At 36.9% G+C, this 71,837-nt stretch overlaps 5 protein-coding genes and 3 long non-coding RNA genes across 9 annotated transcripts; all 8 read left to right on the top strand.

The window, feature by feature from the left end:
- Window positions 1-7,332: 7,332 nt before the first annotated feature.
- LOC131016979 (uncharacterized) lies at window positions 7,333-8,766 on the top strand. Its single transcript, XM_057945836.1, has 2 exons — window positions 7,333-7,837; window positions 7,925-8,766. Exons 1-2 carry the CDS (start codon window positions 7,556-7,558, stop codon window positions 8,018-8,020), a joined length of 378 nt encoding a protein of 125 aa, XP_057801819.1. The 5' UTR covers window positions 7,333-7,555; the 3' UTR covers window positions 8,021-8,766.
- Window positions 8,767-17,660: 8,894 nt separating this feature from the next.
- Window positions 17,661-18,930, top strand: LOC131017084 (uncharacterized). Of its 2 annotated transcripts, none has more exons than XR_009099401.1 (3): window positions 17,661-17,866; window positions 18,293-18,399; window positions 18,590-18,930. It is a non-coding gene; the product is annotated as an uncharacterized LOC131017084 (long non-coding RNA). The 2 variants fall into 2 exon arrangements; XR_009099402.1 differs by having other exon boundaries at window positions 17,661-17,870.
- A 4,040-nt stretch (window positions 18,931-22,970) lies between these two features.
- On the top strand, window positions 22,971-24,249 carry LOC131016995 (uncharacterized). The gene is made up of 2 exons (XR_009099298.1): window positions 22,971-23,567; window positions 23,901-24,249. It is a non-coding gene; the product is annotated as an uncharacterized LOC131016995 (long non-coding RNA).
- A 1,128-nt stretch (window positions 24,250-25,377) lies between these two features.
- LOC131015784 (uncharacterized) lies at window positions 25,378-35,475 on the top strand. The gene is made up of 7 exons (XM_057944208.1): window positions 25,378-28,559; window positions 29,600-29,700; window positions 31,301-31,551; window positions 31,809-31,876; window positions 32,715-34,201; window positions 34,475-34,581; window positions 35,229-35,475. The coding sequence occupies exons 1-5, from the start codon at window positions 25,760-25,762 to the stop codon at window positions 34,145-34,147; spliced, it is 4,653 nt and encodes a 1,550-aa protein (XP_057800191.1). The 5' UTR covers window positions 25,378-25,759; the 3' UTR covers window positions 34,148-34,201; window positions 34,475-34,581; window positions 35,229-35,475.
- A 3,383-nt stretch (window positions 35,476-38,858) lies between these two features.
- Window positions 38,859-40,697, top strand: LOC131016921 (clavaminate synthase-like protein At3g21360). Its single transcript, XM_057945724.1, has 3 exons — window positions 38,859-39,239; window positions 39,461-39,714; window positions 40,267-40,697. The coding sequence occupies exons 1-3, from the start codon at window positions 38,868-38,870 to the stop codon at window positions 40,610-40,612; spliced, it is 972 nt and encodes a 323-aa protein (XP_057801707.1). The 5' UTR covers window positions 38,859-38,867; the 3' UTR covers window positions 40,613-40,697.
- Window positions 40,698-43,507: 2,810 nt separating this feature from the next.
- LOC131015783 (putative late blight resistance protein homolog R1B-8) lies at window positions 43,508-44,545 on the top strand. Its single transcript, XM_057944207.1, has one exon. The coding sequence runs from the start codon at window positions 43,508-43,510 to the stop codon at window positions 44,543-44,545; it is 1,038 nt and encodes a 345-aa protein (XP_057800190.1).
- A 15,871-nt stretch (window positions 44,546-60,416) lies between these two features.
- On the top strand, window positions 60,417-63,406 carry LOC131017049 (uncharacterized). Its single transcript, XR_009099365.1, has 3 exons — window positions 60,417-60,607; window positions 62,461-62,527; window positions 63,130-63,406. It is a non-coding gene; the product is annotated as an uncharacterized LOC131017049 (long non-coding RNA).
- A 3,198-nt stretch (window positions 63,407-66,604) lies between these two features.
- LOC131015782 (putative late blight resistance protein homolog R1A-10) lies at window positions 66,605-69,259 on the top strand. Its single transcript, XM_057944206.1, has one exon. It carries the CDS (start codon window positions 66,605-66,607, stop codon window positions 69,257-69,259), a length of 2,655 nt encoding a protein of 884 aa, XP_057800189.1.
- The last annotated feature ends 2,578 nt before the right edge of the window (window positions 69,260-71,837 follow it).

Here is a 71,837-nt window from a genome sequence, read left to right as displayed (position 1 = left end):
GTAATTCTTAGTATGCTCTGTGGTTGCAGTAATTACTGAACCTCCACATCAGAAAAGAATTACTTTGAGAAAATTATCTTGTTTATCAATTGGGAGCAGTTACGATGGGCGACGGAAAGATTACGATTGAGAAGTTCGATGGTGCGGATTTCGGTTTCTGGAAGATGCAGATCGAGGATTACCTTTATGGAAAAGATCTACATCAGCCCCTCAAAGAAAAACCAGATAAGATGGATCCGGACGAGTGGGAGCTGCTGGACAGAAAGGCGATGAGTGCAATACGTCTATCGCTGTCCAGGAACGTTGCCTACCACACGACTGGAGCAAAGTCAACAAAGGAGATGTTGGAGATTCTGGCGGAGATGTACCAGAAACCATCAACTGCAAACAAAGTACATTTGATGAGACGATTGTTCAATCTAAAAATGTCCGAGAGCACACCAGTGCAGAATCATTTGAACGAGTTCAACATGATCACCACACAGCTGAGCTCGGTGAAGATCGAGTTTGATGATGAAGTTCGTGCCCTAATAATGCTATCTTCTCTGCCAGAAAGTTGGGCCGGAACAGTGATAGCAGTTAGCGCTTCATCGGCAAAGGCAAAGTTGCGCTTTGACGAAGTAAGAGATCTGATGATCAGCGAGGAGATTCGCAGGAAAGAATCTCCATCTATTTCAGGGTCAGGGTCTGCACTGAACACGGAATATCGAGGAAGATCGAAAGGAAGGCAGAACAGGGGAAGGTCAAAGTCCAGAGGAAAGAGCCAATCCAGGACGGATAAGGGTTCAATCCAGTGCTGGAACTGTGAAGAGTTCGGGCACTTTAAGAATCAGTGTAAAGCGTCACCGAAGAAAAAGGATCACAAAAGGACAGCGAACGCAGCCACAACAGAAGATGTAGGCGAGGCGTTGGTCCTGAGCGTGACCAGTCCGATGGAGTCGTGGGTGCTGGATTCTGGAGCGTCTTTCCATTCATGCAGTAATAAAGATATAATTGAAAATTATGTCTCTGGCGATTTTGGACAGGTGTATCTTGCTGATGATGAGCCCCTGAAAATCGTGGGAAAGGGAGACGTGCGAGTTGTGACATCCAACGGATCCGAGTTGAAGCTGAATCAAGTCAGACATATTCCTGGACTGAAAAGGAACTTACTTTCAATTGGGCAGCTTGATGCAGAAGGCTACACAGTGACATTTGGCTGCAGTAATTGGAAGATAATCAAGGGAGCTATGATTGTAGCTCGTGGAAAGAAGGATGGCACGTTGTATATGACAACTAACTCCAAAGATTGCATTGATCTTGCAGGAGGAGTGAACAATGCAGATTTGTGGCATTGTCGGCTTGGCCACATGAGCGAAAAGGGGATGAAGATAATGTGTTCGAAGGGTAGGCTGCCTGGCCTGGAAACTGTTGAAGTTGGCCTGTGCGAGGATTGCGTGTTCGGAAAGCAGAAAAGGGTAAGCTTCTCGAGAGGCGGCAGAACCTTGAAGACGCAGAAACTGGAGCTGGTCCATAGTGATCTATGGGGACCGGCGCCTGTAAAATCCCTTGGTGGCTCGGAATACTACATAACCTTCATTGATGATTCCACTCGAAAGGTATGGGTTTATTTTCTTAAAAATAAATCCGACGCATTTGATACTTTCAGGAAGTGGAAAGCCCTTGTAGAAACTGAAACAGGGCTGAAAGTAAAGTGTCTACGATCCGACAATGGAGGAGAATATGAACTTAAGGAGTTCAAAGACTACTGTGCTGAGAATGGGATTCGCATGGAGAAAACCGTGAGAGGAACTCCCCAGCAGAATGGTGTAGCAGAACGGATGAACAGAACACTAAATGAGCGAGCAAGATGCATGAGGCTGAAAAGTGGGTTGCCTAAGATGTTTTGGGCAGATGCAGTTAACACAGCTGCATACCTAATCAATAGAGGTCCATCAGTTCCATTGGAGTTTCGGATACCTGAGGAAGAATGGACAGGAAAAGAGGTAAACCTATCTTTTCTACGCATCTTTGGATGTGTTGCTTATGCTCATATTGATCATGTTAATAGAAGCAAGTTAGATGCTAAATCTCTTAAGTGTACGTTCATTGGTTATGGTGGAGACGAGTTCGGTTATAGGCTCTGGGATGAGCAGAACCGAAAGGTTATTCGAAGTAGAGATGTGGTTTTCAATGAACAGGTGTTGTACAAGGAAAGAGTGAAAGCATCTAGCCCTGGCAATTCTGATTCCCAAGTAGTCGAGTTAGACATCTCAAACTCGAGTGGGAGCAAGGAGAGCCAGAATTTTGAAGAGGTTCCAGATGAGGAGCCAAGAACCCCACCACCAAGCAATCCGCTGCCAAGACCGGTTAGAGAGCGACGTGCACCTGATAGGTACTCGCCCTCTAACTTTTATTTACTACTTACTGATGGTGGTGAGCCTGAATGCTATGCAGAGGCAGATACTGGTAGTAATAAGCGGATGTGGAGAGTTGCTATGGATGATGAGATTGCATCTCTTATCCTAAACGGCACTTGGGAACTTGTAGAGCTCCCGAAGGGGAAGAAGGCATTGCATTGCAAGTGGATCTATCGAATCAAGATTGAAGCTGACGGTAGCAAACGCTACAAGGCAAGGCTGGTTGTCAAAGGGTTTGAGCAACGATACGGTATTGATTATACCGATATTTTTACTCCTGTTGTGAAACTGACCACTATTCGTTTAGTGTTGAGCATGGTAGTTGCAGAAAACTTGTTGTTACATCAGATGGATGTAAAGACAGCATTCCTTCATGGTGATTTGGAGGAAAACTTGTACATGACACAGCCCGAGGGATTCGTGGTGAAAGGAAAAGAAAATCTTGTGTGCAAGTTGAAAAAGAGCTTGTATGGCCTGAAGCAAGCTCCGAAGCAGTGGTATAAGAAGTTTGACAGTTTTATGTTGGAGATTGGCTACGCGAGATGCCACGCTGATCATTGTTGCTACTACAAGAGGTTCGACAAAAGTTATCTTATCCTTTTGCTATACGTTGACGATATGTTGATCGCAGGAGCTGATGCAAAGGAAATGGATAAGTTGAAGAAGCAATTGTCTGAACGATTCTCCATGAAAGATCTTGGAGAGGCCAATCAGATTCTTGGCATGAGGATCAAAAGAGACAAGGCGGCAGGAAAGTTGTATCTTTCACAAGCCAACTACATTGAGAAGGTATTGGAAAGATTTAACATGCAGAATTCGAAGCCGGTGAACATCCCGTTGGGTTGTCACTTCAAGCTGTCGAAGAAGGAGTCGCCATGTACAAAGGAGGAACGTGCCGAGATGATAAGAGTTCCTTATGCATCGGCAATAGGCAGCATTATGTACGCCATGGTGTGTACAAGGCCAGATATTGCGCATGCAGTGGGAGTAGTAAGCCGATTCATGGGTGATCCGGGCAAGCAACATTGGGAAGCAGTCAAGTGGATTCTTCGTTACTTAAGAGGTACCACGGACAAGGTTTTATGTTTTGATGGCAAGAGTGCCAAGTTGGTTGGCTATGTTGATGCAGATTTGGCATCAAATGACCTGGAAGGTCGGAAGAGTACAACCGGGTATGTATTTACTTTTGGTGGTACTGCTATTTCTTGGTCTTCTAAGTTGCAGAAGATTGTCACGTTGTCTACTACGGAAGCTGAGTATGTAGCCGTGACGGAAGCAAGCAAGGAGATGGTATGGTTGCAGAATTTCTTGGGAGAACTTGGGAAGAAGCATGAGAATAGTACACTCTTTAGTGACAGTCAAAGTGCTATTTTCTTGGCTAAAAATCCAGCGTTTCACTCAAGGACAAAGCACATTGAGTTGAAGTATCACTACATCCGTCACCTGCTGGAGATGAAGATCTTACAACTTGAGAAGATCCAAGGAAGCAAGAACTCAGCCGATATGTTTACAAAGGCAGTAACCATTGATAAATTGAAGTTGTGCTCAGCTTCAATTGGTTTGCTAGAATAACAAAGACAGAAAGGCTGCTGCGTTGATCGAGGTGTGAAGACAGATTGAAATCAGTCTTCAAGTGGGAGATTGTTAGTCAAAAATAGGTAGGTAGCCATCAACCAACTCCACCATGTGCCACCTACCACCATTTGCCACCAACCACCTCTTAATTTTTGCCTATAAAGAGCCTCTCCGCAGCATTTGATAGACACACCAAACACAACCAAAGCATTCTCTAGCTAGAGAGATAGAGAGATAGAGAGAAAATCTTGTGAGAGAAAACTTCAGTGTGGAAGTTATACACGAGTGATAAAAGTGAGTTGAGAGATAGCCTCTGCGTAGGCAGATACAAAATACAGTGTGGTATTGTTGTACTCCTCCTTTTTTTGAGATTCTCTAATATATTGGGGTGGGTCCGTGGACGTAGGCAATTTGGCCGAACCACGTTAAATATCGGTGTCATTATTTTTCCCGTCTTAGATAATTTATATCTTTGATATTGCTTTCGATTTGATAATGGGCGGAATTATTTGTGTATATTTCCCAACACATTCATACTCCACTTTGATTTATTTTATGCACCCAAGGAACATACCTATCACAGTAGATATGATTCAACCAGTTCGGCCAAACTTTTCTTGAACATCTTTGGGAGTTTCAATCTGCGAGCAAAAGAAAAAGGATTAGAAAAGGATAAACAATGGTGAAATATAATATCAATGTAGATAATGTATATAATATAATTCCTACAAGCACTTAAAAATTTCAGGCCAAAATCCCTAAAGAAGAAAAACAGCTTTCTATCAATTTCAACCATCAACAAAGATATACAACTAGAAATTTGACGATACCTTAGTCTTTTTATACGATGTCTGAACTGCTAGCTCAAATGTGAACTTACCATATATAAGTAGAGCATGAATTAGAAATCCTTGACACCAACAAAAACACTCACAACTAAGCGAAGAATCACTCAGCATGCAAAATACCACCATATATACAAGCATCTACAAACGCAAACAATTCCATTTGGGGCCTGAGGGTTGGGCTTCTATTTGGGCTGTTTCCTTTTAAATTTAGCTGGCCCAATTTCCTTTTATTTTTATTTGATTGGGCTGACGTATACAATAGCATTTGGGCTGGTTTTTATTTTTACTCGGCTGGACCCGATTTTATTTCTATTTAATTCATTGGGCTGGGTGTGTTGGGATTGATCTCCCTTATTTAATTAGTTGGCAGATTTACTTTTAAAAGAAAATGGGCTGCGATTTTAATTGAATTTGGCCCAATTTATTCATTTAAGTTTTGGACTGCTGTTACCCCTTGCTAGTCCATATAAAAAATCTAAGCGTTTTTTGTGTAAATGAATTCTGTAAGATCCATTTCATCACCTATAATTTTAGATTCCCATTTCTTTGAATAAATCAGAAATTGTGAGGTTGAGGAGATGAGTGTTGGGAGCAGCTTAGGAGGAGGCTTGAAGAAAGTGCTGGCTGAAGTGGCCACCAGAGGAGTCACTGAGGCTAGAGCTAAGAGTTTGAGATTTTTGAGCTCGAGCTCGACTCGATTGCATACTCGGTGAGCTCGAGCTCGACTCGGTTCGGCTCGATTATTGAATCTTAGTCGAGCTCGAGCTCGTTTAAGCTCGGTGAGCTTGAGCTTGTTTAAGCTCCTCTCATACATGCTTCAACAAATTGTATATATTATGAGCTATATTAGTAATTATGCTATAGTGTAGGGATAAAATGGTAATTTTTTTGAAAGCTCGATTAGGCTCGCGAGCCTAACGAGTCGAGTATGATGAAACTCGAACTCGGGCTCGATACCTAGTCGAGTAGCTCGAGCTCAAGCTCGACTCGGCTTATACCGAGTCGATTTCGAGTAATTTTTTAGTCGATCCCGAGTAGCTCGCGAGCTAGCTCGGCTCACTTACACCCCTAATCTAAGTTCAGTAAATGTACAAAGTGATAGGATTTTCACCATTCACACAGTTGTTAATTGTTTAATAAGTTCTCAACCACATATTCAAACTCTATGGGCCTGCTATCATTTAGCAACAGTGGCATGCATGATATATGAGAGATACTATATGTTTACTATACCAAACATTAAAAAAGTTTCTATGATAGTGTTCTTGTGGATAGATTACTTGGCAAATAGGATTATAAAATAGTTGTCTTAAAATGTGATAAGGAAACTTAAATAGTCCATCTTGTTTTTGTAGAATGCTCAATCAGTTTGTAGACTCCATCTAAAATAGAATAAGATCTTCATTTGTTTGGATCCAAAATACTGCAATTCTAACTTGGCGACCGAATAGGCTTGAAATGTTGAAGCGTCGCCTAAAGGGGCCACGGAGAAAGGGCAAGGAAAGCGCGTTAAAAAGAGTGGCCGATGAGGATCATCTCCAAAAACCAATTTATATGAAACTAGTTTATAACCCGTCGAAATTCGACGGGAAATCACTTTACATCATAATTATTATTTTACATTATTTATAATCATAGTATATGAAATGTTATTTATATAAATTGTTCTTTAAATAATTTTGTTTGATCAAAATAAATTGGGGATACAGTTCCAACTATAATAATCTCAACAATTTTTGTCAGTTATATGTTAATTTTTTGTTGAGAGTTAAAATAGATTGTCTTTTTGTATAAGTTTTTATTTGATGAAATTTCATGAAAAGTTGATGTGAGGTTGGCGACCTATGCCTTTTTAGAGTGCATCATTTTCATGAGGTGTTTTTCATGTCAAGTAATTTGCAAATGTTTAACCCTACAACATATCTTGATTGTGTCTTTGAGCTGTCAATAATATTCAATAGCTTTGATAGGGATAATAATAACCTTTATTTCTTCGGTTGGATCCAAAAAGCAAAAATAACCTTTATTTCTCTATATATGTTCATGGGATGGGCTTGGGCTTGGGCTTGGGCCTAGTCGAGAATAAGAAAACAAGCTGGATTTCATTGAAAAAAAAGTTGAGAATGAAGCTCTATATCATAATTTTATACTAGTATATATTTCCCAAATTATATGAGATAATCAAATGAAATTGAGTGAGTGTTAGTTTCCTAAGTTTCATGCTATGAGTAAGCAGGACAACAAAAATGGTAATTTAGGTTAAGGTGGTGTAAAATTTCATATTAATAATTTTTATTGAACTTGATTCAGAATGGTTGGAATACGTTTACACCATAGTGTTTTTTTTTTAATCTTATTATTATGCACATTTAAGCATAGCATAATGCATGCTACACTAAATGATCACCTACCTAAAAAAAATTCAATTGTAGCTTGCTACTCTTTAGCTCCATTATTTCATAATTAGCATAGTCATTATTTCATAATTAGCATAATTAGCACAATGTGATAGGAGACTAGTAAACTGTAGGGTCAACCGACAAGTCTTCTCTTATCTTAGCTGTTTGGCATTAATGTGATTCTGAAAGGTGGATGAAAAGCTGCACACATAATGTTTCTGATAATAATTGAGAAGAGGAGATATACCCATTTTACACATTGTTTTTGCTGAACCTAAACTCAGATTCTATCAAATTCTTTCTCAGAAAAATATACACTGTTTTTCCTTGGATCATGGCAGCCTATGCAGCCATAGTTTCTCTTATGAATACCATCAATCAGATCGAGCACCACCCTTCCCCTCCAATTTCTATCGACAAACAACAAGTTGAATCTCTCACTCAAATTGTTACCTTTTTGCAGGAATTTCTTGAAAGTTATAAGTCCCCTGTTGCCGACGGAGATGAAGCTGATCCGCTGGAGATGCGTATCGCAGATGCAGCTCATGCTGTTGAAGATGTTATCGAATCACATATTGTGAACGTGATTAAACTGGGTAGATCTAGTCCCAATGAAGTCAGTTTCATCAACTTCTATCAAGATCTATGACAAGTGATTGAAGAAATGAATCTCTAACTCAAATTATTAATTACCTTCTTGCAGGAATTTCTCCAAGGCTATGTTGTAGATGCAGCTCATGGGGATGAAGAAGTGAATTCTAGAGAGGAAGTCGTAGAAGAAAATTGTGGAAAAGTGTAAGGGACTTCCTTTGTCGATTGCTGTGATTGGGGGTCTTTTGGCAAAGTCCGAACTTACACCGGAATATTGGGAGCACATAGAGGAAAACATAAGCTCAATAGTGAATTCTGAGAATGATGAATATTGCTTGAGAGTATTGAAATTGAGCTATGAACATTTGCCTGCCTATCTGAAGCCTTGTTTTTTGTACATGGGGATGTTTGGGGAAGATGAGGTAATTAGGACCGCACAACTCATGAGGCTATGGGTTTCTGAAGGCTTTCTTAAACCAATAATCAATAAAAGCTTGGAAACAGTTGCCGAAGAGTATTTGAAGGAGCTAGTTGACAGAAACCTCATTCTAGTTCATGCGTTAGGGGCAGTTGGGAATATAAAGTACTGCAAAATGCATGATTTACTGAGAGATCTATCATTTCAAGAAGCTGAAAAGCAGAGGTTTTATTATGTCTTAGGGCAACATTGTCCTCAAGGGATAAATAGCCAACGCCGCATTGTTATTCCCAGATGGACTTCTGAGACGGATGCCATGGGAACTATGTCATGTGCTCGTTATTACATATGTCTTAATTATAAAGTGCCAGAAAAATTGCTAAATTTTAGATTTTTCAGGACAATATTGACTACATATAAGTATTCCGAAGGGTGTTTAGATGAAAATGTGTTTCAAATGGTGAACTTGAGGTACCTTTGGGCTAGATTTCGTGAGGGGTTCCAAATCCCTTCTTCAATTAGTCTGCTCTGGAATCTACGCAGATGGGAAATAGTTGAAGGCCAATTCCCCAGCCTCAAATACTTGATATTGGATCAGTGTAGGGATATGGAATGTTGGACGTTAGAGGGCTCCTGCTTGCCACGCCTTGAGCAACTTGAGCTCTGGTACATGGAGTCGTTGTAGGAGTTCCCTTCAGAAATTGGAGAAATACCAACACTCAAATCAATTGAATTGTGGTTTTGCAGTGAATCAATGGCTATGTCTTTGAAAAAGATAGTAGAGGAACAAGAGGAATTACAAGGAGAGCCATCCATTCATGTTCGAGTTGAGTCATACAAGGTCAGCCAAGAACTGCAGAGCTTGGCAACTCCCAACTTTCGTGTAGTCAAAGGGTAGTTTGATGCGATGAGGAATTCAATTGTGGGAATACTAATTTGAGTGATTAATTTTCAAGGGGACCCACCCTTTCATGTTATAGTTAAATGATCCCAACTTTCGTGTAGTTTGATGTGATGAGGAATTCAATTGCATGTGGGAATATACTAATTTCAGTGATTAATTTTACTTATAACTTTATATTTAGCTTGTTTTTAATTATTTTTAATTTTTAGCAACATAAATCATATGCTTAATTAGTATCTATAATCTATACCTACTATAAAAGTGTCTGGTTTTACCAAATTTAGATTACCTATTATGTTCTTATTTTTTAATCTATTTTAAGGCCAATAATGTAATAGTATCATATTATTCTAATCACAAACATACAATAATCTCATTCCAATCACACTTTTAAATAAGTTTAAACTATTTAAAATTACTCAATGTATAAAAGTTGCACGTCCCTCGATTTCAGCAATCACCTCTATTTAGTGCTCGCTGACTTGATCTTCATCCATAAGCTTTAAGGATATTTCTAACATTGTCTCATTTTAACACCCATTTTCTGATTTTTATGGACAACTTTTTTCTTGTATGAGTGACCTAGTTGAAAAAAAAAAGAAGGTTGTAGAAAACCACCCGGTGGCACCGTGCCACTGATCGTACACAAGAGACAAAACTAGACAAAACTGCCTCTTGTCTTTTTTCGCTAGAATCCAAATATGGCATCAAGTTTTTCATTTATCTAAGTTGAAATAATTCAGTTGAAATGTTATTTATTTTTATTGACGCCGTTGTTCCTCTCTATAAAAGAGAAATGTCTATATATCATTCATACTCCACTTTGATTTATTTTCTGCACGCAATGAATGGATCAAGAAGACTCTAAAAGTTAATAATTTGAAGGAAAAATACATATTTAAAAGAGCTGGTACAAAACTACACCAAGTGAAGCTGTGGAATGGAATCTAAATCTTAAAAATTAAGTGCCCATATCAACGTTATTTCCTATCCTCAACACAATTCATGAGAGAGAAAAAGAGCATAAACCTAAAACCATAATCAACTAAAATATGCAACTGCATCAAGAAAAATGATTTTGGTATGAATAGTTCACTATGCAAAACTAAAAGCATTTTATTGATTATGCTCCTCAATTTCAGCAATTTTGAATCCACATTTCAAAAAGAAAAGCAAAGTGGTTCTCCTTTCAGCATCTTTTTGCCACCAGCACTGCGTCGTTTGTTTTCCCTATTAAGTAACCTCGATTCAGAAAATATCAGCTTGGCCATCCCAAATGCTCAAGAGATTAATCTATCCACATATAATATTGTTTCTTTGTAAACCTGAGATTGAACAATAGTAGTACTCATATGAGACAAGAAAAATCTGCTAGACTTGTGTTATTCAGTTTCAAAAAACTACTCCATGTTATTCAATTGAAAAGGCAAATTTGATGAAAATTGTGCAATTAATTAAAATTTAAGCAACTGCAAAGTCCAATGGGTTAGTTGCGCCTAAATACACAAACTTTCAACCAATTCTAGTTTTGCACATAAACTAAAAAATCTGCCAACAAACACATGAACTTTCAATTGTTATGATTTTTCACACGATTATCAATTACACCCAAATTAATGTTGAGGTGGATGCCGTAAATGCCTACATGGTTTAAACAATTGATGTGCTAGACGAGGTACTTGGATTTCTACGCTACTTCAGCTTGTCACGATGGTATTAATTTGTCACTTTAACTAGCCACGATAGCCAAAAATTGACAGTCGCTCAAAAAATTAGAACAATTAAAAGGTCGTGTATTTGGAGGCGGATTTTTTAGTTCATGTGGAAAACCATAATTCACTAAATGTTCGTGTATATAGGCGCAATTACCCCATGTCCAATGAAGTAGGACATGAAAGTTAACTTATCCTTCTTTCTTTGTGAACTCCCTTAGGCATCATATCTTAAGTGCATTCAAAAATAGGTATGAAGATCACACCTATCACAGTAGATATGATTCAACCACAGTTCGGCCAAACTTTTCTTGAACATCTTTGGGAGTTTCAATCTGCGAGCAAAAGAAAGAGCAATGGAAAAGGATAAACAATGGTGAAATACAATATCAATGTATATAATATAATTCCTCCCATTTACAGCGTTTAAAGCCTTGAAGAGAGCCTTCACAATATTGTGGGGATTCCTTGAACCAACAACCTATTTCTGGAGCCAGTTTCATACCTTTGATTTCACATTCCTGTAACCAGCTAAGTTAAGAATCAACTCCACAGTTCTGCCTGCCTTCATCCCTGATTGTGTAGGAGCTGCCCAAAGATATATCTACGAGTACTTAAAAATTTCAGGCCAAATCCCCAAAAGAAGAAAAACAGCTTTCTGTCAATTTCAACCATCAACAAAGATATACAGCTAGAAATTTGACGATACCTTAGTCCTTTTATAGGATATCTGAACTGCTAGCTCAAATGTGAACTTACCATATATAAGTGGAGCATGAATTTGATTTCCTTGACACCAACAAAAACACTCACAACTAAGCGAAGAATCACTCAGCATGCAAAATACCACAAAACAATCATACATCCAATTTCGGGCTTGAGAGTTGGGCTTCTATTTGGGCCGTTTCCTTTTAAATTTAGCTGGCCCAATTTCCTTTTATTTTTATTTGATTGGGCTGACGTATACAATAGCATTTGGGCCGGGTTTTATTTTTATTCGGCTGGTCCCGATTTTGCTTTCTATTTAATTCATTGGGCTGGGCGTGTTGGGATTGAGCTCCCTAAATTTAAAAATTTTAAAGATGTAAAATATTTTTCGTGCATCGCTGGAAAATCTAGTTTGAATTAATTGGTAGTGGAAATTGATGCTTAAAATTTTACAACTAATTTATACTCCCTTCGTCCTTTAAATATTTTAAAAAGAATAAAAAATCACCTCCGCCGTGATCGAATCAATTTCATTTCTCTTCTTTTTCAAGTGGTTTATGAACTGGCGTTTGGACTTGGCTGGTAAAAATCTCCACTTGTCTCTGAAACGAATGTGATCTCTCTCCCACTTTAAGAAGCCTTCCAACTTTTCAACTTCAATTACCACGTCGCGAATTCGGGCTTTCAAACTGTTGTCTTTAGCTTTCTGGCGAAGAATATCTTCGCCACACTCCTTCAACATCTTTTCCAGCTTCAAAATAGTATCCTCGATCATAGAGTCCCGGTCGAGTTGATCATCGTGGAGTTCAGACTCTTCATCTGAAGACAAGAAAAGCTTTTCCAACACAAGATATTCTAAGATATCTTCTGCTTCATTTGCCACTTCCCTCATTCGCCCTTCCAAACTCTTGAATTTGTCTGGAAATTTATCGAGGAAGTCTTGGAAGGGAGTAACATACTCAAGGAGAGATGTAATTTGTTGTTTTTCTTCAACAGAGATGGAATATAGATTGCTGTTAAGGAATCGATCTATGGTGTTTGTGAGGGAGACAAGAGCAGCATAGGCCATCTCTGACGATGCAGGAAACTATTTGTTTTCTTATTCTTTCTTTTTTTTTTTAGTGGGGAGATTGAAGGAAGAATAAACAACAAGATCATCTACTTTTTCGATAGAGAAGAATAGAATGAAGAAGATAGTCAAAAAAAAAAAAATCAACCCAAGTAGTGCAATCGATTACTTTTTCGTGAAATTGTTCTACTTTTCCCAAAAGCCAAAAAGCATGTGGAATACAGATAATTTTAGTGGGTCACACCGAACTTAGTGATAAAAGAGATAAAAGAATTTAGTGAAATGTTTCCCTAGGCTAAGCCTCCAGACATAGGTGTGTTATCACCGAACTGAGTAATCATATCGTGTTTGTTTTGTGCTTTATGCTTGTTTATTATGAGTTATTATTATACGAGTACCAAGTCACGACTCGAGTTCTTAGTCGTTGGAGAACTCTTACTCGGTTCCAGTTTGAGTTTTCATATTGCTTATCCACTAAAATTAAATATGCATTTGAATCAAGAAAGATGATTATGGATCTCAAGCAACTTTATGGCCTATAAATATGCAAACAAAGACTATCTTGAAGCATTTTATTAATCCAAACTCATTAAGAATATGTTCCTGCTTCCCTCAGTTTCAACAATATAGATTCCATAAGTTAAAAAAGAATGCAAGTGGCTGTTCACTTTTATCTCGATCCAGAAAAAAAATATATCCTCCTTTAAGAGAAAAAAGAAAAAACAAAAGTATAAAAGAAGAAGATGAGTGTGTGGTTTTCATTCTTAACACTTTTCTTTATTCCAGATATGTATTATCTCTTTTTTGCTAGGATCCAACAATCACATAGATAGCCTATTAGTCATTCAGAAATCTATATCTATATACTAATAGAAAAAGAGCTTAAACATTTTATGGGACAACTTGTGGATTGCCTATTTTACCCCTATCATATATTGTTGGGAATTATAGACGCCAATAATTCCGCCCAGGATTGTTGTTGGGAAATAAGACACAACTAATTACGCCCGGGATCAAGTGTGACTCAATATTGTGGATATCGACCGATATGAAACGAGAAGAAAAATGACACCGATATTTTTAACGTGGTTCGGCCAAACTGCCTACGTCCACGGACCCACACCAATATATTAGAGAATCTCAAAAGGAGGAGTACAACAAAAATACCACACTGTATTTTGTATCTGCCTACGCAGAGGCTATCTCTCAACTCACTTTTATCACTCGTGTATAACTTCCACACTGAAGTTTTCTCTCACAAGATTTTTCTCTCTCTCTAGCAAAATTTTCCTTCTGCTTGGTGGTGTTGTTCTGGGGTTTTGGGGTGATCTTCATACTGCTGTGAAGGCCTCAATTTATAGGCAAAGATCAAAGGTTGAGAGCCGCAAAGCTTGAAGTAAATTTGCAGCCAAAGTGGAAGCCACCCTTTTTTGACTTGGTGGTTGCCCCCATTTTTTGACTAATAGCAGCCATAATAGAAAGTTGCCTCTTTTGACTAACAATCTCTCACTTGAAGACTGATTTCAATCTGTCTTCACACCTTGATCAACGCAGCAGTCTTTCTGTCTTAACTGTAAAGACATAACCGGTAGTGCTTCTTCTGCGATCTACCGCATCGGCAAAATCTGCATCTACAAAACCTTGTAGTGCTACATCACCTCGTCGAAAGCACAAGCATCTATCAGTAGATCCACGTAGATATCTCAATATCCACTTTACTGTTTCCCAATGCTGCTTTCCAGGATTTGCCATAATTCTGCTCACAACTCCCACTGCATGAGCGATATCTGGTCTAGTACAGACCATGGCATACATCAGACTTCCAACGGCTGAGGCGTAAGGAATTTTAGCCATGAAGTCTCTTTCCTCCTTTGTCTTTTGAGAGTGCTCTTTGCATAGGCGGAAATGGTTAGCTAACACTGAGCTAACCGACTTAGCACTGCTCATGTTGAATCTTTGCAAGATTCGATCAACGTATTTGGCCTGAGACAACTGCAAAACACCTTTTTGCTTGTCTCTGTAAATTCTCATCCCGAGAATTCGCTTTGCTTCTCCTAAATCCTCCCCTCAAACCAAGGACCACATCATGTCCTCCCTCGAACGACAATCCGTACATCTTGCACCGCCGTTACCACTCAACGGGACTCGCTGCCTGACCACACTATCAGGAAGACTTTCGATACAAGGAACCACTGGATTCAATCGTGAGTTCACTGGGGGTACACCTCCGTATATCTTGCACCGCCGTTACCACGCAACGGGACTCGCTGCCTGACCACACTATCAGGAAGACTTTCGATACAAGGAACCTGAGGTCGAGATGACCTCCTAGGAATAGGAGTTAGAGCTGGAACTGGAGACTGTGGTGGATCAGCCTCAGAGTTGGGCTCCTCCGTCTGCAAACTTTCATCTGTTTGCTTCAATGTACTGCACTCTGCAGTATCATCTGGATCAACATATGTTGGATCCTCCGTTGTTGTGTCGGTGAACTGCACTGCATTCATGTCCTTGTACATCACATTTTCATTGAATATTACGTCCCTGCTTCGGATGACCTTCCTGTTTTTGTCATCTCAAAAACGGTACCCGAACTCATCTCCACCATTATCCAATGAAAATACATTTTAGTGATTTGGAGTCGAGCTTACTCCTGGCAATATCACTAATGTGTACATACGCGACACAGCCAAATACTTTCAAGTGAGAAAGTTTAATTTCTTTGCCACTCAAAACTTCCTCTGGTATTCTGTACTCCAATGGTACAGATGTCCCACGGTTAACGAGATATGCCGCTGTGTTGACAGCTTCTGCCCAAAATTGTGTTGGCAGTCCTGCATGTATCGTCATGCTCCTAGCTCTTTCTGTCAACGTCCGGTTCATGCGTTCTGCGACTCTATTTTGTTGTGGGGTCCCTGGCATTTCCAACTTGATGCCATTCTGGTAACAAAATTTCTTGAACGCCATATCTTCGTATTCTCCGCCATTATCGGATCTCTTTATCCGTAAGCCAGTTTCATTCTCCACCATGGCCTTCCACTTCTTGAACGCCTCAAACACCTCTGACTTTTGTCTCAAGAAGTAAACCACACCTTTCACTAGTGGTCATCGATGAAAGTCACAAAGGTAAGACTTTCCGCCAATGGATGAAACTGCTGCTGGGCCCCAAACATCTGTGTGGACTAACTCAAGCTTTAGAGTTCTACCACTTGTGTTGAAACTCACCCTCTTCTGGTAGTTTCCCTTTCGAATGCATATACTTGAGCCCTTTCTGGCTCATGTGCCCAAGTCTTTGGTGCCACAAATTTGCATTCTTCTTGCTATCAGCAACTGCAATTGTCACACACGCATTCATCGCTGTGTATAGGCTGCCAGTATCCTTGCCACGTGCAAGAATCATTGCGCCCCTAGTGATTTTCCAACAATCACCTGAGAGGTGTGTATCACATCCTTCTCTCGACAATTGCTTGACGGAGATCAAGTTATTCCTCAACTCTGGAATATATCTCACGTCCTTCAATCTCCATACAGATTCATTGAGTTTGATCTGTACTTTTCCTATGCCCACCACGCTGCATGGATGATCATCTCCGAGACATACTTCTCCGAAATTTCCCGACATGTAATTTATGAAGGAATTTCGATTCGAGGTGGCATGGAAAGATGCTCCAGAGTCTATGACCCAATACTCGGCCCTTTTTTTCATGGAACATATCAAGGCATCGCCTTCTTCTTCAGCCACAACATTGGCTTCGGTCTTTTTCTCGTTTCCCTTTGAAGGTACTTTACACTGCGTTCTGTAGTGCCCGACCTGACCACAGTTCCAACATTCAATAGACTTTGATTTGTTGGAATTCTTGTGGATCCTGGAGCTCTGCCTGCCATTCCTTGACTTGCTCCGTCCGCGTCCTTGACTTCTAGATTTTTCTTTAAGGGCTTATACAGGTCCTTCTGGTACAAGTAATCCTCCATTTGCATTTTCCAAAAAACAATCCAAAATTCACACCGTTGAATTTATCAATTTTGGAAATTTTATCGTCTGTCGACATTGCTCCCACTCGATCTGGACTCCTTGGATCGTTTCTGATTTTTCAGCTAACCACCGTGTTTAGAACACCTTTTGTCGACAAATCGGACCAGCGAAAAAACATCAGAAAATATCTGCCACCACCGTGGCTCTGATACCAGTTGTTGAGAATTATAGACGCCAATAATTCCGCCCAGGATTGTTGTTGGGAAATAAGACACAACTAATTACGCCCGGGATCTAGTGTGACGCAATATTTTGGATATCGACCGATATGAAACGAGAATAAAAATGACACCGATATTTTTAACGTGGTTCGGCCAAACTGCCTACGTCCACGGACCCACACCAATATATTAGAGAATCTCAAAAGGAGGAGTACAACAAAAATACCACACTGTATTTTGTATCTACCTACGCAGAGGCTATCTCTCAACTCACTTTTATCACTCGTGTATAACTTCCACACTGAAGTTTTCTCTCACAAGATTTTTCTCTCTCTCTAGCAAAATTTTCCTTCTGCTTGGTGGTGTTGTTCTGGGGTTTTGAGGTGATCTTCATACTGCTGTGAAGGCCTCAATTTATAGGCAAAGATCAAAGGTTGAGAGCCGCAAAGCTTGAAGTAAATTTGCAGCCAAAGTGGAAGCCACCCTTTTTTGACTTGGTGGTTGCCCCCATTTTTTGACTAATTGCAGCAATAGAAAGTTGCCTCTTTTGACTAACATATATTTTATATTATACTAATATTTATAAAATAAATTTAATAGCTTATTGCATTAGTTATCGGATCCATCAAATAGATTAGCATTAGTTTAGAATTCTAATTGCGTTAGAATTCTCTCTCTCTCTAAAGCTTTAATAGCTTATTGCATTAGTTATCGGATACATCAAATAGATTAGCATTAGTTTAGAATTCTAATAATTCTGGCGAAACTACGCATTGATCAATCAGCGCGCACCTGCTCACGTCGACGCCGTTCGCACCTCCAGCCGGTCAACCGTTCGCATCCGCTATCTCGCCCTCTCGCCGCCAACCAAGCTTCAAGGTTGTGATTTTGGTTTATAATCTAATTCTGGCGAAACTACATATTGATCAATCAGCGCGCACCTGCTCACGTCGACGCCGTTGGCACCTCCGGCCGGCTAACGAATCGCTGCCGTTCCCATCTGCTGTCTCGCCGTCAACCGTCTAGGGCTCTATATGTCGCTCTCCAGTCAGGTAGGTAAGCCCTCAAACTACAAACTGTTATTTCTTTATATGAGACATGGGCACGTTGAGTGCATTCCACTCCATGCTTCCAGGTGTATAAGGGGTTTTTATATCAATATATATTTGGGAAACATCATTCACAAATATAACAAATGCTTCAATATTATTTAATTTGCTTAACCCCTTCGATCTCCTAAGAGACCTCCTATCATCATGTTTGGAGTTTTCTAATTTCTTAGCACTGCACTCCTTCTCCGAGGTTGCCTCTCTCTCTACATCTTCCATTATATTCCCGTGAGTATATTCCGAAACCCGATGCATTCTTGGTAGTATTTAGCCTGATTTATGAAGTTTCTTTGAAATTTGAAAAGCATCTCCTAGAATAGTTAAAGAATGAAGCCTTTAACTCTATGAACCAGTCCAAGCTATTAACAGAGCTTCATGTTGCTCAGCAAGAACCACATAATGGGTTTTCTTCAGTTGACAAAAGGGATAAGAACGATTTCACATAAAGTAAAATGGCAGCTGAATGATTTCTAAAGGTGACTGTCCCAGCATCTAATCTTCTTTTGTATCAGTCCCTTTACGCAAAGCGAAGAATCTCAGACGTAAGACCATGACTTATTGTGATTTATGTAGAGGGAAAGAAAGAATTTGATCCATTAAATGTAGTAGTGAATAAATTCCTCAGAATCTAACAAATCATGAGAAAGCATGTTTCTGTGTTTGCAGTGATAAAAAGATGCGAGAGCTTATGCATACAATGCAAAACCATCTGAGATGTCCTTTGTCTAAGCATGCAAAGAAGGCATTACAGCTTCCTGCTTTAGCACCTTCATGTGCTTTAATTCACAAAATTCTGCCTAAATTGATATTCAACTGAAAGTCAATACTGTTTTCATTAAAATAAATGTTAAATAAAAAAAGAAGGTAGATTTACTTTTCGAGCATAAGTGTCATCTGTGAATCTACATTATTAACATAACATCTGTGAATCTCCATTATTAACATATTCTAGAATAAATTAATACATCAAACATATTACTTGATAAAATATAATGATATAGTAATTGTTTTGCTCCCATATCAATATGTTTATATTTACTTGATAAAATATAATGACAAATTTCCGTGATGCTGCTCCTAAATGCTTGTCTGCTCCTAAATGGTTGGTGGACGTCGTATACCACCAAATAATTCCTACAAAAGCTAAGAATTAGAATAATATAGTAGCAAACAGGGTCAAACCACATAGAACAGAGTAATCGCAATCAAATTCCTAAAGACCTAAAATCGGTGTAGCCACCACGCCTTAAATTGGGAGAAAATATTAATCAACTAAGAAAGCAAATAAATCAACAAAAATCGCAAATAGAAATTAATCAAAGAAAAGTAACTCGGTTCGAATAAATCCATATTAATTTAATAACTATATTAATTTAATAACTCCGTTCATTGACGCAAAGATAAATTGATCCCTATTAACCAACCAGCTATAGGATACCGTGAATGCAACGGACATACATCTTACTTACTGTGTCGATAAACAACTGGAGACGCCACACCTGTTTATTTCCCTTATTAAAATATAATCTAATTGGAGACGCCAAACCTAGATTTAATATTCTAATAGCATTAAGATGAAGGAACCCAATTTAGACAAATTGCCCAAGAACGCAAGTAATATTTTATCTACCAATTTATTCATATTACGAACACGGTAGCTTTATCACTAATCAGCCATATTCCAACAATTACGGATTGACAGGAACCGATTGACTTTAATCCAATTAAACTTAAGTTGGTCAGACTTAAATAAAATCAGAATTATCTTTAAACACAAGGAATAAATCGAAATCAACAGAATTATAGGCTCAATTAGGTCTCACAAATTATTAAATCAATACTTCATTATTGTCGCCGAATTAAAGATGTAGCTACTCATGATTAAACTAAAAATAATTAAACAAATAAAAACAGACATTAATTAAATAATTAATCAGTACGAAAATAATTAACTAAATTGAAAATACAAATCACCACTTGTGCTAAATGAATAACTCGAAATCTGCTAACTCCAATCAAAAAGTCAAATCCAAATTACCAACTCCTCATCTCGAAATTTGCATCCAAGGATGAAGCATAAAACAAAAAGTAAAACTAACAACTAAACTTTGTCTAATGTCTAGGAATCAAAAAGTGGCGGCTAAACTAATTCTAAAAATTAAAGAACAAAACTAAACTAATGTCTAATGTCTTTTGATGAGTAAAAGTGGCGGCTCCCCTTAGAGAAACAAAATATAAATATGGGATCCTAATCCCTAAAGTGTCGTCCCTTCTCTCAACATGGGCTTTCGGCCCCTTAAAAAATATAAGCTCCCAAAATAATTAAAATAAGAGTTTTGGGCTTAATTAAATGTAAAATAATTAACTCCAAGTCCAATCTTTAAATTCCTCCACAATCAACTATAATCTTCATCAAATTCTCTACTTTCCCATATTAGCCATCATCCCTTCAACTAGATGCTTTGGTGCATTTTCATTCAAATAGGAAAAACACTCTTCCACTAACTCTAGTGGAGTCTGTAGGAAGCTCATTAGCCCTCATAAGTGCATCATTTTTCAAATGCGGGATCTTGTATGCATTGTGACCCATTTGCTTCATGATTTCCACCATACAAGCTTGTAAACTCAAAAAAACCTTGTTGAGAGTGTGAGGAGAGAGCTTTGCATATGATTCCTCTATTGCCTTTACCAATTGGTCAACATTGTAGCATGCAGATTTTGTTTGGATACTTTGAATAGCTCGAAACCATCCCAAGTCATTCACATTTGCGCTGGGTGAATTTGGGGGTTGATGCACTATTCGTATGTCAAACCCATCCTTAGTGGCAGCAGCCCTAAACTCAAGGTTTGTGTCATGAATATGAGGTTTGCATTATCCTGCTGAATGTATATGATCTTGGTTGTATTTTGAGGCCAGTTGTCTCTCATAGTCGGCAGAATCTATTTTGCATTTCAAAATACAAAATAATAATAATAATAATAATAATAATAATAATAATAATAATAATAATAATAATAATAATAATAATAATAATAATAATAATAATAATTAATTGTATTTAGTTTACATAGAAGCCCTACAATGGATACAAACTATAGGTCCATTCCATACCTTGCTAATCAAATAATCTTTGATGACTTCTTTTGTCACGGACTAAATTGGCTTCTTCTCTAAAGTCCCTGAAGGTTTGTTTTTACTGTTTCTTTGAGCTGGTACCTGCTGTGTGAATGGGAAGATACCAATCTTCCCATCGAAATGCACGTCACCATTTTCTGCAAAATGTAGCCTGCAAATGGCGCACATAAACATAACTTTGGTGATGAAGCTCTTACTCTTGATTGTGTGGTGAGGATCTCCTTCACTAGAACTTGCTTGCAGCCTTTGTTATGTAGAACCATTTCTTGTCAATGTGCACTATGTTGTTCATAGCCTTAAACTTTAAAGCCATCATGATTCGATCAAATTCCAATGCTTACGTCACCATTTTCTGCAAAATGTAGCCTGCAAACGGCGCACATAAACATAACTTTGGTGATGAAGCTCTTACTCTTGATTGTGTGGTGAGGATCTCCTTCACTAGAACTTGCTTGCAGCCTTTGTTATGTAGAACCATTTCTTGTCAATGTGCACTATGTTGTTCATAGCCTTAAACTTTAAAGCCATCATGATTCGATCAAATTCCAATGCTTCTAGTGAAAACTGTAGTCGAAGCAATTTATTAGGAGTTGTCCAATCAGGCTTAATAGCGCTTGTGTGGGCTTTGATCAGCCCTTGATTCACCCATCGCCAAACTGTGCTTTTGCTGCGATTAATTCCCACAGCCAGCCTGTGTATTGTCGAGCGTTTGTGTAGTTCTAAACTTTGAATGAGCTCTATGTCTACATGAACTCTTTTCCTTCTAGGTGCATTAGGTTTTGCACTTGTTAAATCAATTTGCTCACCTTTATCTTGTTGTTTCTTGGCTGCAACCTACAAGAGAGTCACCATAGGTTTTGAAGAATTGAAGATGGTGACAGCCTCCTCCATATATGGCTCATTTCCTTGGCTTGCTGTTTTTTCATATTTTGGAGTAGATATTGCACAATCCGATTCCTCTCTTGGTTGGAAAGATTTTTGCTCACCATTGTTGGTGATTTTTAGATTTTGAAGGGCTTAGAAGTTGTGTAGCAGCCTCCCTTATTTATAAATAAATTTAGAGGGAATTTCATTTTGAAGATTGTAAAAACTGGCGTCCAATTTTGGGTTTTTACTTCAATGAAATATTTGGCAGCTGCCCCCAGATTCCACTTATGCAATTTTTAAATTTTTGTGTTCCCTAGTTAAAGATAGGTTCTGCAGACAGATAAAAAATTTGGTTGTTGCAGATTTAAATTTAAGTGTTCAAAATTGATTAATGGTTCTTTATGTGTATCGAAAATTTAATTTAAGTGCTAAAGATTTAAGAACTCCAAAATTTGAGTGTTCCATATTTACTTGTATGAAAATTTTAGTTTTCACAATTTAAAGTTAATTTGACTTTGAATTTAAATTTTCCAATATAATTTAATTATATTTTAAATCTCAGTTTTAAAATTAATTTAAATTTAGAAATATTAAAAGATGGAAAAGGTTGTTACAAAAGGTAATTGTAATTAACTCACTAATAAAGTCATTAAAAATGTGGATCACACATGATTAAAGCTTAACTATCACTTTCGTAATCTCCATGTCGAAAAGAAAGTGGTCACTTATATTGGGACGTAGGGAGTACTACATATACGAATATGGTGGGACCATTGTATCAAAATGTGTGTGACATTATTAATTTTACTATTTTATTATTAATTATTATAAATTTGAAAACGTTAATTAGTATTATACAATAAATTTTAATTTATATCTATCGTTAAAAATTTAAGTCTAAAAACTTTATACACTTTAATTCTAAATTAATTAACCTTAATAATTTATTATTAATTAAAAAATAAATATAAATTTTATTTGGATTAGTTTAATAGTACTTGTTAATTATCTTAACATTATAACAAACTAAAATTAGAGTTAATATATAAAACTATCCACTTTCATATTGTAAAGATAAAAATTGTCCACTAAGATAAAAATAATAAAAATTGTCCACTTTTTGATTGAAAAGACAAAAATACCCTCCTTCAAATATACTACTCTCTCTCTCTCTCTCCACTCTCTTTCTCTCTCTTCTCCCTCACGGCCCTTCCCCCTTCTCTCTCTCTCTCCCTCCCTCCCTTCGATCTCAGATCGCCGCCTCGGCCTCGTCGCCTCCGCCATCGCCCCCGGCCTCGTCGTCTCTGCCCCGGCCTCTTCGCCTCTGCCATCTTCTGCTTCACCCCTCGCCGCGAAGCGCTTCGTCTCAAATACTCCGCCGCTTCAATCACCGCCGGTCTCGCTTCGTCTCGCCTTCGTTCTGGATCTCAGCGATTTTCCGGCCGATCTCGCGCATGATTTGCTGGCGCCACTTGTTGGCCTCCGCTAGGTCGCGGCACTCCGACTCCAGGTAGGGGCGGTCCTCCTTCGGCTTCTTCTTCTCCACCACCATCGCGACGCACAGCGAAGTCGATCTTCTCAAGTTTCAACTGAGTTATGTCCGACGAAGAGAAGCCAGATCCGCCGGCCATCCAGATTCAGGTAGATCTCTTGTCCGCCTCCAGCCGTGAGCAGATACTACGTTTGTTCCTTTTATTTTTTCTCCATTTTTTCCCCGTGAATATTCCCACCCCTTTTTTGCGATGTGTGTTATCTGTTGGCTGCAACCATTTATTCCGAGGGCATAGATTTTTAGTAATTTGCGTGGTGTTTTCTGCGGTTGTTTTGCTTTTGTTGTTACTTTATTGAGGATTTTTCTCTTGGCATAGTTGTTGTTTGTCATATTGTTGTTGTAGTTGCTGCTGTGATTGTTGTTTTTATACTTGCTTCCATTTGATCTAACTCAAAATTTGGCCGTCAATCCTCTGTGTCCAGGAATCGAGGGAGCGCTCGAATTTGTTCTGCGAAATCGGAGATAGCAAGCTGCTATTTGGAGAATTACAATGCTGAATTTACTGAAGATTCTGCAACAGCTCTAGTTCTTGGGGTTTTGGGGTGATTTACAGGCGGTGCGGTGGTGACGGAGATGGAGGGTGCGGCGAAGAAGAGGCGATTTGGTGGTGACGGAGATTCTGCAACAGCTCTAGTTCGAGCAGCTTCTCCCATATATGATGCATCATTGACTTTAATTATTGTTATTCATCCACCTTCATTTGTGTGGCATTTGTTTTTTGTTGCTGGAGAATATAACCAGATCATTAATGTTAATTTGTTTTTTAAATAATTCTTCCTTATATGTTTTGGGTTGTGAGCCAATTATGGATTTGAAGGGGATTATGACTTAAAAGGTGCATACTGGCATCCATCATATAATTCACATTAATATCTTTAAAATCCACAATTTAATGTTCTTTAATTCACAACTACCTTGATGAATTCACAACTTAATATTCTTAAATTCACAACTAAAACTCGAATTCACATCAAAATAAATTTTAGTTTTAGTTGTGAATTCAAACTTTAAAAATTGAATTCACAACCAAAACAAATTCTAGTTGTGAATTAAATTCTGATTGTGAATTTTATTAGTTGTGAATTCTCAACCTAAAAATTCTTGCTATATATTAAATTTTGGTTGTAAATACACAACCAAAAAATTCTTGTTGTGAATTCACAGTTCAGTTGTGAATTGTGAATTCAAACTTTAAAAACTCAAATTCACAAGTACTTGAATTCACAATCAAAATAAATTCTAGTTGTGAATTAAATTCAGGTTGTGAATTCGACTGATTGTGAATTCACAACCAACATAAATCTGGTTGTGAATTTGTTTGTTGTGAATTCACAACCAAAAAATTCTAGTTGTGAATTAAATTTTGGTTGTGAATTCGACTGATTGTGAATTAAATTTTTGCAGTGAATTCGACTAGTTGTGAATTCACAAAAAAAAAAAAAATTCTGGTTGTGAATTCGACTGGTTGTGAAATCTCAATTCACAACCAAAACATTTTGGTTGTGAATTCACACTGGTTGTGAATTGCGGGATTTTTTAAAGGGGTGATGTAAAGTGGACATTTTTTTAATTTTTAATGTGAAGGGTATTTTGGTAACAGTGGACATTTTTTAAGTTTTTTATTTTAGTGGACATTTTTTATCTTTACAATATGAAAGTGGCCATTTTAAAAATCCACTCCTAAAATTAAATAAAAAATAGACAAAAATGAAAATTATCCAGATAGACTCATTCTTTGGTGAAATAGAGATTTTAAGAAAAGAGAAAAGTAAGAAGTAAAAAAGTAAAAATCTAAAACTCTTGAGGGCACAAAAACATAATTAACAGAAACATAAATTAAGGGTCGATCCTGGTCAAAATCTCTCTTACAAAATTTAATAAAAAAAACAGCAAAAAAAAAACAAAAACTAAAGTGCTTGAGAGCATAAAGTAAGAAAAGACAAAGGCAAAATAATAAAAAATAAAATTGAAAACAAACCAACAATTTTTTTGACAAAATAGACAACTCCAAGAAAATCGGTTAAAAAAAAGCTATATAACCAACGGATTCAGATCCGTCAAGACCCAGGTGTCTGTCCGAAAGTTCCAAGCTGGCCACCCCCAACCAAACGGTGAGAGAGCCAAAATCAAAACCAGAGAGACTCCTTCTTCCGCGGGGCCCTCATCAATTGAAATATTCTTCACTCTTTCTCCACCTAACAGTTGACTTTTAAAATTTGGACGTTTTGTATGCAAATCAGGGGAAGGATTGGTAATTCCAATCCAATCCGATAAACCTGATATGGCTTCTGAAGCTATCGATTCCCTGCTACAAACTTTACGCCAAATCCTTAAACGCGACGATGTTCTCACCACTCTTCGTGTTAAACAACGAATTATATCCATCCACGATAAAGCTGTGTTCTTGCTGTTGAATCTCAAACATTTCCCAAAACAAGAAACTATCAGGGAGGTAGTAAATACAACACAAGAGATTATTGAGTATATTTTCTCCCCAGAAAATGTTTCAGATTGTGGGTCGACAGAGGCGAGTGTGAGACTTTCAATCCAGTTGGGGGAATTGGCAGGGGAACTCCCCTCAACTGCTGCAGATGTGGTGGACTACTGCAACAGTCACGACGATCTCGTCAGAAACTTACGAAGGCGGAGTGACTCATCATCAAGGTCTGCAATAGTGCTGATTGTCAGCCTTTTATGCCTGTTGTTGAAAGTGGAGAGAATTATATGGACTGCTAGAAGTTTATCAATATATTATCGCTTTAGTGACTATTTTCGTTTTTGTAATAGAAGTTTAAAAAACCATGATCGCTTTTTTCGTTTTTTTATTCGTTTGAGTGATTTTGATGAAGATCTGAGAGTAGCAACAGAGCTGATTGTCAGCATTTCAATCCGGTTGCTGGGCTTAGCGGAGAGAATTATGTCAACTACTGGAGACTCAGTTGACAACGTAGGACGACAGAGTGATTCTCCTGCTGTTCGTTCATCTTCAAGATCTGCACTCAATAGTGAAGATTTTGATGATCTTCATGGAGATCCAACATTAGCAACAAAGCTGTTTGTCAGTTCAAATCGTTTGGCGAGATTAGCGGACAGAATTCAGTGGACTGCTCGAGACTTAATAGACAATTCTACCGCTGATGGTTCATCACCAACATCTGCCCTCAAGAGTGCAGATTTTGATGGTTTTGATGAAGATCTGGGTTTTGTGAGAATGCAGATTCTCCACTTTTCAGGCGTGTTGGGGAGATTGGCAGAGGAAATTATGTCAGCTGAAGACTACGCAACTGTTGGTTCATCATCAACATCTGCACTCGAGAGTGTAATGGCTTCAGAACAGTTTCTCCAGATTTCGGACGAGTTGGAGAGATTAGCGGATGAAATTATGTCAACTGCTAAAGGCTCAGTTGACAACGTAGGACGACTGAATGATTCTCCGGCTGTTGCAACAGAGCTGACCGACAGCTTGGGGAGATTAGTGGAGAGAATTAAGTCAACTGCTGAAGATTCAGTTAAGAACATAGGACGACTGAGTGATTCTCCAGCTGTTGGTTCATCATCAAGATCTGCACTCAAGAGTGAAGATTTTGATGGTTTTGATCAAGCTGTAGCAACAGAGTTGACTCTCAGCATTTCAAACCGGTTGGGGAGATTAGCGGAGAGAATTAAGTCAACTGCTGAAGATTCAGTTAAGAACATAGGACGACTGAGTGATTCTCCAGCTGTTGGTTCATCATCAAGATCTGCACTCAAGAGTGAAGATTTTGATGGTTTTGATCAAGCTGTAGCAACAGAGTTGACTCTCAGCATTTCAAACCGGTTGGGGAGATTAGCGGAGAGAATTAAGTGGACTGCTGTTGGTTCATCATCAAGATCTTCACCCACAAGAAAGGATGTCGTGGTTGGTTTTGATGAAGATAGGTTGCAGATAATGTCATGGCTTACAAGCTATTCATCCGAGCTGCAAGTCCTCCCTATTGTGGGGATGGGAGGCATTGGTAAGTCCACACTCGCTAAAATTGTTTATGATGATACATTCATTACTTATCATTTTGATTTTCACGCTTGGGTCACAATATCGAAAGATTACAATGTAGAAATTATTCTTTCAAATCTGCTTGCTTCGATGAAAGGAAAAGGAATCCAAGCAGAGAGTGATTTACAATGCAAGGTTAAGGAGTCTGAAATATACAAATACTTAAAAGGTAGGAGGTATCTCATAGTAGTGGACGACATTTGGAGTATGGAAGCTTGGGATCACATACAGAGGCTATTACCTGATGATAATAATGGAAGCCGAATCATATTAACCACAAGGCTAAAGAATGTGGCTACTTATGCTAGCTCTATGAGCCCCATTCATACGATGCATTTCTTGGATGACCAACAAAGTTGGCGTTTGTTCCAGAAAAAGGTCTTCGGAGATCAAGATTGTCCTGTTGAGCTACAAGATATTGGGGAAAAATATGTAAAACGTTGCGAAGGATTGCCCCTTTCAATTGTTACTGTGGCAGGACTTTTATCCAAGATTGATAGAACTCCAAAGTTGTGGAAGCGAATTGGGGCAAATGATGGACAGTTGGAAACTATATTATTATCTTTGAGTTACAAACACTTGCCTCGACATTTGAGGGAGTGTTTTTTGTATATGGCAGGCTTCCCTGAAGATTATGAGATCCGTGTCTCAGAACTCATCAAACTTTGGGTAGCTGAGGGCTTTTTGGATGGTCGATATGAATCTAAAATGTTGGAAGAGGTGGCGGAAGATGTTTTGGAGGTGCTGGTCGAGCAAAGTCTAGTTTTGGTTACTAGCAAGAAGAGTGATGGCAAAATCAAAAGGTGCAAGCTTCATAGCGTGGTTCGGGATTTTTGTTCAAGACAGGCTGGGGAAGAGAAGTTACTTCTACCTATCATGGATTACTTTCCTAATCCTATCGTGAGAAGGCATTTTCTCCCACAAGTGCTAGAAAATCATCAACGCTTAAGTGTTAATTGGTGTGATCTGGATCTTAAGGACTCTATGCATAGCTCATGCACCCATTCTATTATATGTTGTTGGGAAATCAGTTCCCCATCCAAACTTGGTAGAAGCAAGAAAAAATAGACACAATTTAACAACACAAGAATTTAACGTGGAAACTCCAAATCCGGAGAAAAACCACGACACACTGAAAAATTACTATATGATAAATTTCTACAATCACACAGTATTTCTCACCCTCTCGACTCACAACCACTACACTCTTACAAGCCTTTGAAAACCTCTCACCCCTCTAAAACAAAGAGCAAGGAATTTCAAACTAGAAGTAATCACAAGACTAAAGGTAGTGATTGGTGCAATTGTATCAAAGACCTTGGAACTCCTTAAATAGCCTAAGGGTCTCCACCTACTTTGATAGCAAAACCAATGTGGGACAAAATCCCCACTTTCATTTTTAACACAATTCCAACAATCTCCACCTTGTTAAAAATGAAAGGAAAAAAAAAACACCATTGTCTTCACCGACAATCATGATTCTTATCACAAAGAACCATCATCCTCAAAAGAGAATAAACCTACTCCACCAAATGAGTAGAACACTTAGAATAAACCATTCTAAGAATTTTGCTTCGGCACATGTCGAAAAAACCTTGCTGAAATTTTTGGTGCAACCTTCTAGCTTTTGGCCCTCCTAGAAGTCATCAGCCATCGACATACTTTTCACCACACACCTGCATCCATGCCAAAAAAAAAAAAAAAAAACATGCACATGTGGTCCAACTAACATCGTCACATCCTCTATCATGGCCATTGGACATGCCATAAGGATATTCATGTCCTCAAAGGACATCATCAAACACGATGTTAGCTGCTTGTTCGGAGCTTTCTGCCGAATCCGCTCCACCTTGACGAGCTCCACCTGGACAGTTTCGCTTCGTATGGCCGGGTTTTCCGCACCTCCAACAAACAACGCCCTTGGAGTCTTTCTTCCTCCCTCTGCTAAAGGCCACCATTGCTGAATTTTCCGATGAAGGACGTCCTTCACTCATCAGCCTTCTTTCTTCCAAAAGAAGTTTGCCCGTGACTTCAGCAAAGACCAGAGTTTCCTTCCCATAAACTAATACTGGCTTCATGTGTTCATAGGAACGTGGAAGAGACAAGATGAGTCTCAACGCCTTATCCTCATCTTCAATTTTCGCTCCAATACTCTCCAGTTCAGAGATAATGCCATTGAGAATACTCAAGTGATCTGAAATCTTCATACCTTCATCCATCCGTAAGGTATGAAATTGTTCCTTCAAATACAACCGATTCGAGATGCCTTTTGCTTGGTACAGAGCTTCCAGCTTTTCCCAAAGCTCCTTCGCACTCGAAATCCCATGTACATTTGCAAGTACATTCTTGGCCAAGCAGAGACGAATTGTGCTTGCCGCCTTCAGATCCAGATCCTCCCAATCTTCATCACTCATACCGGACTTGTTGTTTGCGTCATCATCTGCACCAGGCTTTTTGACTGCACCCGGACGTCCTTTCAGGGCCTTGTGTAACCCAGATTGTATCAGCGCATCTTTGACTTGCACTTGCCACAAGCCAAAATTTATTATTCCATCGAATTTCTCCACGTCGAACTTCATTTGGACTTGAAGTTAACTTGACGTACCGCTTCTCCACCAAAATGAACAGCCGTCTCGCAAGAGACACCCCGCCCGGATCTTTCTCAAGAAATCCTTTCTGATGTGGAAGATCAGACAATGCTGCAACCACAGAGCATACTTGGAATATCAAGAGACCTCAACCAGGCTCTGATACCAATTGTTGGGAAATCAGTTCCCCATCCAAACTTGGTAGAAGCAAGAAAAAATAGACACAATTTAACAACACAAGAATTTAACGTGGAAACTCCAAATCCGGAGAAAAACCACGACACACTGAAAAATTACTATATGATAAATTTCTACAATCACACAGTATTTCTCACCCTCTCGACTCACAACCACTACACTCTTACAAGCCTTTGAAAACCTCTCACCCCTCTAAAACAAAGAGCAAGGAATTTCAAACTAGAAGTAATCACAAGACTAAAGGTAGTGATTGGTGCAATTGTATCAAAGACCTTGGAACTCCTTAAATAGCCTAAGGGTCTCCACCTACTTTGATAGCAAAACCAATGTGGGACAAAATCCCCACTTTCATTTTTAACACAATTCCAACATATGTATCCCGCAGAGAGGGTATAGGCCCAAAGGCTCTGTTGAGAACTTTAGGTCACTTAAGGTCCTTCATGTTTTACGTAGAAATGATCATGCATTTTGGGACTTAGGTCAAGTGTTTGATTTGATTCATCTCACTTACCTTGCTTCCAAAATTCCTAGCAATATTATTCCTTCAGCTATATCAAAGCTTCATAATCTTCAGACTTTAATTATTTATAGATCGGAGGTTAGCTTGCCTGACGAAATTTGGAATCTGAAGCAATTAAGGCATCTTATCGCGTTTTCATTTCTTCCTTTACCCTATCCAAAATATTCAGCAAAGTCTTTAAAAAACTTCCAAACACTTTCTCTGGCAACAAACTTTGTATTTAGTTCTAGAATGGTGTCTAGCATTTCAAACATCAGAAAGTTGGAAATATGCTACTCAGAGGAGAAATGTCATGCATCCGACTTTAATTTGGGTAGACTTTGTTGGCTAAGTCGACTGGAGAAATTGAAATTGGAGACGCTTTATTCATTTCAACCGTGTCCCGATTTTAGTTTTCCTGGATCGCTGAAAAAGTTGGAATTGAGTGGATGGCGGCTTCCTTGGATAGATATGATGGTTATTGGCCGGTTGTCTTCTCTTCAGGTGTTGAAGCTAAAGAACCATGCTTGCTATGGGGAACACTGGAAAACTATTGAGGGAGGATTTGTGGATCTGAGACTTTTGCATATTGATGAATCAAATCTGCAGAACTGGACAACTGAATGTAGCCACTTCCCAAGGCTTCAGCGCCTAATGCTTCATCGTTGTCTATATTTGTCTAAGATTCCAGTTGATATTGGAAAGATTCCAACACTTGAACTGATTGAGATCGATGATCATAACCGATCTCTTCTGTACTCGGCGACAGAGATACAAGTGAAACGGGATGCCCTACAAGTTCGTTCAAAGCATTTATGATATGATCTTTCAAACTTGACTCTGTGCTTCATATCAGGTTAGAAATTTATAAAGTTGAATGATTTGACACCATTTTTAGCAGCCATTCTTTATAGAAATAAGATTAGTATTCTAAGCATCTTCCTCTCTTTTGAACATTTCTCTGTTGGTAGAATGTCAGTTGATTCTTGACACTTTTTCTTTTCTTTTTCAGATGCAGAGTATCGTTGGAGCTAGCTAGCTTATCAGATATTCGACTTATGAAAGAAGCAGAGACTCAAGGTGAAAAGGTTGGTGATGAATAAACTCCTACTTTTTTGCAAGCTAGCTAGTTTAAAATAAATATGAATGTTGTATACTGTGTTATCATGTATTTCTCAAAGTTGAATGTATGTGTGGATTGACATTCTTGTTTACATTATTTTACTTACAGTTGTCATTGTGGCAAAGTAGGCTTCTCAACAATCAATTCAGATCTTCTATTGCATTATAATGTGACATCTCTCCTATTACATTTATAGATGATTGACATGTTAGGGTTTATTTAAGGAGAATATAAACCTTAACATTGGCAATCTTGAACCCTTAAGATTGCCACATGTCGTTCATCTATATATGCAATAGATAATGCCACACAAATTTGTAATAGAAGATCTTAAATTCTCAATAATAAGCACAAGTCTATTCACTTTCCCCCTTGACTATTTTAATGAATTGACTATGTGCTTCTTTGGCCCATAGTAATTGCTTACGAGCCCAAATGGGTTTGGGCTTTTTATTTGCTCCAAAAGCTATTCTTTGTAAGTGCGGGGCTGAGCCCACTTAGGTTTGCACCAAATTATACTTTTTAGTTTTTACAAGCTTTGCACTCTTTTTTGCTCTGTATTTTTTTTTCTTTCAACTGTCTTTATCATAGTATGCAACTGTGCGCTTTTTTACTTGAGCTAGATGTAGGCATAGAAAGATTATTGCTTTGACAGATCAACTCATTCATCAATTTGATTTTCTAATATCTGAAGTAATAAATATTTGAGACTCGAGTAAGAGTGATAGGAGAAAGTGTTCAAAAACTTGAAAAACAGGAGGTATTTCATTGTAATGGATGATGTTTGGTGTACAGAGGCTTGGGATGATGTAAGAAATATACTTCCCGATGATGGTAATGGAAGACGAGTCATTTTAATGACAAGAGAAACTGATGTGGATGATGTGGTTGGATTCGTCCTGAGTTGTTTTGCTTTGAATTTCAACCTCATCAAATTATGGGTAGCTGAGGGATTCTTGAGACGTCTGAACAGATCTAAAACCTTAGAAGAAGAGGCGGAAGTGTTTTTGGAGGATCTTGTCAAGAGAAACCTTGTTTTGGTTACCAAGAGAAAGTGTGACTGCAGGATCAAAAGTTGCAGCCTCCATGATCTGATGCGGGATTTATGCATAAGAAAAGCGCATGAAGAGAAGTTTCTTGTGAACTTCAGCAGCGGGCTTTCAGTAAAGGGCAGAAAAAATCAGCGCCGTGTAAGTGTTACTCGTTCGGGTTTACCATACTTTCAGAAAATATATGGCTTAACCATCCATACGATTTTGTGCTTCCATGGCATTTCTGTAGCAAACAAGTTGGAAGGTTTTAGATTGCTAAGGGTATTGGATGCAGGAGATGTTTATGTGAGATCACTACCAGATCAACTGTTTGACCTATTTTATCTAGCATACCTTGGTATCTGCTATCTTGAAAGGATACCTGCAGCCATTTCAAAGCTTCATAATCTTGAAACTTTAAGCCTTCGCGCAAAGAATGATTGGATGAACTTTATTACATTGAATTCATTCTGTTTGCCTCTGGAGATTTGGAGGATGCCAAGATTGAGACATCTTGTTTTCTATGGCAGGTTACCAAATCCAGAAGGAATAGCATCTTCTAGTCTAGAAAACCTCCAAACACTCTCTATAGCGTCACATGCCATGTGTAGTGAAAGGATCTTGAGAATGATCCCAAACCTAAAGAAATTGGAAATTGATTGCTCTGATGGCGAAATTTTCCTCAACAATTTGGTGCATCTGCGTCAACTTGAAGATTTGAAGTTACGTTCATCTTTTAGAATTGTGTTGTACCATAAGCATGACTTCACTTTTCCTAAGTCTCTGAGAAAGTTGACATTAAGCCGTGTGACTCTTCCTTGGGAGGAGATGACTATTGTAGGCTCGTTGCCAAATCTTCGACTGCTTAAACTGACTCATTGGGCTTGCAAAGGCAGCACATGGGAAACAAGTGATGGAGAGTTTCCTAAACTAGAAATTTTGGTTATAGAAAAGTCGTTGCTTGAGGATTGGATAACTGAAAGTAGCCACTTCCCAATGCTCAAAAGCCTCGTGCTCGACGAGTGTTTGAAGCTCGCTGAAATACCAGAAGATATTGGGGAAATTCCAACACTCGAGCTGATTGAGGTGAAGGGGGAAGCGCGAACGTCACTTGTGGAGTCGGCCCAGAGGATTCTACAGAAACAACAAGAGTGGGGAAATGATGCCCTTCAAGTTCGTTGCATGGCTCATCGATGATGTGCTCTTTCCATCCTTCTGTCGACACAAAAGATTAATTTTGTTGCAGATCAGGTACTCGCACATCTCAAAATTTCTAAAGTTTTCAGTTCTTTGTTAAAATGTTTACATTGTGGGGGTGCTTGGTTTGGTGGATGTGATAGATAAAATTGATAGGACTGGCGATTAAATAATACATCTAACTTTGAGATGATAAATAATCATTCAATTTGATGATGGACCGAATCATGCAAACCAAACACTTGATTAAGTTGAATTAATTTATCAATAATGTCTTATCATTCAAACCAAACGTCTCATGTAAAGATTAATGTTTTTGTTCATCAGGAAATATGCAATCAAATGTGATGAACTAGGCCTCAGATTCTCACAATGACAGTTTTGGATTTCAAGTTCGTTTTATGACTCGTTAATCATGATACTCTTCTAATGAGGTAACTCCAAATTCCTTCTAACTAAATTATTTTATATATAAATAACAGGCATGGGTATTATGTACCAAATTAAGAGGGTATTTATAAAAAAAAAGAAAGAGAGAGGGAATCAATAATGATTCCTCATTTTCCTCATTAGTGACTCAAACCCCTGATCTATTGGTTGGAGGGGAAGCGTCAAACTAAGGGGGTATGTTTCTAAGCTTATTTTAGAGAGATGCTTTAAGAGTTTATAAGATGTATTCCCTCTCCGTCCCGCTATTTATGACCTATTTCTTTTGGGCACGGGTATTTAGAAGAATAAGATTGTAGTGTAAAAGTGTGTGGGGCCATGCACATTGTTTTTGTGTAAAATCATTACCAAAATTAGAAACTATCCATGAATAATGGGACAACCCAAAAATGAAAACTTCATTAATAATGGGACGGAGGGAGTAATATTTTAAGAGCTTATAAATTGTTAAAGTGTTTGGATAATTGAGTTAATTAATTGAAGAGATTATAGTGAGTTACATAGTAAAAATCCTAATTACAGGGTATAAATTGAAGAGAAATAAAATTACAAGGGCATATAGCGGACTTTGAGTAGTTGTAGCTTTTGAGTTTCTTATCCGTATTGTTTATCAAGTGTGTGTGTGTGTGTGCAGCCAATGATTCTCATACAAAGAGCTGAGAGGATGGAATATGGAAAGAAGTGTCTTCGACCAGAGCTATTTTTCTTAATGCTTTGATTAGTGAAAATTATATTTTTGCTCTGTTTTTATGTCGTGGATAGAGCCACTTTATGTTATTCTCTAGTTTCATTGCTTCCATGGTGTAAGAAGCTCAAGAAAATAATTTATAGCCCAAATCAAAGTAACAATTTTTTTTAGGAGAATGACAGTAAAGTACAACTCAATTGGTAATAGAGAATCATAATTAATCATCTTTTCTATTCATTGTTCTTCATTTATCTCAAACCCTTCACTCTGATCACCATTCAATCAACTAGGTCACTCATACTATAAGGCTGCGTTATCTTTGGTTGTAAATTTATCATGGGAAAATGAAGGATAAACAAAATTTCACCCTTTAAATCCTTCACTTCTTTTCCCATATTTCCTACTTGACCATTACTCATTCCTCATTTACACTACAAATGAGAGATAGTATTATCACACTATTTTTGGAGGGATAATAGTATCCACCCTTTGTAGTGTAAGGGTGCGTTCTCTTTGGTTGTAAATTTATCATGGGAAAATGAAAGATAAACAAAATTTCACCCTTTAAATTCTTCATTTATTTTTTCACATTTCTTACTTAACACTTACTCATTCCTCATTTACACTACAAAGGAGGGATAATATTATCCCTCCAAAAATGGTGTGATTATATTATCCCTCATTTGTAGTGTAAATGAGGAATGAGTAAGGGTCAAGTAGGAAATGTGGGAATAGAAATGAAGGATTTAAATGGTGAAATTTTTTTTATCCTTTATTTTCCCATGATAAATTTACAACCAAAGAGAACGCACTCTAAATGAGGAATGGGTAAGGGTCAAGTAGGAAATGTGGGAAAAGAAATGAAGAATTTAAAGGGTGAAATTTTATTTATCCTTCATTTTCCCATGATAAATTCACAACCAAAGAGAACGCAGAGTAAAAAGTTATTCATGCAAATCCCAAAATAATGATATCCTAACTATCACGCACAGCCAAATCTATCTTTTAAACTATTTTTTGTTCCAACTTTGAAGATTGAGACAGGCAAACCAAATTAAGATAACTAAACAAGCATAAGATGATAAATCTCAATACTCGTTATTTATTCTGCCAACATATGAAGCCAAACACTAACTTGAACCAAACCTAGCAAATAGGTGGCGACAACTGTTTTAAGTAATAAAGTCAGTAAATATGAAGCAGAAATCTTTCAGGCTTTAGGTTTATAGGATATACGAAGCTCTAACGTGCGTAGGAAGTACTGGTGTGCATTCGGTTATATGGTATGGTTTTTGTTAAAACCAAAAACCAAACCAAATCATATTTTGTTCGGTTTAAAAAAAAAATCGAATCGAACCGAATTAACTGAAATTTTTATAATTAAAACCGAACCAAACCGAAAAAACCGATTTTAAAAAAAAAAAACAGAAAATTCCAAAAAAATCCGAAAAAGCTATAAAATTTAAAAAAATATTAGAAGTTAGATTTTATAAAATTATAATTAAAATATTATATATATATATATATACATATATATATATATATATTATAAATATAATTCGATTTTTTGGTTTTGTTCGGTTTTAAAAAATCCGAACCGAACCGAACCGAAAAATCGAAATTTTATGGAAAAAAAAAACCGAACCGAAAAACCGAAAAAACCGAACTATATTTTAAAATTTCGGTTTGGATCAGTTCGGTTATTTGGTTTCGGATTTTTTGCTCACCTTGAGTAGGAAGTCGATTAATTCATCTACCTTCCCAAACATTCTTCTTCCTTTAACTTTGTGGGAATTCCTCGAACAGTCTCAGTGCACTCACAGCCTTGGGCCCTCTCTCTGGCATAATCCATGGGCATAATTAGCCAAAATGGGCTTTGTTTAACATCAACCATGCTAGAGCTAAAGTTGGGCCCAGTTGAGCTGGCCCAATAGGCCTTACGTTGAGATGGCCCATTTATATTGACCCAATAGATCAGAATCGTATTTGTTGATTTATTATATTTAAATATTAATTAGAAATTTGCTCCATTTAATTCTATAATTATAGTAAAACCTCTTTAATATAAATATGATATTTATTATATTTAAATATTAATTAGCAATTTGATCTTTTTGATTCTATAACTATGTAAAAACCTCTTTAAAATAATTCTCAAATAAATTAACAAACTCTATAACGTAATAGATTAAATAAAATTATTTAATTATGTTTTATTTTAAAATAATAAAATTATTTTAAAAATTCTTTTTTATATTATAATAATAAAGTATATTAAATATACAATTTAATAGTAGAATAATAGTCTACTACATTTTCCTAATAATCTTTTTTTTGTCATTCATGAACCCACCATTTTTTAATCTGTGAGCCCCTTTCTATCGTTAAATCTTTTTTTTTCTTTTTTTCTTTTTTTTTAATTATAAGACTCTTTATCTACTTACTAAATAAACAATTAAATCTTTTTCAAATCGTACAGCTCTCCCTTGAAATCTATTTTCATGGAGGGATGAAGTTTTTATGTTATTGAAGAAATGTCTATGACTATAATATTTTGCATAAGATTTCAAAAAATATAAAATTCAAAGCGATGTGTAGAACTACTTAGTAGAATAATTATCCTATTGAAAAAGCCAAAATAATCGTCAACCCAGCTGCTTTATTTATTACTATTATAGTCTCTCCCTCCGTCCCTAACAAGTGCTCTAGTTTTCTTTTTGAGGTGTTCCGTAACAAATGTCCTAGTTCTAAAATAAGAAGGTAGACCCTCCATCTTTAATTTTACCTTTTTACTTTTAATCATCACCACTTTAATTCTACTCATCTCACAAAATAAAAGTGATCGAGCTCCAACATTTTTTATTTTTTTACTCTTTAATCATACTCGCCTAAATTCTCATGCCGAAACAAATTAGGACACTTGTTATGGGACGAAGGGAGTAATATTTACGTAGCATATTAGAGAACATTTCAAGAATATAGAATAGAGATATATATATCGTCTCTCTCTAGAAATTTTTTATACAATTGTCAGAAACTTATAATAAAGGAGTTGGGATATCTCGAGTTGCTTTGTAGAAGAAGTTAGATATATACAATGATACATAGGTGTATGTGAGGCTCTTTCTTAGATAAAGCAGTTGGGATATCGTAAATAATTTTTTTTTTTTTTAGGGGAATATCGTAAATAATTTTCGCAATTAAAGATTTGCACATTTTTCAGTGATCACGACATTTTTATTTTATTTTCAAAATGAATGACCAATATATTTATGATGTAGTTATCAAAAGTGGTAAAAAATAAATACATTAAATTGGCAGAGTCAAAGATTTAAACCATGGATTACACTTGGACAAAGGTAAGCAAACAAAGCCAAAAGCTAGCAAATGCCAACATACATTTGTAGGAAACGACAGTCGACAAAGTCAATAAAGCATATAAATTGATGCCGATCATCAACTGATTCCATTGTTTAAGTGCTATGCAACAGCATCTTCCCAAATTCATATAAATATTGCTGCAAGTAAAATCAAATTGTGCATCCATAATTTTAAGCATATTTTTGTACAATCTACGTTTACTACATGCTGATGGAGATGAGCTGCAAATACTTCAAGGTAGGAAGGTGCGAAGGGCAGAAGGTGGTGGACGGCGAAGCTGTGCCGCTAGTCCTGCAGCCCCCGGAGGGCGGCGGAGGCGAGGTGGAGGGGCTGCTGTGGGCTATAAGGGAGAACAAGGAGTGGTTCGAGAAGACGATAGTGAAAAACAGTGCTGTCCTCCTCAGAGGCTTCCACGTCAAGAATGCCCACGAGTTCAACGACATAGTCGAGGCCTTCGGGTGGGAGGACATACGGTACGTGGGGCCCGCCCCGCGCACGCATGTCTACAAGAGGGTCTGGACGGCCAACGAAGGCCCCCTGTCGGAGTTCATATACTACCACCATGAGATGGTCTTGGTGAGTTTCATTGCACGAGTTCAATTAAATTATTATTTATGTGATCATTGTTATTTTAAGGATTTCTTTTTATGGTATTGTTATTTTAAGGATTAAATGCACATAACATCACAAATTTTGGTCGAAATACGTTTTGCCCAAAAACTTTGAAAAAATTATTTTTTGGATTTTTTGTTTTTTTTTTTGGTTTAGGGTTTCACACTGGTTTTTATTTTAATCAGATAAAAGAATTCCCGGAGAAGGTAATTCTCTTCTGTGAAGTACCTCCACCGGAAGGAGGAGAAACTCCGATCGTGCCTAGCTTCCGTGTAACGGAGAGGATGTCGGAAGAGTACCCGGAGATGGTGGAGGAGATGGAGAGGAAAGGACTGCGATACACCTTCACGGCCCTAAGCAAAAACGATACATCTTCCATGAGAGGTCGAGGTTGGGAAGATGCATTCGGGACTTCAGATCGCGTAGAAGCAGAGAAGAGGTAAGCAATTTCGAGTTCTTTCTAGTCATATTGGTCTCCACTTAGGGAGCGTTTACTTTGCATGATTGATCAGATGCATGATTGAATAGTTTTATCCTACAGAGTAGGATTACTCCAGTCCCACCTTTGAAATGGGATATGAATCGAGCAAAACTAGCTTAAATGATACTCCCTCCGTCCATGAAAGAACTTCCTAGGAGGGAGTGGCACGAGTTTTAAGAAAAATATTGTTGAGTGTATTGAAAGTGGAAAAAAGGTAGTTGAGTGTATTGGGAGTGGTGAAAAAGTGTTATAATTAATATTGAGAGTTGTAAAAAGTGAAAAGTAAGAGTAATTATAATTGGTGAGGTCCAAAAATAGGTAGGAAGTTTTTTTGTGGACGTCCCAAAAAGGAAAGATAAGAAGTTCTTTCATGAACAGAGGGAGTATAAATAATCAAGGGTTTTGGGATATCCCAGAGTTTCAATCCATCGAAGTAAACGAGGGATTAGCCTTACTATTTTTATCTGTCAAGGCTAATCCTCCAAAGTAAACGCCTTAATCAATGTGCAGGGGCAAGGCATTAGGAATGGAGATGGAATGGCTGGCAGAGGGTGGGGTGAAGACGATACTAGGTCCCAGACCATTGACAAGGGTGTTCGAGGGAAGAAAAGGAAGGAGGATGTGGTTCAACACCGTCGTTGGAATGCACGGTAACGAGCTCAGCTCCGCCACCATGGCCGATGCAAGTGAAATACCGGACGAGGCGGTGAAACGATGCCAAGAGATCATCGAAGAAGAGAGCATCCAATTCAAGTGGCAAAAGGGCGACGTTCCGTTCCTCGATAACTTAGCTTTACTTCATGGTAGAAGGCCTTCCCTCCCACCAAGAAAAGTGTTGGTTGCTACATGCAAATAAACCATCACTATCAACACTGATTTCACAAAAATGATCACTTACTTATGATTACACAAAATAGTGAATTATGACCATTTTATCACAACAACTCGAGTAAAAGGAGTTAGAACTTAGCACTATCGAACTAGAGTATGTGTCAAACACTAGGGTTACTACATCGAGTGAAGCGAGAGTCTCTTCTTCTTCGAGCAGACTGACAAAAATCAACATGATAATCCGAGCTAATTTGGAAAATGTCATCACAGAAAGGAAACAACGAAGCCCATCACATTATCACTCAGGATGTAGAGAGGCTGTTTTGAAAAATATCTATATAATAACAATAATATGTAGAAACACATGCACTTACAGTTTTTGGATAAATAACATAAATAAATAAAGAAATTTAAAGATCGTGCGAGGCTTTTTTGAAAAACTAGCATAAAGAACGTATGTTGTACGTGTAATTAATGTTATTTTAATTGATAATGTATTATTTAAAAAAATCTATTAATTCATTACTTTTATAGATAATTTATTGGATTAATTGATATATTTATTTATAAGCCTTATCAATAGCTATAGTTAGAGCATCAACAACGGCGGGTGCAATGGCGGGATCGAACCCGGCCTATCGCACCCGCCACCGTTGTTGCACCCGGGTGCAATGGAGGTGGGGCGACTGAACGCACCTGCTGCAAAGGTGGAGCGAAGGAAATGGGTGTAGTGCACGCGCCCATTTCCGTAATTAAAAAAAATTAAACGGATAAAAAAAAAATTTAAACGGTCAAATGACCGTTGGCTTCTCAACGGTCGAATTCGGCCATTTTTTTTTCTTTTTCACCTATATATAATCACATATCCCCTTCCTCAATCACAAACACTACATATCCCCTTCTCAACGGTCGAATTCAAAAATTGGATGTTTTAAATATTTGTTGTTTTTTTTTATTTGTAATGTTTGGATTTTTAGTTGAATGAATTTTATGTTGTTAAAATTGAAGTTGTTTAATTTAAATTGAAAAAAGAATAAAAGTAAAGAAAAAATGAAATTAAAATCTATTGAACCCGGGCAGGTGCAATACCATTGCTGGAGTGGGTGCAATAGAAGTGGGACCACTTCTATTGCACCCACTATGGGTGCAAGGGTTGTTGATGCTCTAAAGTATTCTCTATAGATTTGGGTGACAAATAAATGTATATCAAAATAGATTTATATTTTATAAATATAATAATAAATATATAACAAGGGTAAAATATGCAATCACAAGTTATATTTTATAACTGTAATAATAAATATATATAACATGGGTAAAATAGGCAATCCACAAGTTGTGCCTTAGACTGCCTAGGCTCTTTTTCTATTAGTATAAATGTCTACATAATAACAATAATATGTAGAAACACATGACTTACAGTTTAAAATACCTCCCACACTTTTTTTTTTGATAAATTACATAAATAAATAAAGAAATTTAAAGATTGCGCGACAGAGAACTCGAACCCAAAACCTCAAAGTCTTTGACCTCCTACCAGTGGACCAACACACGCACACAAATACCTCTCACACTTCAATACCCAGGAAATGGGTTGTGAATCATCAAACTTTGTAAAATCTTATCCAATTTCTTATGCGCCTCGTGAATACTTAATTCATCGTCAAAGATGCACAAAAATTGATTAATTTTTTAATTTTTTTTATTTTTGTTAAAAGAGAATGGATAGTTTCATGAATTGACTTTTATAACTAAAGTGTTAGTTATTATTCATCTTATTTAAAATATGTTATTTTATTCAAAATAAGATAACATTCATTAATATTTTCTTATAACAAATAATAATTAGTTAGAGACTAAAGTGTTTTTATACTAAAATTATTAATTGCAGTATAAAAATATAAATTTTGTAATTTCAAACAAAATATAAAATTGGCCCAACCCAAATGTAAATGATTAGCTTGTGGGCTGCCACCTCGCTTCCATATTGGGCTTGAGAGTTACACATGTTGGGCTTTGGGTTTTTTTTTTTGAGAAGATGTTGGGCTTTGGTTAACAAAATAAAACGAAGTGTATCTAAAACGTATTACTCCCTCCGTCCACGAAATGAGTACCCATATTTCCTTTTTCGTCCATCCACGAAATGAGTACCCATTTCCCTTTTTGGCAAGTGTACCCCACACATCTCTTTAATTAATACACTCAACAAGTGGGACCCTTAAACTATTCACACTACACTCCATACATTTCTTAAAACCCGTGTCGTCCACAAATGGGTACTCATTTCGTGGACGGAGGGAGTATAAATTTATAACCAAATAAAAAATATATATATATATCTTCGATCAGTGAAAATATTTTCAACTGGAGAATCTGAGCTTATTGAGCTTTGATGTGCTCAACACCTAAAGGAGAATTTCTTGTTCTTCTATTGAGGGAAAAACATGGTGAGAAGCAGCCATGAGAGGCCAGCAAATGGGATTGGTGCTTGTTTGGGAGCGAATGGTTCCGCCGTGCAGATAAGGTGCTCGAGGATTTGCGTCAAAGAGATTAACAATCGTAACAGATCAAATTCTTGTACCCGAATCACAGCTGAGGGATGCCATAAGGTGACTGTTTTGGTTTCAACACATGAAATTCAAGAAATCACTCGTTGAAATTGCTGGCTTTGCACTCGAAATTTATCTGTCAATGAAAATTATAATGTGGTTTGGGGCATGAATTTTAATAAATAGTTGCTAGATATGTATAATGTGGAGAAAAAGACACATCAAAATTGATGCGTTAAATAAGTGAAATTTTGTAAATATGAAGTGTCAATGAGGTTTCAAATATAAAGTACAGTTTTCAAAAGAGGAAACAATATAATTTTTGTGAATGGAGAGAATGTTATTCTAAACTTCAATTATTAGGTGCAACTATGCCTAAGGATTTTCGCATCTACGATTTCTTAGTAGGTAGGAGGTTTCTGATTGTAATGGATGATATTTGGAGCGCCAAGGTATTGGATGATATAAGGAAGTTATTTCCCGACAACAACAATGGGAGTCGAATTTTGTTAACCACAAGGCTGGCAGATGTGGCTGCTTATGCCAACTCCTCTATGCCTTCCCATGAGTTGCATTTGATGGATTCAGATCAGAGCTGGAATCTACTACGAGAAAAGGTGTTCGGACGCCAAGATTCCGTTGCTCCTGAATTGGAGACCATCGGAAGGGAGATTGCAAGAAGTTGTGGAGGCTTGCCCCTTGCAGTGGTGGTGGTTGCAGGAATCCTATCTACGGTGAGTATGACTCGAACATTGTGGAAGGAAATTGCCAAAAATGTGAAATCGTATATTCTTGCCACAACAGATGGACAGGTAGAAAAGATTTTATCTCTGAGTTACAACCATTTGCCTCATCATTTGAGGCCGTGTTTCTTATACATGGGAGGATTTCCAGAAGATCACGAGATCAAAGTCAAGAACCTGATAAGGTTATGGATAGCTGAAGGCTTTGTGAAACGGCCAGTTGCATCAAAAAGCTTTGAAGAAATTGCAGAAGAGTATCTAGAGGATCTTATCAGGAGAAGTCTTATTATCGTTTCCAATAATAAGTCTAATGGCAAAACAAAAAATTGCAGGCTTCATGATCTGGTACGAGATTTGTGCATAAAGAAATCACAGGAAGAAAAGTTTCTCGTCCACGTGAAGGGAAGGAAGCTGCTGACAAGCATGAAAGATGAGCGCAGGATACGTATCTCTCAATCTGATGAAACTGAATCTTTCGCCAACGTTTTTAGCTCAACCATCCGTACTATATTGTATTTCAAGTATGAACTCGTCTCTTTTGGGAGTTTTAGATTGCTCAGGGTCCTTGACGTGTTGAGAGTCGGATTTCAGTCCCGTTTTCTACCTGATCAATTTTTCGAGCTATATCATTTGACCATTATTAGCAATAAATCTATGCTATGTTAAAAAGAGAGTTTCCAATTTGAAATTGAAATCAATTTCAAATTGATTTAGATGGTAATTTTGTAAGTATTTTTAAAAGGGTAAATATCATAAAAACCCCTGAAGTATACATACTTTATCAAAAATACCCTGAAACTTTCAAAATGTTCTCTAAACCCTCAAACTATCAGATTTTTATCAAATATATCCCGCATTTATTTTCCGATCACAAAAAACGTGATGTGGCTCGCCGGATGCCACAATGTAATTTATATTTAGTTTTTTTTTAAATGCAATGACAAAAACGACGTCATTTCGTACCATATTATTTAAAAAAATTCACTCTGAAATTTAAAATTGACTCCTATCGTGTTTGAAATTCATGCTAATAACCTAGAATTAGGGATAAACGTGGTAGAATATGGTACGAAACGAAGTCGTTTTTTTCATGTCATTTAAACAAAATATAATATAAATTACATTGTGGCATCCGGTGAGCCACATCACATTTTTGGTAACCGAAAAATAAATGCAGGATATATTTGATAAAAACCTGATAGTTTGAGGGTTTAGAGAACATTTCGAAAGTTTCGGGGTATTTTTGATAAAATGGGTATAGTTCAGGGGTTTTCATGATATTTACCCTTTTTAAAAAGAATGACATTCTCCAAATTGTAACCATATTCCTCTCAACATGGAGCGGGAATTCACGTCACTATGTTTTTTTTTTGTTTTTTTTTTTTTTGCTTTCCATTTTGTCCTAATTATATTTTTCTTCTTTTTCTTTCTTTATTTCAAAAAATACACAAATTCACTAATGACCAAAGTTTAATATATCTATCAAATTAAAGATCACGATAATAATTTTAATTTGATATGTGATATGGAAAAATAAATATAATTATCATCATTGAAAGATTCAGGTTTGTTATTAAATTGCTTTTGAATAATTCATTTTTCTAATGTGTGTTAACGATTTATTTGAACTAATTTCTTATTTTATTTTTCTTTACTCAACTCATTGATCTTCTCCATATATATACATACATTAGAGTGACTAAATAAAAATATTTTAGTTATTTCTTTCTAAAATTTCCAACACTTCTACTCATTTTATCAAAATGCACATATAATTATTTGGATGCAGTTGTAATATTGTATTCATTTTATTCAAAAACAAAAAATCTTATTTAGTGTATTTCTATATTTTTTGATATGGTTATATGTTTCATACGTAGATTTCTTATAATATATACTTTTGAAAGTTTAAAATATATTTTAATTCAACCTATATAATTGTGGTATATAATTTATTATTAACTTAATTTAATAATTATTGTCGTGCATCGCATGAAGGGCAACTCTAGTACTATATTAACAATCAATAATCTGTCATTATTTTTCATAAAGTAAAATATTAATTCAATTATGTTAGACACTGAAATTATTCGTCTGTGAATTAGTCAATAAAATAAATAAAAATAATATTTAATGATTGGTATTTCGATTGTTAAATATAAAAAAATTAAAATAAAATGATTCCTTGTTAAAGATCGAATATTCAATCGTTATTATTTTTATAAAAAAATTGAAAAATAATAATTATCGATTAAATTGGATAATTATTTCTCACTTCAAAATTGGATTAATCATCTTCCAAAGTAATTGTATTGAATTCTACACTAAACAAGTATCGTGAATAATTTATAAATTTCGGTAGAATTAATTTATAATTTTAGTAGAATTGATTTATAGATTCAATGAAATAATTCTAACTATTTTCTCAATAAGAAGTTTAATTGAAATAAGGAGAATCTGAACATTCTTTAGTTAAACATTACTGATGCTGGCCCCTAGCGTTGACTTAAACCCCAGCCGCATGGTGCTCTCTCTCTCATGCGATCTCCCTCTCCGCCGCGCCGCTGCGGCTGCGGTAGGGTCGTTTTCTACTCTTCGCCGGCCGGTTTGGCTTTCTCCGGCCCGGCATGGATTCTCGCTTACTTCTTTCGGAGTTTCCTCCTATCTCTTCTACTTTCTCTCGGCCTTCTTCGAGGATGCCGTTCAATCCTGCTGGAAATCTTCACCCTTTGGCTGATAGATCTTCCTTGATTGCTCAAGAGTCCGATTCTCTTGATGCCTTGCTGTTTCCAGAAATTAGGGTTCAGCCGCCACCCTTGGTTTCTAGGGTTTCCACGTTAACTGCTCAGCCTTCTCCTGCGGTCCCACCGTTGCCTCTCCATGGGACGCTGTCGCAGTCGCTTTCGTCTGTTTCATTGGTGCTTGGCAGCTCCCAGCAGCCGCCGTCTGCTGCGGTAAATTTGCCTAGGGTTAACCGGTCTTCGGATGTTGACTCTAGGGTTTCTGCGCTTCACACTTCTTCGGCTGTTCCTGTCACTGCTCTTGTGCTTCATGATCCGATGCAGCAGTCAGGGGTTCAGACGGTAAATGCTTCATCTGCCGGTGTGGCCTCTAGCTGCTATGCCGGTATCTGTTTCCCGGAAAACAAGATGCCTCCGACACCGGGGTTTTTTGGAGATGGGCAGCCATCTCGCCCTCTGCCTGGGTCGACTGATAGGCATGCTAAAGTTAAATCCTTCGCCGAGACGCTAAGGTCGAAATCGGGACTGCCTGCCGACGTTCCGGCTCACGACTTTGCTGTCCTAAAGCCTTCGATGGAAGACAGTCGTCCTTGCCTCAACATCTCTCCGGCTTTCCATCAACGACAAGTCCGTTCGTTCCAATTTGCCGTGCATGGCCGATTGTTTCTTCGCAAAGGGGATGCTCCCCGTTTCGCTGTTGATATTTATAATGAGCTCACTGTTTTGTGGAAAACGTCGCATCCCTGGGAGGTCATTTCCCTTGGAAAGGGTTTTTTCACTTTGAAATTCCCTTCGCATGAGGATTATTCCATTGCCTTCTCTAAGGTTTCTTGGTGCCTAAGTACTGGAATCCTACATCTTCAGGCTTGGGTTCCCAAGTTCAATCCTAATAAGGCCACGTCTACTCTTGCTCAGGTTTGGATTCGTATTTTCAATCTCCCACATGATTATTGGCACCCCGAGGTCCTCGCTGGCATCGCTAGGCAGGTTGGAACACCGATTATCATTGATGGTATGTCTGCTAGAGCTTCGGTGGGTTATTTTGCGCGTGTGCTCGTGGAGATGAATGTTGCTTCTGATATTCCAGAATTTTTGGATGTGAAATGTGGTGATGATATCTATGAAATTGAATTTGGCTATGAGAATTTACCGTATTTTTGTGGGATTTGCTCCGTGGTGGGCCATGCTGTTGAGGATTGCAGGAAAAATCGCTCTGAGACTGAACCTTCCTCTCCGGTCATCCAGAGAAAGGATCAGGATTTCAAAGGACATAGCAGGAAAGGCAACCGGGGATCTGCTGATTCTTGGCGGCCTATTCCCAAAGCCGTCGATGAGAATCTCCATGAGGAGACTCCTCATATCGCTGAGTGTCCTAATGAAACTGGGGAAAAGAATGGCTTGAACGTGGCTCCGGATCTTGGCGTCTCGACTTCTAATTCCTTTGCTATTCTTGAGACTGAGGATCCTATAGACAATGGCAAAGGAATGATTTTGCAATCTGTTGATCATGGCCAAGAGTTTCAAGAGGGGGCGGTGGAAGAAGTGGATGAGGAGGTTGACACTGATACTGGCTCTCAGCCATCAGATAGGATGCCTTCTTTGTCGGACTTGACTTCTCCCGCTCCGAGTTGTAGTGATGTGACGCCAGAGAAGGAGTTGCCGGTGGATCCCCCTCGTGGCCGAGGGCGACCGAAGGGAGCTACCAAGAAGGGGAAGATTCTTGATTCCTCTATCAAGCACCGACTCCGATGTATTATAGAGAATGGCCATGCAGCTGGCCGGGCTACTGGTGTTTTGCAGGAGGCCGTTCTTAACTCTACGGTGCCGGTGGAGTTCTTGAATAAAGTACAACATGCTCAATCTGGAGGAGCGATTCTGCAAAACTTTGTGATTCACTCCTCTTCCGATGCTGCCCGAGCTATGTCGGCGGTGGCCAAAAAGAAGAAATGGGGTGATATGTTGGATGATGATGATGTTGGGGACAAGAATGTTTTTTAATTTTTTCTTCTTAGCTTTCGTTTCCTTTGTTTTCGTCTTCCCGCGGTTCTTTGTGGGGGGTTTTTACGCGGTTTTTGTTTGCTTTTAGTCGGTTTTTTGCGTCCCGATTCTTGTAGCGTCGGTGCTCTCTTATTTCTTTTAATAAAATTTCTATTTCAGCAGAAATAAGGAGAATCTGTAAGTCAATGGTTATAATGGAGTTCAACGATGTGGAACAAAAAAGCTTGACAAGGAAGAAGAGTTTGGTAAGTGAAATTAGTTTAAAATATTCCTTCAAATAAAACATACATTAAACTCTAAATATATAATTATATGAATAAAACAAAAAAATTGTCATAGATATTTCTGGAATTTTAGTACAAGTACAAAAAAGTCAACAGATTCCTATCAAATGAGTGGTAAAGGTTGTGAGAAACATAACTCTCATGAACAAAAACTAAGTTCTGATGTTAATGATGATACATTAGCAATTGCTAAATTAGCAATGGCACAAAAAATAAAACAAACAAAGAAAGTCACTCTTAAAGATCTCAGAGACAATCAACATTTATTATTAGAGGTACGATATATAAAAAAATTAATGATGCATTTCAAAAGTACATAATCGAGTATTTCTATACGCAAAAACTTGCATGCGGGTGGCCGCATGGTTAAGGTTTATATTGATATTTTAAAGCAAATAGACATAATTAAATGATGGCGCAGTGGTAGTAGGCGCATAGTGCCTCATTTTTGTTCAAGTCTGCAGTTCGAAACCTACAACCCCCGATTTCTTTCTTTTATTTTTTTTCATTTTCTTTTTTTACATTTTTCTGATTTTCTTTTTCTAGGTTTGTTTCTTTTTTATATATACGTTTTTTTTTTCCTTTTTCTGTTTTCCTTTTTTTTTTAACATTTTTTACATATTTTCTTTTCTTTTCAATATTTTCTCTTTTTTTTTACTGTTTTTCTATTGCATTTTTTTTTATTTTACTATTTTTATTTTGCTTTTTTTAATATATTTTTTAGAAAAATATAATATTTTTAAAATATTACATTTATTCATAATAATAATTACTTTTTATAACAACAATAATTACTGAGGAAAATAACTAAAAGTTTAAGTTCTCGTGAGTAAAAATAGTAATTATATTGAACAAATGTTTCAAAATTATTACATTTGTTTATGATAATTGTTACTTTTATTTACGAGAATTTGTACTTTTAATTATTTGATCAAGTAATTATTTGTGTAAGCAAAAGTAATAGTACTTTTAGGGTTTAGTATTCCCTATTTAGGGTTTAGTATTCCGTGTTTAGATTTAAAAAATATTGAATGATGGTTAATACTAATATTCACATAAGTATACTGTAATACTCGGGCTTTTGATGACGTGTTTAATTGATTGAATTTGAGTAATTAGGGTTTAGATCCCTTGTTTGATTTACTTTGTAAAGAGATGAAGAGTTATATGAAGTTTTGTTGTTATATTTTAAAAATGTTGAGATGTTCTTTTGATGATGTGGGATTTTATATCCGTATTTGAGTTTGAGTATTCAAATAATTCTAGATAATTATTTGAATGAGAACGGTGAACTCGGAAGTGAAATCTGAGTCCGTTAAGACGTTTTTGAAATTTTTGACTTTTTGACGATGAATAGTAAAATACGGCTATTTCGTCTTTTTGTCGACTTTCAAAATCTTACGTGCACGTCGTCGAGAAATATTCTTAGTTTTTCGATACGAGTCCAATAATGAAAGTTTTTATTTTTGGACGACGAGTGAATAGTAAATCGAGATTTCTCGATAAACGAACCGAGCTCGTTTATCAGAATTTCGAGAACGAGCTTGCGTTTTCTATATTTATATGGAATTACGAGTGTAATGAAAGTGAGTAGAGGTTGAGAGGGCGAGTAACGAAGAGTATGGGTTGTTAGTCGTTAAAACGAGACGAGACGAGACGAGACGAGACGAGACGAGATATTTAACGACTAAATATCTAACCCTACCCCACCAAAACCACCCCCCAACCGCCCAAGTTCAGTCAAACACTCTTAACTCACGTTGATTTTCAGCCCACACACAACTCACACACACTAACACCTAAAACACACACACCATTCACGCATATACCATTTTTTAGCTTGAGCTCAAGCTTTTGAGCTCCGATTTGAGCACCGAGATGAACGCCGATCATCTTTTCGATCACGTATCTAAGTATGTAAGATCTCTACCTACGTTTTGATGGTTTTCTTTTCGATTTTCGTCGACGTTGAAAAACGTCGATTCTCGACTTTATTTTGAAACGACGTCGGATCGTCGTGAAATTTTAGTATGTTGTTCTTGGGTAGATGTTGAGCATGTTTAATGAAGGGAGTAAGAACGGAACGAACCGTAGCTATGAAACCCATGAGGGCAGCCCCGTTTTTCACATATTAGCTTGTCTTTCGATTTTTGTTTGATCGTTTTGACTTGATATTTGTGCTTAGGGGTATGCTAGAATCGATATATATTAAATTCGTATTTTTCCAAGCACGAAAATTGTATAAATTTTTAGAGTATGATTATTTAAATTCGTGAAGTTTGAGACGTTGCATAATGAATATTATTGCGTATATGTGTTCTACGATATCACATGAGCATGCTAATTGATTTACAATTTATGGATGATAATTGTTGAACGAAATTAAAACTGGAATTCTGTCAAAATTTTACAGCAGTTTCAAGCTTATGTTTCGATGAGTTTTCATTGCTTGATGGCTCTGAAATTTTAGTATGTTTATCTATGATATGTGTATTTCGTTGCTGCAAAATTTCATGTCTTTTGGATGATGTTTGCTATTTTTAAAGATATTTTGAAAAATCCTTGACAGAATCTGTCAACTATTGGTAGACTTCACAAAAACGTTTATATCTATTAATCCATGAAGGATTTTGCATCACCGTTTTTTTTAAACGAAACTAGACTTCAATACTTTTCTAAAAACATAAGATTTCGATTTTTATGACCTCTGAAACAGAGCAGTTTATTATTTCAAAAATGCCCTGTTCTGCTGTCATATTTGTCCAACAGTAAAAGTGTATGAGTTTCATTGTTTATTTGGCAGATCATATGAACGTTTTCTCTTGTGAAATTTTAACCAAATCTTCAAGGATACCTTTAGTTTTGGATGATTAAATTTGATGGAATTTTATTAAGGTTCGCCTTGGTTTCTAATGACCTAAACAAAATTGGCAGAAACTGTCAATCATTGACAGCCTGCACTAAAAGAGCAATATCTCCAAAAACCTTTAACCTTTTTGGTTAACTACCATTTTTAGAGTGAACTACACTTCATGGAGTTTTTGAGATCAATTGGTATGAGAGTTTATGATGATTGAGTTGGTTGTTATGAATTTTTAAAGATGACACAAAAACAGCAAAACTTTCTAGAAAACAACTTGATTATATTTGTTTTGATGGATGATACGATATGACTAAATGGTGTGAGTTGTGAGAGTTATGATTAACGCACATAAATGTTGGTATCTGACACTCGAACAATTGGTGTCGAGTATAAATGATAGTTTACTGATAAAGAGTTTTGATGATTTTGAATTGTTTGGTTTGCGTTGAAAAGATGTCAAGATGTTAAGTTTTGAGTCGAGAGACGAGTTCACGTAGTGAGATTCACGCGTTGAAATCTCGTGGCTGACATTATATATGAATAGGTCATGCCGAAATTTTTAGTGATAATTAGAATTTGAGCATAGTCAATTCTTGTTGACCCGTGACTCAAATACATGCCTAATGGAAAGTTTAACTTCTAATCGGTTAATTAGACGAGATGAGAGCGAATAGATCTGCTAAGAAAGTGGACTTTTCGATGTGTTAAATATTTCTTTTAATTGAAGAGCTGCTAATTATAACATAAGGATGTTATAATTAATGAGTAATGACGAGAGATAATAATTGTTATATTGATTAACAATCAAGAGAGATGAACATTAGAGATACTAATGTTTCATAAAAGAGATTAGATTATTGATCGAGGTTTCTTTTATAACTTCTCATCAATTCTTCATAACAATGAAGGTCCTTTTGGGAAGTAACGACTTGAGGGAGAGAGTGACGTTACTCATTGATACAGAGACACAACGAGGTGGGCATTACTTTTACTATACGTATATAGAGATCCCCTACGTATCGTAGGCCTCTTATACGAATGAATGCATGAGATGATCTAACTGTTAATTTCAGTTTCATATATATCAAATGAGTTTAAATGTTACATTCAAACAAGTTATTTCATGACAAAATCTTTGAGTTAAAGTTATTTCAAGTATTGTCTTGCCATAAAATGTTTCAATTTTAGTATGATATCTATCTGCTTTGGCTTTGCCAATGATGCAATCGAATTCGGGTCCTGAGCAGTTGATAGCTATCCTGCCAGGACTAGTGTACACCAGTGACCGTGAGTCATCTAGCGGGTTGGCCGGTCAAGTGACCGTGAGAGGTGGCCACCTCTCCGGCACACAGTTTCAGATATGATAGATTACAAAAGAACTTAGTCTGATCAGACGAACTTTAAGAATCACAAATGAACTTAGTAAGCTTGGGCCTTTTTAGCGAAAAACTCCCTTGCTGTACTGATTATGATGGCATGACAATTTACAGTTTTGAAGCATGTATTTTTATACCTAGGCATACGTGCCCACTGAGTGCTTTTGTACTCAGCCCTGCATATGTTTTCTAAATGTGCAGGTTGAGCTGATGTGATGATGGTGCTGCAATGAGCGGAGTCTCCAGGGTTGTTAATAAATAGTTAACCTGTCTAGAATATGTCTTCATACATATGTCTAGCTACTTTCCGCTGCAAGATGTTGTTGATGTTATAGTATGTTATGTCATACTTTGAGTCTTAAGAGAATGGTTTCATACGATGTATAACTTGATTAATGATATTAATTAAGTTTTATGCTGTCTTTCATAGACTGTTTTCAATTGAGTATTAATGAATAAAAATGACGAGTTTTATTAAGATGAGTAAGTTTTACGGCTATAAATGACGCCCCTTTTCTTCCCCTTCTTCTTTAACCCCATCCCTAGTCGTGGATCACTCGGCCTAACTATCCCTAGTTAGGGCGGGCTGTGACAGAGTGGTATCAGAGCGAAGGAAAGCTCTGAATTAGAAGTCTTGAGTTTAGTCTAGAATGAGTCACTAGACTAATAGTTATTAACAACCGTGAGCTCAGCGCACCATCACACCAGGCTCAACGAGGTATGTAAAATTTCAAAGTTTATTTGACGTTAAATTTTGAAGAGCATGATGTTGAGGTTATATGATGAGTTATGATGTTACACTTTAAAGGTGCATAGTTTGAGTTTGAGGATGACAACATGATTAATAATGAGTTATTATGTTGTAAGAGCATATGTTGATGTTACATGATGAATCATGAGAGCGTTTATATCATATGATGTTATATGATTGAGGATGCATAATTATGAGTTATGATGTGATGTATTTGAGATGTTTTGTGATGAGAATTGTTTGAGCAGTTGTGATAAGTCACGATGATTTAGATGAAGGAATCTAATGTCATTGTTAAGAGAGATTTTTTTTACTAAGTAGAAGGATGAAATGAGAACTTAGAGCTAAAGCTTGAGAGAATTAGCAATTGCTTTAAGTACTTGTTGGTTTGAGTTATGAGTTTGAGTTATGAGCTTGAGTATAATAACATGATTAATGATGAGTTATTAGCATGCAGCAATGAGATATTGTACGATATGTTGAGTTGTTTTGTGACGCGAGTTTTGCTCACGCAACCTTAATGGTACTTGAGGAGGTATCATGAGCCATAGTCTTTGGAGATGGCTTTGAGAGAGAATTGTTGAGTTGTCTTACTGAGTCACGATGATTTAGATTAAGGGATCTAATATCATTGTTTAGAGAGGTTACCTACTATGTAAAGATGGGACGAGATGAGAATTTAGATGTTTTGAGCTTGAGTTTTAAGAGAACAGTACTACTTAGTAGGAGTTTTGCTAAGTTATGTTTTGTTTATTTCTGTTGCTGGAGCCAAGTAGAGTTAGTTCCTAGAGTCACCTTTAAGTTCTCCTTATAGGTTGGCCAGGACTGTTGGCACTGCACGAAAGTGGACTGTTGTGAGATCGAACTCAGGAAAGATCGGATACGAGGACGAGGCGTACAGTATGTGGTACAGAGATACCCTAGCAGATTTTCAAACACATGTTCATAGACTATGAAAGGATGAAAGCCTTATGGTTGTTACTAGACTGGATGGCATCGTGCACCTAGTCCCCGTGCTACCAATCGAGTGGTAGGATTGAGCAAGGAAGAAAGCCACTCAATATGATAGGACATGTCGTCTTGAGAATTGGACCCACAGGAGATGGGATTTGTTACAGATACCCAGATTTTCTATGCGGATCTACTGACCGGATGCTTGTTTTCTACCAGGGACTCTAGAAGAGTGTAGTAGATATCGAGTCGATCCTTAAGTATCAGTTACCAAAGATGATAAAATGATAAACGATAATGAGGATGAGAAGTAGCCGAGGAGGGCTAGAGTTGATGAGGATGAGAAGAGAAGTCGATGTAGGCTAGAGCTAAGGATGATCTTGAGAGTATGCGCGGTACACCCTCGTTTTTGATTAGTTGCAATTACATTGCGATGTATATAACTTACTTAGGAGATACTGGTACTTGAGATTTTGACATGATGATAGATAAGCATGCGAATTTAGTACCCTACTGATGTTAAATAGATGGATGTTCCTAGTGTGCTAAAGTAGCAACTAGATGAGTTAACTGGTAGCAATTACCGTAGGAGGTCCAGACCGAGACATAGTACTATTAATGGTGTCGATTTAGAAGGGACATTACGATAGATACTATGGTTTTTGTAGGGTTTAAATAACCCCTTTATGTAAGTCCCTCTAAAAAGAGGCATTCTACTGATGGATATATTAGGTTGACCAGAGTGGTCTTTTTGTTAGCATTTCGTGAGTGCTTATTGCCTTACAGATGAATGTTAAGGTGACCGTGAGGGTTTCCTTAAAGTTGAGTTAGTAAATTGAACTTGAGTTTCGAGGATGCTTAGAGCGTTGGTCGAGTTGAGTTTTCCTTTTGTGATTTCAAAAATGCCTCAAAGATGTCATCAAGAGTGTGATGTGAAGGATAGGCGGGATAATACTCCGCCACCACCACCGCAACATGAGAGGAGAGTCGAAAAATATTGAACTTTCGAAACAAGAGTCTAGAACATAGGACCCTGAGTTTAAGCTTTTAGCTTGCTGGTGTGAACTTAAATTTTGTTATGTATAGTATGTTGAGGGTTTAGAAGACACAGAATTTCCAAGTTCGGGATAGTATATCCCGTGTGACTGGGGAGTGATTATGTTGGACCTGGCCAGTCCGCATGATCCAAATCTCAGTAGACGTGTTTTGGGTTTATAAACCCACGTGTTTCAACTTTTGGTTGAAAAGCCAGATGGGTTCTTACTCTAGGTCATTTTTGTTCGACCTGGTAGTTACTTCATTCTACCCTCTGGTCATTCATTTGAGTCTCTTGAACAATTTGTTTTGATGTCGTTCTAGGGTTGAACCCTTACAACTTCTGAGTTATCCTAGTAGATTCTTTTAATGTATAAGACTAGTGAGAGGCACGTCAGAGGACTTTAACACCTGAGCAACTGGTAGACTATACTTGAGAACAATTGAAGACTACTCTTGAGAAGTATGTACCGAGGAGTACAGTAAGCAGCGAGAGGCTGATTATCGAAGTTTGATGCAAGGAAAGAAATTGGTTGTAGAGTATAACCGAGAATTCTGTGAGCTATCACGATTTGCTCATCAGAAGATGGATACTGATGAAGAGATGTCTGAGTTTTATGTGCCGGTTTAAGGCAGGACTTTAAGGTAGTATGGGCAAGTTATTGGATGCACTAGTTAGAATCCTGTTTATTACAGGAGCCTCGCATTCGTTAATTGTTTGAAGCATGTTACCTTCAAACTCGAACCAAAATGAGCTAGTCCCGAGTTGAGAGTAATCACTCCTGTAGGAAGAGCTACTACAGTTTCTCACATGATTTCTAACTTAGAGCTTGAGTTAGGATCACTAAAGATGAAAGCAAGAACCTTGCACTTAATGCCTATGTGGAACGTAGACATTATTCTAAGGATGGAATGGTTAGCAGAGAACTTTGGCCCGATTGATTGTAAGAAGAGACAGATAACTTTCCAACCACCTGGGAAGGAACAGACATGTTTTCACGACATTGATAGAAAGAAGAGAATTCCAATCATTTCGGCACTTCAGGCGTCGAAATTGGTAAAGAAGAAAGGAGCACAAGCTTACCTAGTTTACTTGAATGATGAAGGAGAATCAAGTAAAAACTTTGAGGATGTAGTAGTGGTAAGGGAATATAGAGATGTATTTCCCGAGGTCTTACCAGGATTGCCACCAACAAGACAGTTGGAGTTCACTATCGACCTAGAACCTGGATCAGCACTAGTGTCGAAGGCACCCTATAGAATGGCGCCTAAGGAGCTACAAGAGCTGAAGATTCAGCTACAAGAATTGCTCGAGTTAGGTTTTATTAGACGTAGTGTATCCCCGTGGGGAGCACCAGTCCTTTTTGTCAAAAAGAAGGATGGCACGTTGAGAATGTGCATAGATTATCGAGAGCTGAATAAATTGACACTCAAGAACAAATATCCTTTGCCGAGGATAGATGACTTGTTTGATCAATTACGAGGAGCGAGCTTTTTCTTGAAAGTTGACTTGAGATCATATTACCACCAGTTCAAATTTTGACAGAATGATATACCTAAGACAGCTTTTCAAATGAGGTATGAGCACTATGAGTTCATAGTTATGCCATTCGGTTTGACGAAGGCACCAGTAGTTTTCATGGATCACATGAATCGAGTTTTCCATCAATAACTGGATAAATTTGTCCTAGTTTTCATAGATGATATTCTCATCTATTCGAAGAATGAGCAGGAGCGCCAAAACATTTGAGAACGATGTTGGAAACACTAAGAGTTGAGAAGCTTTTTGCCAAATTCACCAAGTGCGAGTTTTGGTTGAACAAAGTAACTTTACTAGGACATGTTATATCATCTGAAGGAATTAAAGTTGACCCCGTCAAGGTACAAGCTGTACATGAGTAGAAATCACCAACTACGCCTGACAAGATTCTCAACTTTTTAGGCTTAGCAGGATACTATCAGAGGTTTGTTGAAGGATTTTCCACGATAGCAAGACCGATGACACAATTACTTAGAAAATAAGCAAAATACAATTGGAAAGAGGAGTGTGAAAAGAGTTTTTAAGAGCTTAAAGGAAATTGACTACAACACCAGTGCTGCTAGTCCCGGAAATGGATAAAGAGTATACCATCTACACAGATGCGTCAAAGAATGGGCTAGGATGTGTTTTGATGCAAGAAGGAAGAGTTATAGTCTATGCATCACGACAACTTAGATCCCACGAGATAAATTATCCAATGCATGATTTAGAGCTTGCAGCCGTTGTGCATGCCCAAAAAAAAAATTAAAAAAAAAAAATAAAAAAATAAAAAAATTTGGAGACATCATCTCTACGGAGTTAGATGTGAGATTTTCACGGACCACAAAACTTTGAAATACTTTTTCAAGCATAAGGATATTAACATGAGGCAAATGAGATGGCTCGAATTAGTAAAGGATGTTAACTGCGACATTAACTATCACCCTGGCAAGGCCAATGTAGTAGCCGATGCATTGAGCCGAAAGGTCTCGTCAAAGTTAGGATGTCTTCTCACGAGAGAGGATGAGCTTATAAAGGACTTTGACAAGATGAGGATAGAGATGATAAAACCACCAGGGACGATAGCAAGTATTGTTGCGACGATGCCTAGTTTGAGGAAAATGGTGATTGAAGCACAAGGAAAGATGAGACAATGAACAAGTTACGAGAAAGGATAAGAGCAGGAGATCTCAAGAGTTACAAAAAAAAAAAAAAAATCAGACAATGCTATCTTATTTGAGGGGAGAAGATGCATTCCCCGCGATGATGAACTTAAGAATACGATCATGAGTGAGACTCATAACACGCCTTACACCGCCCACCCAGGAGGCACAAAGATGTATCAGGTTGTAAAAAATAGATTTTTGTGGGACGGAATGAAATGAGACATAGCTTCGTTTGTAGAGCGATGCTTAGCTTGTCAGCAAGTGAAAGCATTACACCAACGACCCTATGGGAAGTTAAAACCGTTGGAGATTCCCGAGTGGAAATGGGATCACATAGCGATGGATTTTGTGACAGCTTTACCCAAAAGTCAAAGAGGAAATACAGCAATTTGGGTGATTGTAGATCGACTAACAAAATCTGCACATTTCATACCGATCCTAATCGCGTATGGACCAGATAAGTTATCACAATTGTACGTTCGTGAGATTATAAGATTGCATTGAGTACCGGTGTAGATCACCTCAGAAAAAAAAAAAAAAAAAAATTACATCACGTTTTTGGATGAGTTACAGAAAGAGTTGGGTACAAGGATGAATGTTAGCATAGCAGGCGATAGAAGATATTATAGGAACTACTATCCTTGATAGAGGAGTAAATCGGGAGAATGTGTTGCCACTAATTGAGTTTACCTATAAGATGTGAGACAAAGTTTCGAGATAAGAGACAAAGTTTTCTTGAAGGTTTCACCCTCAAAGGGGATGAATAGATTTGGAGTTAAAGGACAGCTTAGACCCAGAGTTATAAGTCCTTACGAGATATTGCAAAAGATAGGTCCAATAGCGTATAGGTTGGCTTTGCCACCTAGCTTTGGAAATGTGCATAACGTGTTTCACGTGTCACAATTGAGAGGATACATATTTCCGACCCAAACCATGTGGTTTACTAAGAAGAAATGATCTTAGAACCAGACTTGAGTTATGAAGAGAGAGACCTCAGATGATGCTAAATCATAAGATTCGACAATTGAGAAATAAATCGATTGCACTGGTTAAAGTCCAGTGGAGACGTTATAGTTAGAAAGAAGTGGAAAGAGAGCTTGATGATATGATGTGAGAGAAGTGCCCGAAACATTTACAGGAGGTACAAATTTCGGGACGAAATTTATTTTAAGGGGGATGGTATGTAATACCCGGGCTTTTGATGACGTGTTTAATTGATTGAATTTGAGTAATTAGGGTTTAGATCCCTTGTTTGATTTACTTTGTAAAGAGATGAAGAGTTATATGAAGTTTTGTTGTTATATTTTAAAAATGTTGAGATGTTCTTTTGATGATGTGAGAATGATGTGGGATTTTATATCCGTATTTGAGTTTGAGTATTCAAATAATTCTAGATAATTATTTGAATGAGAACGGTGAACTCGGAAGTGAAATCTGAGTCCGTTAAGACGTTTTTGAAATTTTTGACTTTTTGACGATGAATAGTAAAATACGGCTATTTCGTCTTTTTGTCGACTTTCAAAATCTTACGTGCACGTCGTCGAGAAATATTCTTAGTTTTTCGATACGAGTCCAATAATGAAAGTTTTTATTTTTGGACGACGAGTGAATAGTAAATCGGGATTTCTCGATAAACGAACCGAGCTCGTTTATCAGAATTTCGAGAACGAGCTTGCGTTTTCTATATTTATATGGAATTACGAGTGTAATGAAAGTGAGTAGAGGTTGAGAGGGCGAGTAACGAAGAGTATGGGTTGTTAGTCGTTAAAACGAGACGAGACGAGACGAGACGAGACGAGACGAGATATTTAACGACTAAATATCTAACCCTACCCCACCAAAACCACCCCCCAACCGCCCAAGTTCAGTCAAACACTCTTAACTCACGTTGATTTTCAGCCCACACACAACTCACACACACTAACACCTAAAACACACACACCATTCACGCATATACCATTTTTAGCTTGAGCTCAAGCTTTTGAGCTCCGATTTGAGCACCGAGATGAACGCCGATCATCTTTTCGATCACGTATCTAAGTAGGTAAGATCTCTACCTACGTTTTGATGGTTTTCTTTTCGATTTTCGTCGACGTCGAAAAACGTCGATTCTCGACTTTATTTTGAAACGACGTCGGATCGTCGTGAAATTTTAGTATGTTGTTCTTGGGTAGATGTTGAGCATGTTTAATGAAGGGAGTAAGAACGGAACGAACCGTAGCTATGAAACCCATGAGGGCAGCCCCGTTTTTCACATATTAGCTTGTCTTTCGATTTTTGTTTGATCGTTTTGACTTGATATTTGTGCTTAGGGGTATGCTAGAATCGATATATATTAAATTCGTATTTTTCCAAGCACGAAAATTGTATAAATTTTTAGAGTATGATTATTTAAATTCGTGAAGTTAGAGACGTTGCATAATGAATATTATTGCGTATATGTGTTCTACGATATCACATGAGCATGCTAATTGATTTACAATTTATGGATGATAATTGTTGAACGAAATTAAAACTGGAATTCTGTCAAAATTTTACAGCAGTTTCAAGCTTATGTTTCGATGAGTTTTCATTGCTTGATGGCTCTGAAATTTTAGTATGTTTATCTATGATATGTGTATTTCGTTGCTGCAAAATTTCATGTCTTTTGGATGATGTTTGCTATTTTAAAGATATTTTGAAAAATCCTTGACAGAATCTGTCAACTATTGGTAGACTTCACAAAAACGTTTATATCTATTAATCCATGAAGGATTTTGCATCACCGTTTTTTTTAAACGAAACTAGACTTCAATACTTTTCTAAAAACATAAGATTTCGATTTTTATGACCTCTGAAACAGAGCAGTTTATTATTTCAAAAATGCCCTGTTCTGCTGTCATATTTGTCCAACAGTAAAAGTGTATGAGTTTCATTGTTTATTTGGCAGATCATATGAACGTTTTCTCTTGTGAAATTTTAACCAAATCTTCAAGGATACCTTTAGTTTTGGATGATTAAATTTGATGGAATTTTATTAAGGTTCGCCTTGGTTTCTAATGGCCTAAACAAAATTGGCAGAAACTGTCAATCATTGACAGCCTGCACTAAAAGAGCAATATCTCCAAAAACCTTTAACCTTTTTGGTTAACTACCATTTTTAGAGTGAACTACACTTCATGGAGTTTTTGAGATCAATTGGTATGAGAGTTTATGATGATTGAGTTGGTTGTTATGAATTTTTAAAGATGACACAAAAACAGCAAAACTTTCTAGAAAACAACTTGATTATATTTGTTTTGATGGATGATACGATATGACTAAATGGTGTGAGTTGTGAGAGTTATGATTAACGCACATAAATGTTGGTATCTGACACTCGAACAATTGGTGTCGAGTATAAATGATAGTTTACTGATAAAGAGTTTTGATGATTTTGAATTGTTTGGTTTGCGTTGAAAAGATGTCAAGATGTTAAGTTTTGAGTCGAGAGACGAGTTCACGTAGTGAGATTCACGCGTTGAAATCTCGTGGCTGACATTATATATGAATAGGTCATGCCGAATTTTTTAGTGATATTAGAATTTGAGCATAGTCAATTCTTGTTGACCCGTGACTCAAATACATGCCTAATGGAAAGTTTAACTTTCTAATCGGTTAATTAGACGAGATGAGAGCGAATAGATCTGCTAAGAAAGTGGACTTTTCGATGTGTTAAATATTTCTTTTAATTGAAGAGCTGCTAATTATAACATAAGGATGTTATAATTAATGAGTAATGACGAGAGATAATAATTGTTATATTGATTAACAATCAAGAGAGATGAACATTAGAGATACTAATGTTTCATAAAAGAGATTAGATTATTGATCGAGGTTTCTTTTATAACTTCTCATCAATTCTTCATAACAATGAAGGTCCTTTTGGGAAGTAACGACTTGAGGGAGAGAGTGACGTTACTCATTGATACAGAGACACAACGAGGTGGGCATTACTTTTACTATACGTATATAGAGATCCCCTACGTATCGTAGGCCTCTTATACGAATGAATGCATGAGATGATCTAACTGTTAATTTCAGTTTCATATATATCAAATGAGTTTAAATGTTACATTCAAACAAGTTATTTCATGACAAAATCTTTGAGTTAAAGTTATTTCAAGTATTGTCTTGCCATAAAATGTTTCAATTTTAGTATGATATCTATCTGCTTTGGCTTTGCCAATGATGCAATCGAATTCGGGTCCTGAGCAGTTGATAGCTATCCTGCCAGGATTAGTGTACACCAGTGACCGTGAGTCATCTAGCGGGTTGGCCGGTCAAGTGACCGTGAGAGGTGGCCACCTCTCCGGCACACAGTTTCAGATATGATAGATTACAAAAGAACTTAGTCTGATCAGACGAACTTTAAGAATCACAAATGAACTTAGTAAGCTTGGGCCTTTTTAGCGAAAAACTCCCTTGCTGTACTGTTTATGATGGCATGACAATTTACAGTTTTGAAGCATGTATTTTTATACCTAGGCATACGTGCCCACTGAGTGCTTTTGTACTCAGCCCTGCATATGTTTTCTAAATGTGCAGGTTGAGCTGATGTGATGATGGTGCTGCAATGAGCGGAGTCTCCAGGGTTGTTAATAAATAGTTAACCTGTCTAGAATATGTCTTCATACATATGTCTAGCTACTTTCCGCTGCAAGATGTTGTTGATGTTATAGTATGTTATGTCATACTTTGAGTCTTAAGAGAATGGTTTCATACGATGTATAACTTGATTAATGATATTAATTAAGTTTTATGCTGTCTTTCATAGACTGTTTTCAATTGAGTATTAATGAATAAAAATGACGAGTTTTATTAAGATGAGTAAGTTTTACGGCTATAAATGACGCCCCTTTTCTTCCCCTTCTTCTTTAACCCCATCCCTAGTCGTGGATCACTCGGCCTAACTATCCCTAGTTAGGGCGGGCTGTGACATATACATTTATGCATTAAAATGTATATCTTAGATAAAATAAAAGTAAATATTGCCATTTGGATTTATTATTGAATGGTTAGGGTTTAGTATTCAGTATTTAGGGTTTAGTATTCCCTATTTAGGGTTTAGTAGTCACTGTTTACAAAATATTGAATGATGGTTAATACTTATATTCGCATAAGTATACATTTAAGTATGGAAATGTATATCTTAAATAAAATAAAAAGTAAATATTGCCATTTGGATTTATTATTGAATGACTAGGGGTTATTATTGAATATGACTAGGGTTTAGTATTCAAGGTTTAGGGTTTAGTATTCCCTATTTAGAGTTTAGTATTCAGTGTTTAGGTTTAAAAAATATTGAATGATGGCTAATACTTATATTCACATAAGTATATATTTAAGCATGAAAATGTATATCTTAGATAAAATAAAAGTATTACATTCAATGTTTAGGTTTGAAACATTACATTTCTTCACAACAATGTTTATTTTTATTCATATGAATGTTTACTTTTAGTTAGTTGCTTAAGTAATAATCTTTGTAAATAAAAGTAATTATTGATGTGAAGAAAAGTAATGTTATTTTTACTTGATTGTACTTTTATTTTTAACTATTTTGTCAAGTAAATTGTTGTAATAAAAAGTAATTATTATTACAATGAAATGAAACGTTTCTAGATTATTACATTTGATCACAATAATTATTACTATTTTTATTAATGAGAATTTATACTTTTAGTTATTTAATCAACTATTATTGTAAGCAAAAGTAACCATTGATATGTATAAATGTAATAATATTATTATTTTTACTTGCTAGAACTTGTAATTTTGTATATTTGGTCATGTAATCATTATCGTAATAAAGTAACTATTGATTTGATGAAAAGTAATGTTTCAAAATGTATACTTAACATCTATATTCTCAAGAAATGTAATGTTTCAAAATTATTACTTTTCTTTATAATAATAATAATAATTTTTTATTATAACAATAATTACTTTTTAGACAACAATAATTACAATAAATATAATATTTTTGAAATATTACATTTCTCTATATCAATTATTACTTTTTATTATATGATTACTTTTAATAAGCATAAATAATAATATTATTATTTGATCAAATAACTATTATCGCAAGAAAAAGTAATTATTTATATGTATAATGCTTTATATTGAATGAAGGTAAATATTTATATTACCATAAGTATACATTTGTGCGACAAAATGTATATCTTATGCTTATTAAAAGTAAATATTCATATTAGGGTTTAGTGTTCAGGTTTTAGGGTTTAGTTTACCGGGTTTAGGGTTTAGTTTATAGGATTTAGGGTTTAAAAAATATAATACTTTATATTAAATAAAGATAAATACTTATATTTACAAAAGTATATATTTGTGCGAATAAATGTATATGTTATGCTTATTAAAAGTAACATTCAATATAAACAAATGTAATAATTTGGGGTGACGGATCAAATGGACGCGGGTCAGGGGTGTGGATCCGGGTCAAGGTTGGGGCGCGGGTCGACCCGGCCGCATGGGATGTGGGCGCCCGCACCCAAGTCCAACCCATTTCTATAATATATTATTTTTTGTCATATATTAGGGTGTTTTGTATTGCTTTGCGGGAATTATTGACAAAGTTGAAAATAAAGCAACAATATGGTATGATTCTTGTAAAAATTGCAACACACCTTTCTCCAAAATTGATGAGAGTGCAATATGCAAAAAATGCAATGAAGAAGTTCTTGAGACGTCGCCCAGGTCATTATCAAATTTAAACCTACTACCAATTAAAATTAGTTAATGACACAATAACAAACATATAATAATTTTTATCATTTCATATATTTCTAGATACAGAATCACAATAAATGTTATACAAGGCGACTGCAATGCTCGTGTTACACTGTTCGATCAAGCGGCAGAGGTATATGTAGGATGTTCTGTGGATGAATATCGATCTTTCTTCAATCAAAGAGGTAAATTAAGATTTTTTACTTAAACACTTACTATAATTTAAATAATTCATATTACAAAATTCGATATTACATAATTATAACAATTAAACATTTTCACACGTGAAACAGCCTCCACATACTATAGAGGATTAAGCACACAAGTGTACACAGAAATACGCTTCATGATGATGCTCAAGTCTATAAAATTCGATCAACGGGGAAATCTCAATATTGTAGCAAATGCAATTCAAAAGACGCAACCGATGTAAAGCATCAATGTTAGAGATATTGAAGAAGAGCCCACTCAAGAGGAAGAAAAGAAACATTCACCCGAGAAATCAAAAAAGATAAACCCGTCTAGAAAGAAAAAAACTACGATGGAGTTGCAGCCCACAGAACCACCAAAGAAAAAAAGAAGAGTAGCCAAGAAAAAGTTTGATGACTACATTGAGATTACAAGTGACGACGATCTGCCGTTGAACAACATTCGGTTGCAAACCAAAAATAAGAAGAAGACATCCCCAATCATCAAAATCAAACAAGAGAAGATCTAAAATTTGTCTTGCTCCGTATTTAGATAAGTTAGGATATTTATAGTAGAATTTTTTCCATTTTTATTTAGAGGTATATTATGAATACTACTTTATTGCATTTAAATTTATTCATTAATAGTTGCATTTATTCCTTTTTTAAATTACAATTATAGTCAAATGAATTCATACAAATATTCAAAACTATATAAAAATATCTATGAATTTTATTTACATAGTAAAAATCAAATTAATAAAAAAATACAAATATTCAGAATTATATAATAATATCTATCAATTATATTTACATAGTAACGTGCATCGCACGTTCTTACTGCTAGTTATAAGGAGAATCTGTAAGTCACAATGCATATATATCTCTCCTCAATTATTATCAAAACATTATGTGGCTAGCTTTCTTCTACCTTCAGCTTTCACATTATTGCCAACTGCTAAGATAAGATACGTCGGTTGGCTCTACAGCTTTCACACAGTATCAGAAACATTAAGATTCTATCAAATTGTTGTCCAAAATTCTCAGAATTATACTCTGTTTCCCTTCAACTGATATCGATCATGGCGGCCTACGCAGCCTTGGTTTCTCTAATGCATATCATAGACGACCTCGAGCACCACCATTCTCCTCCGATTTCTCTCAACAAACAACAAGTTCAATCCCTCACTGAAAATGTCATGTTCTTGCAGGAGTTTCTCGAAGCTTATAACTCCCCTGTTTCCGACGAAGCAGATCCCTTGGAGATGCGTATTGCAGATGCAGCTTATGCAGCTGAAGACGCCATCGAATCTCGTATCGTGGCCAAGATTCAGCTGAGCAGATCTAGAGAAACTTATAACTCTGTCTCATCAAATCATGATGATGATGATGAAGAGATGAACTTGTTTCGAGATGTGCAAAATGTTAGACAAGAAATGGATCAGATCAAGAGTTTGGCGATGCAGAGGAATACAGAGAAGGTGGTGATCCATGATAAGCTGCGTAGCTTCGTCTCTGCTTCTTCTTCAACTGGGAAGAACAGTAGTGGCATGGTGGTGTGGTCCGAGGGTGTCGTGAATGGAATCTTGGAAATGCTCGTTTCGGACCAACACGAGCGCCAAGTCATCCCGATCACAGGAATGGGCGGGATAGGTAAGACCACTCTTGCCAAAACTGTTTATTCAAAGAAAATTATTGAGCAGCGTTTTGATGTTTGTGCTTGGGCTACTATTTCTCAACAATACAACACAAGGGAAATTCTTTGTGAACTTGTTTCTCAAGCCACTAAAAAAAGCAAGGAACAACTGAGTGAAAAGAGTGAAGATGAACTAGGATTTGAGCTCTACCAGCATTTGATGGGTAGAAGGTTTCTAATTGTGGTGGATGATATGTGGAGCATTGATGCTTGGGATAGGATACAACGTTTCTTTCCCGAAAATGAGAATTATAGTCGGATAATAGTGACGACTAGGCTTTCATACTTAAGTTCCCAATTGAACAACAATTTTAGCCTTCAAATGGAATTTTTAGATGAGGTTAGAAGTTGGGAACTCTTCTCAAAAATTGTGTTTGGGGCTGGAAGTTGCCCTCATGAGTTAGAGAAAATTGGAAAGAAAATAGTAGAGAATTGCAGAGGACTTCCTTTATCAATTGTTGTAGTTGGGGGTATTTTGAAAAATAGGGAACACACTCTAGGAGTTTGGGTATCAATTAGTCAGAACTTAGCTTCAGAAGTGAATTTGGATAATGATAAGTTTTGCATGGAACTGTTGAAAATGAGCTATAATCATTTGCCAGTTTATTTAAAGCCATGTTTTTTGTATATGGGAGTGTTTGAGGAGGATAATTCGGTTAAAGTCTCAAAACTCAAGAAGCTATGGGTTTCTGAAGGATTTTTAAAACCCATGAATGGCAAAAGTTTGGAAACTATTGCCATAGAGTTCTTACGGGACTTGGTTGATAGAAATCTCATTCTAGTTGATAAAGTGGGGTCTACAGGAAGCATAAAATTTGTCAAAATTCATGATTTGTTGAGGGATTTATGCTTGAACCAGAGCAAGAAAGATGGGTTCTATCATGTGATAGGGCAATCTAGTCCTCGAGGCATGAGTAGCCAACACCGTGTTGTTATACCCAGGAACATGCCTAAGAAGAAAGTCCTTGGCGACTTGCAGTCTATGCCACGTGCTCGTTCCATTATCAGTGAATATGGGAGAGTACCGCGTATTAAGAATTCCAGGTTGCTTAGAACATTACATGCAAACAAGTTTCCTTATTTTAAAGATGCTCAGTATGTTAACTTGCGCCACCTTGCTGGTGAAGTTGGTAGCATGTCCTCGATCTTTACCTCGTTTACTCGCTTCTGGAATCTGCACATATTGATTGTTTCTTGTAATTGGAAGGAGTTCACTGCACCTGTTGAGATTTGGAGAATGCCACAACTTAGGCATATTGAAATGACTATAGGAAGATTTTATCTTCCAGAACCTTCGAGTGATGATGTCGTTGTCATGGAGAATCTATTGGTGCTTGAGGAAATAGCAAATTTCAAGTGCAGTGAAGAGGTGGTTAAGAGAATTCCCAATATCAAAAAATTGGGGATAATTTATTTTGATATAATCGAGCAAGATGATTATTATTATTGTCTGAACAATATCAAACGTCTGTGTAAATTGGAATCCCTCCGCGTAGATTGTTGGAATGATTTTAGAGCTGCTCCGTATGTGCTAACATTCCCCCAAAGCCTCAAGAAGTTGACTCTTGGGATGAGTCATGGCTTGGAATGGGAAAAAATGTTGGAAAAGATAGGTGCATTGCCCCTTCTCGAGAAGTTCAAGTTGTATAAGGGATGCTTTGGAACAGGCAAGTGGGAAATGGTTGAAGGCCAATTCCCTTCCCTCAAATACTTGGAATTGGATTCGTGTCCCAGTTTGGAGCATTGGACTGCGGAATCGAACTCCATCTTTCCACGCCTTGAGAAGCTTTGTCTTGTAAAGATGGAAGAGTTGAAGGAGATCCCGACTCAAATTGGAGACATACCGACGCTGCTAAAGATATGGATGATCGATTGTGGCGAATCTGCTGTGATGTGCGCAAAGGAGATCGTAGAGGAACAAGTGGAATTACAAGGGGAAGATCTTCCATTTCATGTTCAAGTTAGGCTTCGGCGTAAGAACGAAGCAGTGCAGAGCTTGGAAAGCCCCAACTTCGAAGTTATATGTAATAGCTCTAATTAGGTTTTACATTAATATCTCTCTTGCTTTTGTGTGTTTGCTTATTTTTCTTCAATCAGTACCTGTGAGTGTGTGTATGCGTGAGAAATGTTGAAGAAGAAGGGGGTGGGTTTGTTTTAAAAAAATGGAAATAGGTTTGGGTTTTTAGTTGTGAGCCGATTTTTTTTATAATCCTGTTGGGCTGCGTTATTATTTATTTTAAAGCATGGGCTGCGAATTTTATATATGTCTTGGGTTGATTTAATTTAAGTTTGGGCTTCTACATATTGATTAAATTTTTGGGCTGCATATTTTATTTAAATTAATTAGACTTTATATTTAAGTTTGATTATTTATTATTTTAAAGAGAAAAAAAATGGAAATTGCATAAGATTATAATAATAATAATAATAATAATAATTATTATTATTATTATTATTATTATTATTATTATTATATTTTAAGTGTAATTACTTGTTATATGAGTTGAGCATGAAATGATTTGCATTATGCATTTTTGCAAATGAAAGTATTTATAATTTAAATTGTTTTTCATTAAATCCAATTATCAAAGAAAGTCGAGCAAGGATATTGTTGGTAATTTTAGCTCAAAAATTTATTTTTCAATTATTTAGCTCAAAAATTTAGCGGCAAAGGTATATGTAGGATGCTCTGTGGATGAATATCTTTCTTCAATCAAAGAGGTAAATTAAGATTTTTTACTATAATTTAAATAGTTCATATTACAAAATTTGATATTACGTAATTATAACAATTATATATTTTCACAGGGTAAAACATACTCCACATACTATAGAGGATTAAGCACACAAGCGAGCACAGAAATTCGCTTCATGACGATGCTCAAATCTATAAAATTCTATCAACGGGGAAATCTCAATATTGTAGCAAATGCAATCCAAAAAACCCAACCAAGCATCGATGTTGGAGATATTGAAGAAGAGCCGACTTCATGATAATGCTCAAGTCTATAAAATTCGATCAACGGGGAAGTCTCAATATTGTGGCAAATGCAATCCAAAAAACCCAACCAAGCATCGATGTTGGAGATATTGAAGAAGAGCCGACTCAAGTGGAAGAAAAGAATCATTCACCCGAGAAATCAAAAAAAATAATCCCATCACAAAAGAAAAAGAAAATGGTAACTAGGAAAAAGTTTGATGACTACATTGAGATTACAAGTGACGACGCTATGCTGTTGAACAATATTTTGTTGCAAATTGAGATTACAAGTGACGACGATATGCCGTTGAACAATATTTTGTTGCAAACCAAAAATAAGAAGAAAAGATCCTCAATCGTCAAAATCAAACAAGAAAAAATTTAAAATTCGTCTTGCCCCATACTTTAGATAATTTAGGATATTTTTCATAGATCTTTTTGCATTTTTATTTAGAGGTATATATATTATGAATATTACTTTATTACATTTAAATTTATCAATTAATAGTTGCATTGATTCCTTTTTTAAATTACAATTATAGTCAAATGAATAAATCAATTTAATAAAAATAATTAATTAATACAAATATTCAAAACTATATAATAATATCTATGAATTTTATTTACATAGTACAATATCACACGTGTTCAACGTGCATCGCACGTTCTTACTGCTAGTATTATAAATGAAAAGTGGTGAAGCACGAAATCACCAACACCTAAACTAGAAATTAGAAAGCGATAAATGACACACGGATTTACGTGGTTCGGCCATCAAGACCTACGTCCACGAGAGGTTCTTCGTTGGTTTCACTATACTTTGAGAGAGAGTTACATATTACAAGTGTGTTGCTTGAATGAGTTGATCCTCTAGTTTTCCAATAGATGTGCTATTTATAGTTTGTGAGCAAACCCTAATTCTAAAAGCCCACTCATCTAGTCAATTGGGCCCAAAACTCAGTACAACGGTCTTATTCCCGAAGTTGAACTATCATACGTACCTGCGCAGGAAAGGCACTTTGGTGGCGCTGCTCTGACTGCGCAGCGCTGCCGCGCTGCTTTGGTCTGCGCTGCTCTGCTCTGGTCTGGCTGTGCAGCTCGGCTGCGCTGCTCTGGTTTGGCTGTGCAGCTCGGCTGCGCTGCTCTGGTCTGGCTGCGCGGCTGCACGGGAAAGCTACTTGGCTGCGCAGAAAGTCACCTTGGCTGCGTGGGAAGGTTTCTGTGTGCAATCATTCTTCACTCCATCTACTTAGGTGGATTTCTTACTCTTTTATCTAAGATATCCGATCGTACCTGCGCTGTTAGTTTCTGTAATAATAATAATAATAGTAATAATAAGGTAAAATAGGCTTAGATTGCTAAGCACAGCGCTGATGGGAATTACAGTCCTCATCAGCTACTCCCCCTAGTCTAGTTGAACAGCGTTCTCTTTGTTCAACTAGTGGTGTGTGGTGTGAAGTCAGCGCTGTGCTGCTCTCCCGTGTCAATTAAGCATACACGATTCCCTGCGACTTATTAGACAAGAACTGTCAATCTTTGCAAAAATGATAAAGACAAAGTATTTTAATGCTGGAAATAAGCTGAGATAAAAGAGATAGCAATTATTCCTTTTGATTCGTCGAACATCATTAAAGATAAT

This window comes from Salvia miltiorrhiza, chromosome 3 (assembly GCF_028751815.1).
Source record: "Salvia miltiorrhiza cultivar Shanhuang (shh) chromosome 3, IMPLAD_Smil_shh, whole genome shotgun sequence".
In the NCBI taxonomy this organism is placed as follows: Eukaryota; Viridiplantae; Streptophyta; class Magnoliopsida; order Lamiales; family Lamiaceae; genus Salvia; species Salvia miltiorrhiza.
Note: the sequence above shows the minus strand (reverse complement) of the source record. Positions and strands in the feature narration are given on the sequence as shown.

What these genes read in the sequence shown, in the direction of transcription:
- LOC131016979 (XM_057945836.1), top strand. Translation starts at nt 7,556, where the DNA reads ATGGCAGCCTATGCAGCCATAGTTTCTCTTATGAATACCATCAATCAG. An exon ending in GTAGATCTAGTCCCAATGAA is followed by an intron (nt 7,838 to 7,924) that starts GTCAGTTTCATC and finishes ACCTTCTTGCAG; the next exon opens with GAATTTCTCCAAGGCTATGT.
- LOC131015784 (XM_057944208.1), top strand. Translation starts at nt 25,760, where the DNA reads ATGGCTTCTGAAGCTATCGATTCCCTGCTACAAACTTTACGCCAAATC. An exon ending in CAGTTCCCCATCCAAACTTG is followed by an intron (nt 28,560 to 29,599) that starts GTAGAAGCAAGA and finishes ATGTGTTCATAG; the next exon opens with GAACGTGGAAGAGACAAGAT. An exon ending in GAAAGAAGCAGAGACTCAAG is followed by an intron (nt 31,877 to 32,714) that starts GTGAAAAGGTTG and finishes TTTGGTGTACAG; the next exon opens with AGGCTTGGGATGATGTAAGA.
- LOC131016921 (XM_057945724.1), top strand. Translation starts at nt 38,868, where the DNA reads ATGCTGATGGAGATGAGCTGCAAATACTTCAAGGTAGGAAGGTGCGAA. An exon ending in ACCACCATGAGATGGTCTTG is followed by an intron (nt 39,240 to 39,460) that starts GTGAGTTTCATT and finishes TATTTTAATCAG; the next exon opens with ATAAAAGAATTCCCGGAGAA. An exon ending in CGCGTAGAAGCAGAGAAGAG is followed by an intron (nt 39,715 to 40,266) that starts GTAAGCAATTTC and finishes ATCAATGTGCAG; the next exon opens with GGGCAAGGCATTAGGAATGG.
- LOC131015783 (XM_057944207.1), top strand. Translation starts at nt 43,508, where the DNA reads ATGCCTAAGGATTTTCGCATCTACGATTTCTTAGTAGGTAGGAGGTTT.
- LOC131015782 (XM_057944206.1), top strand. Translation starts at nt 66,605, where the DNA reads ATGGCGGCCTACGCAGCCTTGGTTTCTCTAATGCATATCATAGACGAC.